The sequence below is a fragment of the Camelus ferus genome, chromosome 6 (genome assembly GCF_009834535.1).
Source record: "Camelus ferus isolate YT-003-E chromosome 6, BCGSAC_Cfer_1.0, whole genome shotgun sequence".
Taxonomy (NCBI): Eukaryota; Metazoa; Chordata; class Mammalia; order Artiodactyla; family Camelidae; genus Camelus; species Camelus ferus.
The window spans coordinates 90,099,299-90,169,980 of record NC_045701.1 but is presented as its reverse complement, the minus strand read 5'-3'; the positions used below and the strand labels follow the sequence as shown (position 1 = coordinate 90,169,980).

Here is a 70,682-nt window from a genome sequence, read left to right as displayed (position 1 = left end):
GCCCTGATGTCCCCTGGTCACCCCAGGTTGAGAGATGGGACTGTGCCTGGTGACCCCCAGGTCCCCAGCTGGGCTGCCCCCACCTTCCTCCTCCACTCTGCTGTACCTGCAGGGCTCCAGGGTCATCACTGAGCCAGGGCAGCAAAGCCTGTGGAAGGTTCTGGCCTTGGCTCTGGGTCCCACGGGGAGCGGACTTGTTCACAGGGGAGGAGAGGGAGGGCAGAGGAGATTTTGGGTACAAAGCACATGTATGAAGGCAGAGAAACAAAGCGGTGAGGGTGAGTCATTGTCCAGGGATCCAGGAGATGTTCCTGGCGGGGACTGAGGAGGCGGGAAGGGAGACCGGCAACAGGGGAGACAAGACAGTGCACACCCTCTCAGAGTCCCAGCTGTTCAAGGGGGGCCCCACAGAGCCAGCCCTGGTTGGCTCTCACCTCCCAGGGAGCTCTCTGACCTTCAGGTGGATCCATCCATTTTTCCTGGCTGTGGCCCCCCATTTTACCCTCCAGTGTACCCCCTTCTCAGGGAAACACCTGCCCATTGGGTCCCTTAGACCCAAGACTGGCCTGGGGATGGGGACGGCAGGCCAGCCAGGGGCTGGGAGGCTCTGGGCAGTGTAGGGAGCACCCCAATCAAGACACCAGTGGTCCCCAGTCCCTGTGCCTCCCCCTGCCCACCCTGGGGGCTGCCCTCCCAGCAGATGGGCTACACATGAAGGGCCCCAAGGGGTGCCAATGGACCCAGGGGAATTAGGTGAAGCGGGGAGGTGTGGTGGGAGGGTTTCCCAGACAGCACTTGGGACGATGTCTTAGCAGCAGCGGCCGCAGGAAGCGGGGAGCACGGCCAGGGAGCTGAGGCGGCGCTGGGTCCAGGCCCAGGCCAGGCAGCCTGGCGGGCTCCAGTGCGTGCATGCTGCCATCGTGTGGAGGCCAGGCCCAGACGGCCCAGGAGCTGAGGGGCACCCCCAGACCCCCACTGGGACCCTCTCCTGGCCAGGATGCCTCTGGCCCCAGGCTGCAGGCCTAACTGGGCCCAGATGGCCTTGGCAGAGGGGCTGGCTGGTCTGCTGCATCCCAGGGCCCCAGAGTCCAGCCCAGGGTGGGAGGACCAACGGGTGGTTTGAATGGGCAAACCTAACCCCAGGGCCTTTCAAAGATGATTGACGGGGGCGGGGGAGGGCTGTCCTGGAGGCTAGACACGGACCGGGCCTGGCATGGCAGCCTGTAGACCCTCCCTGCCCTGTTTTCCCACTCATCCTGGAAGGATGCTGTCCCCAGAGGATGCCCTCACCGTGGTGGGGGCTCTCACCTTGGCCTCTCGCCTCCCCTGCCCCTCCCAGCACATTCTTCATCACAGGGAGAAAAGACCCTCATGTTGGCCCCAGACCCAGCATGCTGTCTGCACAGCCGCTTCTCCTCAGCCCCTCTCCCGTGCACTGGTCCCCTGCCCGGGGCTGCCTCCCCCTCCCAACCCCAGTGGCTGTGGCCCCTCTCTCCCTGCTTCCACCTCCCACCTCTTTAAGAACTGTAGCAACTGGATCAGTCAGCGTCCTGCAGGAAGCAGACGCCCACTCAAGGAAAGGGACAGTTTAGGAAGGTGTGGGAAGGGGCTGGGAAGGGGCAGGGATGGTGCAGCCCCCCACTGGGTGCAATTTGGAGATGGACTCTGCCTGGGTCCACAGGGCCAGCAGGGAACCTTTCGGGCCCAGGGCTGCATTGGGTGGACCCTACAGAGAGGAATAAACATGTCAACCTCATGAGTCCCCTCAGGTCACAGCAGAGTGGGGAGGGCGAGGTGGAGTGGACAGGCCCCCCAGAGTGGGTATAAATCAGTGGCTGAGTCTGGGAACTCATCGCCATTGACCTTCCTCGAGCAGTGAAGTGGGCTCTGCAGGCAGGAAGGGTTAGGAGCCCCTCTGCCCGTCTGGGACAGGCACTCCGGACGAGAGATTGCACAGGGACAGACTATACGCAGAGAGCTGACCCTCTCTTCCCTGGTCACCTGCCCCGATGATGCCTTCCCCCGGCAATGCCAGCTGGCTCCGCACCCTGGGGCTGACCCCTGGACCCTGGGTCATCAGGGCTTCTGCCCTCTGTTCTGGTTGGGCTCCCGATGGAGGCACCAGCTGGAGACGGGAGGGCAGGGCAGGGAGCCTAGAAGTTCCTTCCCTGCTCCTGGTCCCAGCTCAGAGGCTCACTGTCTCCTCCCCCATGCCCTCCCCAACCCGTACGGCCCATGGGGTGTGCGTGTGTGTGTGTGTGTGTGTGAGACAGCTTCTTGTGGTTGCTCACCCCCAGGTTCTACAGCGTCCCCGGTTGGGTACCTTAACACCTTCTGAATCATTCTTCAGTCAGATCTACTCACTTGAACCACCCGAACGGATTGCTTCCGGTCAGGACACTGGTTACCTCTAAACAAACACACCTGCTCATCACCAGTTTCATTCCACATCCAAAATGTTGGGCTCAACCTCATGCAATGGCCAGCCTTCACACGTGGTGATTTCACCAGCTCCCACAACAGCCCACTTGTCACCAGCCTCCCTGCTCACCCTGCACATGGGTCCCTCCTCCATCCAGGTCCTGTCCAGCTGTCAGCACAGTCCCCCAAACCACCAGTCAAAGCAGTCACTCCTTCACCCCGGGAGTAAAATCCTGATCGACTGGCAAGAAGCTGACTTCTTCCGCCTGGTCCAGCCCGGTCCTGCCCGGTCCAGCCCGGTCCAGCCCCTCTCCAGCCCTCCCCGGCTCAGCACAGGGGCTGCCTCCCCTGCCTGCCCTCCCTGACCACTTCTGCTCAATCCCCTGGCCCTGCTACCTCCTCCCATCCTGGTGTCTGCCTCCTCCTCAGAGATGCCAGTCTTAGGGTCTCCTGTTCCTCTCCTTCTGGAATGTTCTTCCCCTCTCCCTGCTGTCAGGCCCCTCCTGAGCTCCTTGCCTGTCCCCTTCCATCTCACTCACAGAGCTGGGAAGCAACTCCACCCTCTGGGGGCCACAGGGTCTGTGAGGGATCTAGACGCCCATTCTCGGGCCACCTGTGCCTTGCCTGTTCAAAGGCATGGAGAAGAATGGAAATTTCTTACCGCTGGAGAATCTGGGGGACTTCCGGAGAAGGCTCTGGATGAGCGCTTAAAGTGGCTGATTGAGAATTCAGAGAAATGTCTGCAGTGTCTCCTGGCAAGCCCAGCCATGGGTGATTAAAACAGGAAGACCTGATAAACGGCCCAGAAGCCTTGCACGTACATTCTCACAGGGGCGCTCAGGAAAATCAAGGGCTGGAGTGATTTTTCTCCCCAGCAAGAAAGATTGGGCCACTTAGTTAAGAGCTACCCTTAATCTTACACAAACTAGGTCTAATTTCTTCAAATTATTCCACATTTCACTAATTTTGCACCCCCGCCCCCCACTTTTACTCAAGAGTGTCTGAGCAGACGTACCCTGTGCAATTTTAAAAGCCTGGATGTAAAGACTGTCTCATTTGCCTTTGATGTGAACAGAGCGTCTGGATGCTTGTTATTTGCAGCTGGAGAAGAAACTCCGGCAAATGGGGCTGGGGGAGCTGGGACCCGTGCCCCCTGCTCCGGAGCTCCCGGCCAGGGCTTCACTAGCACGGGTTACCGGCTGCCTTGACAAGGACGGGGGTGCCGCGCGCACCTAGCCTGACGCACAGAGCCGGAGATGTGGCGCGTGCATCAGGCAGAAGGCTTTGGCGGGCCCCGGAAGCGGGGGAGCTGCCGCGGGGCCCCACAGCCCTCTCGCCCACCGGCAGCTCATTTGGAAATTGCACTTGCACTCTGCTTCTGTTCTTTTCAAACCCTGAACAAAGCAAAACAAAAAAATTCGAAGAAGAAAGAAAGAAAGAAGGGACACACGGGCTGAGCCGGGCGCAGGACTGAGAGCTGCAGCCTGGAGATCCCAGCTGATTTCATCACAGCCCATACTGGTCAGTTGGGGAAACTGAGCCTCCGAACTTGAGCCCAAGAAGGTGCACTGGCACAGCTCCCGTGTGTATCCTGTTTGGCCACGTGTCCACCCCGGGGAGACTGGGTCTGCCAGCCAGGTCGAGCAGCATCCTGTCTCTCTGTTGGCACCGCCTGGGGGCTGGGAAGTGGTGCTGAACAAACCAGCCAGCAGTGACCGACACCTGCAAGGACCTGTGGCGACATCGGGCAGCTTCGCACACTCAGCCTCGTCCCCTTCCTTCTGCCTGCAGTACTTCCATTGTCCTTCTGCGGGTCAGCCCTCCCCACTGAGTCCTTGAGGTTGGAGCAGCAGAATCCCCTCCCCCATTTCGACCAGCGAGCCAGAGAGCGTCCCCCCCGGGCCAGTGTGAGAGGTCCAGCCCAGCCCTGCCAGCCACCATCAGCACTAGGGCTGCGTTATCCCCAGGAAACAGGCACTGTCTCTCATCCAGACTTGAAGCTGGAAGACTCTGTGCCCAGAGCTGCCAGGGAACAGGAGAGAGATTGAGAATGAAGGCACCAAGAGCAGAGGCTCTGAAGGAGAGACGGCTCCTGGCTCAGCCATCCCTGGGCTCTCCCGTGTGTGGCTCAGTCCACACCGTTTCTTTTTACTTTGGCCATTTGCGCTGAGTTTCCTGCATCAGCACATGCAAGGGTCCTCACATGACAGACCTCAGAGACAGGACAGCCCAAGCCCTCGGCCTGGAACAGGACCCAGTTCTACTGGTTTGTCTGTGAAATGATCCTAGGAAGCATCTGCAGGGGGTGGGGACACGAGCGAGAAGGGAAGCAGCCCCTACAGAGAGGCTGGATGAGCGGGATCCCCTGCGGGCAGCAGGGGCTCCATCCCGCCGGGAGGCCGCATCGCATCGAACCTGCCTCCGTTGTCCCACCGCAAGCACGAGGAGGGCTGCTCTGAGGGCATCGATTCCAGCCCACCCCACACTTCCCGATAACCCGAAAGCGTGTCCGGCCGAGTCACAGCACGTGCAGTGGGAGTCTTGTGGTCAGTGTCCAGGGAAGCAGTGATAGACCAGGGGATCCGGACAGCCAGCATCATCAGCTACACCCCCCCGAGTTTATCGGGGAAGGAAGACAAGCCTGGGACAGGGGATGGACAGGCTCCCGGTGACACAGCGTATGAGAGGTAGCCCTGGGTCCACCTGGCCTCCCAGCTGCTGCCCGAGCACTGCGGCAGCCTCCTCCTGCCTCCACGTCTGCCCACTGGGGACACTGCTGCACTGCAGGCTGCCCGGGCCAGCCACTGCATCTCAACTGCAGACAAGTATGGCTCCGTGCTGAGCCCTCAGACTCTGGAGATTGGAACCCCTCCCCTGTCTCAGAGGAGCGCCGGGTACCATACCCCTAAGGAGCCAAGAGCACAGTCATGAGCGAGGGCTCTAGTTTTGCAGGTCACATCAGTGATTCACCATCAGTGGCAATAAAAGGTCCCACATGGACAATATTGATCAACTCACAGCCCATTTTCCCATCCATCACATTTTTAAAAATCTCAGAGCCTGTGTCCTCATCTAGAAAAGGGAACAAATGCACCACAGTTCCCACCCCACAAAGGGTTCCTGTGCCCCAGAGTTCTTGGTGATCCGGGAAATGTGGGCCACGCACGGAGCCAACAGCTGGGAGCAGCTGCAGACCTACTGTGAGATCAGTCAGGACCCCCTGGACTGGAAGCAACAGAGATACAACTCAAACCAGCTTAGGAGAGACTGAATTTCAGAGTTTCCAGGGTTGTGAAGCCTAGGGCTCCAGCACTGCTTCTCCCCTCCCTCCCTCCCTGCCTCCTTCCCCTCTCCCTTCTCATCTCTGTCTCTCTCTCCTGGTCTCCCTCATTTCTCCCTCATTTCTCCCTCCTACTGCTGATGTTCCTTCTGGGAACTCTACGCTCGTATTACACCAGGTTCACACCTCCAGTGGAAAGGCTCTCTTTTCTGCCTGCTTACGTGCATAAACACAAGGGAAAGGCATGGATTGTCCCAACTTAGGACACGTGCCCACTGCTTAAACCATTGCTGAGGGGTAGTGTTCTCTGATTTTCCAGGTGAAGAGGGAGCAGAGATTTGTGGCCCCTCTAAGACCTCACTGAGTGGTTCCCCAAAGTGAGGATGTCTGGTCGTCAACCATCCTCTCAGGAAGCGTTTTTTCAGCTCATAGTGCAGTATCTGGGACGGGGTACGCGCTTACAAGTGCTGGCTAATAAAGGAATGAACGCACACAGAATTTGATCAATGCAGTGGGTACCACGTTATTTTAAAAAAGAACATCTTTATTTCTTTTTGCCTCAGGTATCCCTGAATGTGGGACTTCGAGACTCCTATTTTTCCCAGCATTGAAAAAAACCACTATCTTCACCCCTGCAAACTTCAGTCTTCCAGAACGTGGCACATAGAACCCATGAAGATCGATGGCCAAGACGGTGGTCTTGTGATTGTTTCTTCTAGGATTTCCAGGAAGTTACCCAAATGGACCTTAGGTCTCTACCCTAAGGTCCAAATTTGGGTTTTCACCCAATGTCAGACCATTGATGTAGATGCTACAGTGCACTGTCCAGATTCCCTCTCCATCACCCCAGGACTGGGGCACCCCAGCCCTGCTCAGAGGGCTCTTGGCATAAGCTATTCCCTGAGTCCACTCAGGGGATTGTCTTCATCCAAAAAGACCTGCCTCACCCACAGTCACTCCCCATCACCAAGCAGGGCAGCCCAGATATAATGACCAGTTGGTATGAGGATAAAAAGGCTTGGCACACTTTCCCTAATGTGGGGCAACTCTGATGAGCCATCCCTGGGCCAGGGACCCCAGGGGACCAGCTGAGGCCTTTGTGGCGACTGCAGTGCAGCTCAACTCCTTCTCTTGCATTCTGCTTTTTCCAGCCCCCCTCCCAAGAGGTTGGTCCCAAGGACTCTCCCCAGTAGACTTCAGCCTGGAAATCTTCGCCTCAGAGACTAAATGCCAGGGAACTGACCTGCAGCAGATGGTACCGGGAGTGGTCCAAGTATCTCCGAGACGGGATTTTGGAGCTGGCCCATCCACCAGATGGCTGGCAATGAAGACTCTATCGTGGGTGATGGCAGAGCATTGATAGCCCCTGGCACGAGGTAGAGGTGCAATTAAGACCAGAAGAAGGGGGTGCCCAGGAGAGCACGACGCATCAGGTATCTGGGAAGAACCAGGGAAATAGTCATCCTACTGGCCAAGGAATCGGAACTGGTTTCAGTTGCTGGGGGCAGCGGAAGCGCTGGCGGACGAGAAGGGAAGTCTGAGGGTGGCTAATCACCAATTAAAGGCTAATTAAGATAACCAGAGGGTCTACTTAGCACCATACAAATTAGAAACTCTCATCTCTTGCAGCTGGAGGGCAGAACCAGCTGAGGCCCCATCCCAGGACTTAATTATAAGGATTGCCCGAGCTCTGCAGGAGGCTGAATTGTCCACCTAGGCAGGTCCGGTATGTCAGGGTCAGGGTCAGGGTCAGGGTCAGGGTCCGGGTCCGGGTCCGGGCTGGGGCTGGAATCCCCGGCAGGTGCTCACTTAACATGCCTGGCGGCTGGGCTGGGAAGCCAACCAATCGGGGGCCAGAACAGTCCACGGTCCCTGGGGCTCGCTCTCTGTCTTGACATGTCTCTCCGCGTGGTCTGTCCACAAAGAAGCGTCAGAGTAGCTGATTTCTCACGTGATGGCTCAGAGCTCCAAAGCACGTGTCCCAGGAGAGAGCCGGGGGGAGGTTAATACAGCCTTTGACGACTTACCCACAGTCTGCGGTTAATGCGGCGGTGAGGGGAGATCCTCCCACGACAGAGCTTCCGGGGGTGCACTCCATCATCCACTTTGTGAGGAAAGAAGAGAATCCATTTGCATGAGAAGGTGAGGGTTCATATGGATTCTTGAGCAGTGGCAGTGGTTTGACTGGCTCTGCAGGGACCCAGCAAGAGGCAGATTAGAAGATCAGGGAGCATCTTCATTATAAAAATTTCAACACAAATTTAAAATTATTCCATATATATACACTACTTTTGAATGAAAAAGATCTTAGATCACTATCCTCTGACCCTCCCTCCCACTCTTTTTCTTGCTACCGTTGTCTAGAATTTTAACTCTACTTTTAAAAACATAATATTTCTTTGCTTTTGCAAGTAATTTCATTTAGCAAGAATGTTTGTCAATTCCTCTGATCACACACACACACACACACACACATTTTGCATCCTTCTAGGCCTCTGCATTTATTATCACTTTTTAATTGAAGTGCTTTCCTTAACAATTCTTTCAACAAGGGTCTGCGAGTATTAGTGTCTATTTGTCTGTATCTGAAAATATCTTTTTTTTTTTTCTCTATATCTTTAGAATAGAGGTGTTTAAAAAAAGAAGATGAAGGGTGAGAAGATTTAAGGAAAAGGCATGTGGGCAGCTATGGGAGAAGGCATTATGTGGGAATACCTTTGGGTTGCAGGTGAGCACCATCGGAGAGCTTCTCCCACAGAAGAGGCAGCTCATACCTGAGGCAACAAGATGACCGGGCCGGCTGAGGTCTGCTGGCCTCTGTGTTGACAGGGCACGTGACCCAAGTAGCTGTGGGCCCAGCAGCACCGCCTCCTACTGGCCAAGGCTGAATGTCCAACCTGCCAGCAACAGAGTCCAACACTGAGCTCCTGATACGGCACATCCTTTGAGGAGACTGCTAGCCACTTGGTGGGAAACTGACTACGTCGGACCCTTCCACCCTGGAAAAGGCAGCTGTTCATCTCAGGAAATGACACATCCAGTGTATTAATCAGGGTTCTCCAGAGACACAGAAGCAATAGCCTACATGTATCTACAGAAAAAGATTTATTATAATGAATTGTCCCATATGAGCGTAGAGGCTGGCAGGCATGACCAGATTTGCAATGGGGACCAGCAGACTCAGGACCTGGAGATCCAATGGTGCAGTTCCATTCCTCAGGCTGGCAGCCCGGAGATCCAGAAAATCTGATGGAGATGATGAAGTCTGGAGGCAGTCTGCTGGAGAAAGCCAATCTTTTCATTCAATTCAAGACTTCAGCTAATTGGACGAGGCCCACCTACATTGTGGAGAACAATCTCCTTCACCTGGAGTTCGCTGATTTAAATGTTGATCTTATCCAAGACACCCTCCAAGTTGACACATAAAATTAAACATCACATCCAGGAAGGGATTTGCCTTTCCTGGCTCCCAAACCTCAGCCAACTCCACCCCCTCACCCCATCTGAAATTTTATAGAGCATCTGATGCATTAACACGGAAGCCCACGTAAAATCCCAGCAAAGGAGGGATGGCAGAGTGAACGTGACCCCAGGGTCCACTGATCCTGTCGCCGACTGAGCCATCAGAAAGCTGCCGGACATAGGTGGTGGGATGGCTTGTTGAAGGCACAGCTGAGATGCTAGCTTGAAGACAGCTGTCTTCCAGGACACATACACTCTAAATGGATGATCATTATATGATTTTCTGCCCCAGTAGGAAAAATCTATGAGTCCAGGGACCAAGGGCAGAAGTAGGAATGGCCCTGCTTATAATTACTCTCTGTGGCCCATCTGGAGAATTTGTGGCCCATTCCTACAACTCAGTGTCCTGTGATTATGGAGGTGCTGGTTCTCAAAGGGAGATCCTTCTGCCGGGACAGAGGCCCAATAAACTTTTTTTAAGAGCATCATTGCGTCATTAAAACTCAATAAATCTGCTTAGTTGTGCAACCATCACCGTAATCCAGGGTTAGAACAGTTCCATCATCTCAGTAAGATCCCCGTTTACAGTTAATTTCCATTGCAGCTCACAGCTCAGGCAACCACGAAGCCACTATCTGTCTCTATAGATTTGCCTTTTCTGGAAAATGTACATAAAGGAAGCCACACAATATGTAGTCTTGTGTCTGGCTTCCTTTGCCTGATACATTTTTGCAGTTCATCCAACCTGTTTCAGAACTTCACCCCTTTTTACTGATGAATAGTTTTCTGTTGTAGGGATAAACTTTTTTTGTGTTTACCCAATCATTGGTTAATGGACATTTGGATGGTTTCTACCTTTTGGCTATTAGAAATTAAACTGTTATGAATATTTACATGTAAGTTTGATGTGGACTTGTGTTTTTATTTCCCTTGGTATGTACCTAGGTGTGGAACTGTCAGGTCATTTAGTAAATTTATGTTGAACTTTTTAAGAAAAGAAAATGCCAAACCATTTTCCGAGGAAGTTGTACCATTTCATGTTTCTACCAGCCATGTACGAGGGAACCCATTTCTCCCCCTCACATTTGTTATTGTCTGTCTTTATAATTATAGCCATTCTGGTGTGTGTGAAGTGGTATCTCATTGTGGTTTTAATTTGCATTTCCCTAATGACTAATGATGTTGAGCATCTTTTCAAGTGCTTATTACCCATTTGTTTATCTTCTTTGGTGAAATGTCTATTCAAATCTTTACCCATTTTTTAATTGGATGTTTGTCTTTTTGTTGGGTACTCTATCAAGCCCTTTATCTGATATAGGGTTTGCTAATATTTTCTCTCAGCCTACAGCTTGTCTTTTCCTTTTCCAAATAATGACATTTGACATGCAAAAGTTTTTAATTTTGATGAAGTCCAATTTATCAATTTTTCTTTTTCAGACTGTGCTGTGGATATTGAGTCTAGGAAGCCTTTGCCTAACTCAGGGTTATTTTTCTACTGTGTGTCCCTCTAAAAGTTGTATAGCTTTAGCACTGATGTCTAAAACCCATTTGGAGTTAATTTGTGTGTGTCCTGTGATGATTCAAGTTCATCTTTCCGTATGTGGATATTCAATTGTCCCAACATCCTTTGTTGAAAAGCTTATCCTTTTCCTACCGGTTGGCCTTGGCACCTTTATCAAAAATCAATTGACTGTAAATGTGAGGACTTACCACTGGGTTCTCAGCTCTGTTCCATTCTTAAACTGGTTTAACTCTGTCTCAATTACCGAAGCTTCGTAGCAAGTTTTGGAACTGGGAAGCGAACGTCCTCCCACTTTGCTCTCTTTCAAAATTGTTGTTGCTGTTCTGGGTTTTCTCCTTCCATATAAATTTCAAGCTCTGCTTGTCAATGTCTGTGAAAAGTCCTACTGGGGTTTTGATAGGGATGGCGTTGGCTCAACAGACCAATTTGGGGAGAAATGCCGTCTTAACGATGTTAATTCTTCCAATCCGTGACCTTGAAATGTCTTCATTTATTTAGATATTCTTTAATTTCGCTCAGCAATGGTTTGTAGTTTTCAGCGTCCACATCTCGTACCACTCTCATTCAGTGTATTCCTAAGTATTTTATTCTTTCTGATGCTACTAAATGGAATTGTTTCCTTATTTTAATTTTCAGATTGTTCACACTAATATATAAAGATGCAAATGATTTTTGAGTGTTGATCTCGTATCCTATTTGCCTTGCTGAGTTTGTTTATTATAGGAGAATTTTTGTGGCATCCTTCGGACTTTCTACGTATAAGAACGTGCCATCTGGAATAGAGTTTTACTTCCTGCTTTGCAATCTAGTTGTCTTTTCTTTCTTTATTATATCTGGTGGCACTGTCCAAAACTTCCAGTACCATGTTGAGTAGAAGTGGCAAGAGGGAGAATCTTTGCCTTGTTCCTGATCTGAGGGGGAAAGCCTTTGTTCCTTCATTCACACGTAACTTCAGGTGTAGGGTTTAGGTACGCGCTCTGTGTGAGGCTGATGTGGTTTCTGTCTACTCCAAGTTTGTTGGGAGGTGTTTTTGTCAAATCATGAATGCACGTTGAATTTTTTTAATGCTTTTTTTCATATCTGTTGAGATGGTCAGGTGGGTTTTGTTCCTTATTCTACTAACATGGTGCATTGCATTCTTTGATTTGAGGGTGCTAATCCAGACTTGAATTCCTGGGGTAGGTCTCGCTTGGTCATGGGATGTAACCCTTTTTATTTCACTCAATTTGCTTCTGTTTGTTGAGGATTATTGCACCTATACTCACGAGGGATATGAGTCTGCAGTTTTATTTTCTTGTGATGTCTTTGTGTAGCTTTGGTACCAGAGTAATACTGACCTCAAAGAATGAGCTGAGAAGTGTGCCTTCCTCCTCTGTTTTCTGAAACGGTTCATGGAATATTAATGTTATTTCTTCTTTAAACTATTGATAGAATTCACCAGTGAAAGCTAACTGGCCCTGGGATTTCCTTTGTGGAAAGATTTTTTTTTTTAATTGAAGTATAGTCAGTCACAGCGTGTCAATCTCTGGTGGACAGCACAGTGTCTCAGCCATACATATGCACACATATTCATATTCTTTTTCATTAGAAAGACTTTTCATTACTAATCGATTTTTTTTTTTTTTGCTTATTATAGGTATATTCAGGTTTTCTATTTTTTCTGGAGGAAATTGTGGTGATTTGTGTCTTTTTAGGAACTTCTCCGTTTCCTCAGTTTTCTACCACGTTGGCATAGAGCTGTTGAGCATTCCCTTATAATCCTTTAAAACTCTGTAGGATGAGAGCTAATGTCACTGTTGCATCAATGACTTTGGTAATCTGTGTTTCTCTTATTGATCAAATTAGTTAAAGCTTTGCCTATTTTGATGATCTTTTCAAAGAACCAACTTTTGTTTAAACCGATTTTCTCTATTGTTTTTTTTCTACAATTTTTATTTCCACTTTAATCTGTATTATTTCCTTCTCTCTGCTGGCCTTGGGTTTGGTTTGTTCTTTTCATTTTCTAGATTCTTAAGGCAAAAGTTCAGATCACTGATCTGAGATCTTTCGTTTCCTCCAACACAGGCATTTCAGCGACGTGTTCGCCTTTAAGCTCTCCTTCGGCTGCACCCAGTAGATTTTGACATGTTGTGGCTTTGTTTCCATTCACTTCAAAACGCTTTGGATTTCCCAAATTTCCTTCTGTTGTTTTCTAATTAATGTTGTGATTGGAGAACATACTGTTTCAATTTTTTTTTAATTTAAAAGATGTATTCTGGCCTAGAACACACTCTGTCTTCGAGAAGATACCATGTACAATGCAAAGAATGTGCAGTCCAAGAATGTGTAGCTGCTGCTGCTGGCTGGAGGGTCTACATATAGATGCGAACTGGATTAAGCCAATTGCTTGTGTAGTTCAAGGTTTACACATCCCTGCTGCCTTTCTGCCCGCTTGTCCTATTAATTACTTTTAAAGGGTATTGAAATCGCCCACTACAAGTGTGACGTTCTCTATTTCTCTTTGGATTTATATCAACTTTTGTTTCATGTATTTTGAAACTCTGTTGTAAGGCACATAAACGTTTAGCCTTGTTGCGTCCTCTTGATTGATTCTTTTATCATTATAAAATGTCCCTTATTTGTCTCTAGTAACTTTTTTTGGACTTAATGACTATTTTTCTAATATTAATATAGCTACTCCAGTTTTCTTATCGTTACTGTTTTCTTGGTGCAGGCAGACTTCAGAGAAATTGCGAGTTTGATTCCAGACCAGTGCAATATCGCGGACATTGCAATACAGTGAGCCACATGAATTTTGTGGTTTGCCAGTGCCTACAAAAATTAGGTTTACACTATACTGTAGTGTGTGAGTGTGCAATAGCATTATATCTAAAAATGCACATACCTTATTTTAAAAATTCTTTATTGCTAAGAAGTACTAACCTTCAGAACATTCCCTCACACCATGCACAAAAATAAACTCAAAATGGCCCAAGGACTTAAAATGTAAGACATGACACCATAAGACTCCTAGAAGAGAATGTAGGCAAAACATTCTCTGACATAAATCGTAGCAATGTTTTCTTAGATCAGTCTCCCAAGGCAATGGAAATAAAAGCCAAAATAAACAAACGGGACCTAATTAAACTTAGAAGCTTTTGCACAGCAAAGGAAACCGTATTCAAAATGAAAAGACAACCTACAGATTGGGAGAAAATATTTACAAACAATGCGACCAACAAGGGCTTAATTGCCAAAATACACAAACAGCTTATATAACATAATAACAAAAAAACAAACAACCCAATCCAAAAATGGGCAGAAGACCTAAATAGATATTTCTCCAATGAAACATACAAATGGCCAATAGGCACATGGGAAAATGCTCAATATCACTAATTATCAGAGAAATGCAAATCAAAACTGCAATGAGGTATCACCTCACACCAGTCAGAATGGCCATCATTCAAAAGTCCACAAATGACAAATGCTGGAGAGGATGTGGAGAAAAGAGAACCTTCCTACACTGCTGGTGGGCATGTAGTTTGGTGCAGCCACTGTGGAAAACAGTATGGAGGTTCCTTAAAAAAACAAAACCCGAGTTACCGTATGATCCAGCAATCCCACTCCTGGGCATACATCCAGAGAAAACTCTAACTCAAAAAGATACATGCACCTCAGTTTTCATACAGCACTATTTACAATAGACACGACTTGGAAGCAAACTAAATGTCCATCAACAGATGATGGGATAAAGAAGTTGTGGTATATATACACAACGGAATACTACTCAACCATAAAAAAGAATAAAATAATATCATTTGCAGCAACATGGATGGACCTGGAGACTGTCATTCTAAAATGAAGTAAGTCAGACAGAGAAGATAAACATCATATGACATCACTTATATGTGGAATCTTTAAAAATGATACAAATGAACTTATTTACAAAGCAGAAACAGACTCACAGACATAGAAAACAAACCACAGGGGAAAAGGGAGGGTGGAGGAGGGATAAATTAGGAGTTTGGGATTAGCAGCTACAAACTATTATATATAAAATAGATAAACAGCAAGGTCCTACTGTACAGCACAGGGAACTATATTCAGTATCTTGTAATAAGTGTAATGGAAAAGAATCTGGTAAAGAATCTGAAAAAGTATATTTTTATATGTATGTATATGTATATATGTATGTATATATAACTTTGATGTACACATGAAACTAACACAACATTGTAAATCAACTACACTTCAATAAAAAAAAACAAAATAAAATACAAATCCTAACCATCATCTGAACCTTCAGTGATTTGTAGTAGTAACATCAATGATCACTGATCATAGATCACCAATAACATATTATAATAGCAAAAAAGCTTGAAATATTGTAAGAATTACCAAACTGTGACACAAAGACCTGAAGTGAGCAAATGCCATTAGAAAAACGATGCCGATAGGCTTGCTGGCTTCAGGGTTGCCACAGACGTGCAGTGTATAAAAAACAGTGTCTGCAAAGCGCGATCAAAGGAAGCACAGTAAAACGAGGGATGCCTGCGTATCTCTTCTGGGCGTTACTTTCAGTCCATGTCTGTCTTTGGCTCTGAAGTGCATTGATTGTAAACAGCGCAAGGTTAGGTCCTGGTTGTTGTTTTAGTGGTCTGACCATCTCTGCTTTTTGAGTGTTTATATACATATAATATAATTATTGGTATGGGTCAGTCTATGTCTGCTGTTTTGCTATCTGTTTTCTACATGTCTCATGCCTTTTTTTAATTCATCTATTTCATTCCTTTATGTTAAATGGATGTTTTCTAATCTGTTGTTGTCATTGCTTTTTTTAAAAACCGTATTAAAAATTATTTTCCTCATGGTTGTTCTGGAGATTACAATATGCAGCTTAAAACAGTCTATTTAGGATTAATACTAACTAAATTCCAATAGGACATAGACATTTGGCTCTAATACACCTCCCTTTCCTTTCCTTTGTGCTAATATTACCACATCAGTTACAACCTGGATGTTATAAGCTCAACAATTCAGTATTTTTTAAAATTTTTATTGAAGTGTAATTGATTGACAATGTTAGTTTCAGGTGTACAGCAAAGTAATTCAGTTATACATATACATACACACATACTTTCTTCTGAGATTCTTTTCCATTATATGTTATCTTAAGTCTTTTTTAATTGAAGCGTAGTCGGTTTACGGTGTGTCAGTTTCTGGTGTGCAGCACAATGTTTCAGTCATCCATACACACATATATTCCTTTTCACATTTGTTTTCATTATAGGTTACTACAAGATATTGAATATAGTTCCCTGTGCTCTACGGTAGGTCCTTGCTGTTTATCTATTTTATATATAGTAATGTGTGTCCCAACAATACAGTTTAATAACGATCATTTTGTGCAGTTGTGTTCTACATGAGTGAAGACTAAAAAGATTAAAAATATGTTTATCATATCTTTTTAGACTTACCTACATAATCACCTTTCTGGGTTCTCCTTATTTCTTCGTGTAGATCCATGTTACCATGTGGGATCATTTCTTCTTAGCCTGAAGGGCACTCTTCAGTATTTCATGTAAGGCAGGTTTGCTGGCAACGAATTCTTTCATGCTTTCTTACCTGGGTGTGTCCCTTTCGACTTCATGTCTGAAGGATAATTTTGCTAGATATAGAAAACTCAACTGGTTTTCCCTTCAGCACTTTGACGAAATCATCCTGCTGCCTTCTGGTTTCCATTATTCCTAAAGATAATCCGATTGCGGTTTTCTTGTACACGATGAGTCATTTCACTGTGGGTGTTTTTAAGACTTTGTCTTTTTGATGACATGTGCGATAGTCATAACCTTTGACTATGATATGTGTGGGTGTGAAATTTTTTGAGTTTATCCTCTGAGAGTTGTTGAGTTTATTGCAGGCAGGTATTGATGGATTTTTTAAAACCAAATTTGGAAATTTTCAGCTCTTATTTCTTCGAAAAAACGTTTGTGCCTTTTTTCACTGATGGTCTCAAAAGGTCTCGGAGCTCTGTTCATTTTCTGCGTTCTTTTATCCTGTTGTTCTTTAGACTAGATAGTTCCTATTGCTTTATCTTCAAGTTTACTGAGATTTTCTTTTTCCAGCTCAAATCTGCCATTGAGTCCCTCTAATGAATTTTTCATTTCAGTTATCCTTTTCAACTCCAGAATTTCTATTCGGTTCTTTTTTCTAAGGCATCTCTCGGAGATACTGTGGTTTTGATTCCAGACCACTGCAATAAAGTGAACAGTGCAATGAAGTGAGCCACATGAATTTTTTGGTTTCCTAGTGCGTATAAAAGTTGTCTGCAGTATACTGTAGTCTATGAGTGTGCAATATAGCATTATGTCTAAAAAACAAGGTACCTACCTTATTTTAAAAATTCTTTATTGCTAAGAAATGCTAACCATCATCCAACAACACAAGATTACCACAAACGTCAATCTGTGGGGGAAAAAAGCAATACCTGCAAAGCAAAGTGCAATAAAACGAGGTACGCCTAGACTTTGCACCTCCCTGCTGGGGTTCGCTCACTGGTGAGTCAGTGTTGTTATACTTTCCTTTAATTCCTTTCTTTCTTCTTCCAGATTGATTGAGATGTAACTGACGTATCGCACCGTATAGGTTTAAATTGCACAGCATAACGCTTCACACCAGCCCAAACGCGGATGAAACCTCAATGTCCATCGACAGAGGACTGGAAAAGAAGCTGTGACACATGTATATGCACATGCATACACACCACGTGATACCACTCAGCTGTTAAAAAAGAATAAAATAATGCCATTTGCAGCAACATGAATGGACCTGGAGGTTGTCATTCTAAGTAAGGTAAGTCAGAGAAAGAGAAATACCACGTGGTATCACGTATACGTGGAATCTGAAAAAAAGGCACAAATGAACCCACTTACAAAACAGAAAGAGACTCACCGACACAGAAAACAAACTTATGGTTACCAGGGGGGAGGGGCGGGAGGGATAAACTGAGAGTCTGAGATTTGCAGATATTAACTAATGTATATATATGTAATTGATAAACAAGTTTATACTGTAGAGCACAGGGAACTATATTCAATATCTTGTAGCCATCTATAATGGAAAAGAATATGAAAAGGAATCTATGTATTATATTATGCTGTACAGCAGAAATTGACACAACATTGTAAACTGACTATACTTCAATTAAAAAAAGAGTTGTACAGCATAATGATTTGACTTACATACTTCATGAAATGATTACCAAGATGTTTCATGAGTATCTATTATCTCATACCAACAAATAAAAGAAGAAAATAATTTTTTCCCTGTGTTGAGAGCACTTTGGATTTACTCCCTTAACAGCTTTCATTTATAACACAGAGCCTTGTTAATTATATTAGTAACGTCATGCGTTACATCCTGAGTGCTTATTTATCTTAAACCTGGAAATTTGTACCTTCTGACCACCTTCATCCAATGTCCACCCCTACCCTTTCCCCACCTCTGGTAACCACAGATCTGAATGCTTTTCCCATGACTTTGGTTTGTTTGTTTGTGAAGTATAATTGACCTCCAAAACTGTGTTAGTTTCTGGTGCACAACATAGAGATTTGATGTTTCTGTACAATTCAAAATGATCACCACTTCTGGTTACCATCTGTCACCATATGAAGGTATTATATTATTATTGACTTCATTTCCCAAGCTGTACATTTCAACTCCAAGACATTTATTGTGTAACTGGAAGTTTGTACCTGTTAATTTCCCTCACCTATTTCATTCATCCTCCTGCCCCTCTTTCACTCTGGCAACCACCTGTTTGTTCTCTGTATCTGTGACTCTACTTCTGTTTTGTTTATTTGTTTTTTAAATTCCAATTATAAGGGAAATCATACAGTATTTATCTTTATCTGACTTATTTCACTAAGCATAATACCCTCCATGTCCATCCATGTTGTTACAAATGGCAAGATTTCATTCTTTTTTATGGCTGAGTAATGTTCCATTGTGTGTGTGTGTGTGTGTGTGTGTGTGTGTGTGTGTGTGTATCACATCTTCTACACCCATTCATCTACCAGTGGGCACTTAGGTTGCACTCCTATCTTGGCTACTGTGAATAATACTGCAAGGAACATTGGGGCACATGTAGCTTTTCTAGTTAATATTTTTGTTTTCTTTGAAAAATACCCAGAAGTAGAATTGCTGGACTGTATGGTAGTTCTATTTTTGATTTTTTGAGGAACTTCCATGCTGTTTCCCATAGTGGCTGCACCAATTTACATTCCCACCAACAGTGTTCAAGGGTTCCCTTTTCTCTACATCCTCGCCAAACTTGTGATTTGTTGCCTTTTTAGTAATAGCCATTCTGCCAGGTGTGAGGTGATAGGTGATATCTCATTGTGGTTTTGTTTTGATTTGCATTTCTGTGATGATTAGTGATGCTGAGCATCTTTTCATGTGCCTGTTGGCCATCAGTCTGTCTTCTTTGGAGAAATGTCTTTTCAGGTCCTCTGCCCAAGTTTTAATCGGGTTGTTTGGTTTTTTTATGCTGAGTTGTATGAATTCATTGAATATTTTGGCTATTAGCCCCTTATCAGATATATTGTTTGCGAATGTCTCCTCCCGTTTGGCCTTTTCATTTTGTTGTTCATTTTGTTTCCTTCGCTGTGTAATTCTTTAAAAACAGTTTCCTTTAGACCTCTAAACATATTCATGGTAACTGGTGTTAAGGCTCTGCTTACCAAGTCCAACACCTAGGATCCCTCAGGGACAGTTTCTATCGACTGCTTTCTTCTTGTGTGTAACTGCATAGTCCTCTTCGTATGTTTCACAATTTTTGTTAGAAGCTGAACATTTTGGATAATTTATTGTAACAAATCTGGATTCTGATTTGCCTTCCCCAGGGGTTGTTGTTGCATATATTTGTTTGTTTCATGAATAACCTGGATGAATTATCTAGAGTCTGTCTCCGCTCTAGTGTGTAAACATTAATGTCTCTGCTTTAAAAAAAAAAAATTTTTGGCTTCATTGTCATCCTGGCTTCCTATAAATTGATCTGGGTAAGTGTAGCTTGGTAGGCAGCCAACAGCTGGTTGGAGGTTTTGCTTAAGCACCCTGAGCCAGGAAGGCTTCCACCCCCTGGTGTGGTCAGGCACACATTCAAAGCCCAGACAGTTTACAAGCTGGTCCTGACTCTCCTTGCCTGCCTGAATGGAACCCCACGGTCAGCCAGAGCCGAGGATATAACCAGGCCTTTCCCGTTTCCTGGACACATGCACGTGCCCAGCCTCCCAGGTCGTACGTGTGGTCTTATCAAAGCCCCCTGTGGCTAGCCCATTCCCCAGGTCTCTCTTTTAAATTTCAGGCTGTTTTGCTGCCTTCCTGAATCTGTCTTACAGTCCTGGGCAGCTGTGATGTTGGCCTTGCTTGATTGTTTTCTGGCGAGATGGCAATTGTTTTCGACAGTGCCCCCAGGACAAGGGGCTTCTCTCTGGAGCTCCAAATTAGATCAGCTCTCTCCAGCAGCAGCGAGGCTGCTGGTCTTCATGGCTGCCACGTGAGTTGGGGGACAGGGAGGTGGGAGCAGCCTCAGGTTAAAATGGTACAGATTGTACCATTGTCAACCAAGGTTAAGTAGCTTTTCTTGCGTAAGTGTCTTTCAGGTTGTTGTTTGAGTTTGGTTAATTTCCAGTTTCTGAAAGGTTTGTTTTTGACGATTTTGTCCAATCTTATCGTTGCTTCTATAGAGACAGGATTATCTGAGGCCCTCCTTCCTCCCCGCCCCAGCTAGGGCTCAGGCTCAGTGGCCGTCCAGTCATCTCAAGCTCTTTGGGCAAAGAGTCCAGTGAACAAGGAAGGAGTCGCCACTTGGCAGGAGAAATCGAGTGTGAGTATCAGGAAGCGATGGGGTTTCAATTAAATTGTGGGAACAGGAAGGCTCACACTTGGCAGCCAGGCTACTTCCTGGGCCCCTCTTGGAACACCTCTGCCCTGTTTGGTGGTCAGTGGACATGTGCAGCAACTCTGGCCCGAGAAGGGCGTGGTGACCAAGGTTTCAGACCCCGCAGGCGCGAGGGTCTGGGTGCCCTACCCGTGGGCCACCTAGACCACGGCAGGTACTACATGGGGAGCAGAGAGACCTAAGGGGAGTGGGAGACACTGAGCATCGGGCGTGGCCTCCAGGTCAGCCGCAGCTACAGGGGCAGCGAGTTCACCCCAAAATATTCCTCCTGCAAGTTTCCCTGGGAGAGGAGGCCCTTAGAATCCTGGGGACAGAGCTCTCAGAAGGCGTTATGTGAAGCAAGTGAAATCTGGCGGCCCCCAGGCTGGACTGTGTTGGGTACGTTTAGGGGCTAGAACGTTCATTCCCCAGTGGCTGGGGCTGTTGGTAGCTGCCAGCTCTCGACTGACTCCCACCCCTCACCCCTACCATTGCCCTTGGCAGAAGAGAACCCCCTGGTTCAAGGGCAAAGCCCTCTTTCTGGGGCAGCCCACATCCCATGACTGGTCAATACGAGCCCCCTTCCTCCGACATGGGACAAGCCTGAAGGACCACCCCAGCTCCAACACCCCGCAGGGTTACCTGAGGCCCTTGCAGCTTGCCTGACAGCCCAGCCTTCTCCCACCCTCCTCTTCTGATTCCTTGATACCCTGAGCCCCTCAACCCCTGCCGTAGGTGTTGATCTTGAGAGCGTTTCTCAGCAAACCTCCTGCACATGAATCTCCACTTAAGAGTATATTTTCAGGGGAATCCAACCTGCAACATTTGGCATTTCACTCTTCACTTAATCATACACAATTAAGCCCAGTATTTATCATGAGTCAATTCTCCCTTCTCCAGTTTTCTTCGCAGCTGGTAGGAAGGGGTGGGGGGTGGCAAAAAACAAAACAAAACAAAACAAGACAAGACAAAACAAAAGGCTAAATGACAGATGTTAAAAATGAGGGCAACTGTTCCATGAATGGGTAATTAAACTTCTTTTGGACACCAACATCGAAAATGATGAAAAAAATCATGATCGCACAAGACTGTGACCTCTGGGAATCCGACAGCAACCTTTACAAGGCCTGGGCGGGAAACAGCTTCAGGCTGTGGGTTGAGGGTGATGCCCGTAGGGGAGTCTGGGACGTGTTGCCCAGTTGAATGAAGGTAAGACCCTTTGGCGTGTGGTTTTGTTGCACAGGTCTCCTCTAAAGCCCTCTCCGGGAGCAGGTTTGGATCACGTGGAAGTCGAGAGCCGGGGCTTGGGAGCTGTGCTGGTCAGGGTTCAATGAACCGCTCAGAGAGAGGGGCCAGAGAGAGAGGGAGCTGACCTGCACAGCTGTGGGGGCTGGCGAGCAGTCTCCGCATTGCAGTCTGTTGTCTTTACTGCCGACGCTGGAGTTCAAGGAACACAGGGCAGGCAGGCAGGAAGATCAGAGGAATGTGGAGGCAGAGGAGATTTAGAGCACGGCAGACCATAACCAGAGCGGGAACCCCACAAGGGTAAACAGACCTCGGTCGGTCCTGGTTGCCTGTGAAGCTGGCAATAAGAGTATCTTGCACAATCCCAGAGCCTCCACCACAGAGCGAAACACACTCACCCGGCCGGCACTTGGACATGCACCTTCTTTTAAATCCTGTAACTTCAATACTGAGAGAGAAAGCTAACGATGGCTGCCTCATCTCAGGGTAGGTGATAAGGAGATGAGAGAGGGGAAGGAGACAAAAATATTTGGCATATGTACACATGGACATAGGCAAAGTAAGGAAAAGATGCTCAGATGATGACAGCCATCATTCCTGCAGCAGGTCCCGCAGTCGGGGCTGGTGTTTATAACTGCCTTCTTCCCATACCCGTTCCATAGTCCCTCTGCCTTCAGTGAGCATCTCAACTACTCACGGTGCTTCACTTTGCTGAGTGGCCCTAGCATTTATTCGTGAAGAGTTTGGGCTATTACTGGGTTATTATAGTTTTTCACTGATTTTTTTTTAGGTGAAAGCAAGTTTATTGAGAGAGATACACATTCCATAGACAGAATGCTGTCCATCTTGGAAGGGAGAGTGACCAAAGTTTTCACTGATTTTAATCACAGGACCTGGGAGTAATCGGAAGCACCAAGGAGACCTTGTGCAATTCAGCCTTGCCCCTTGTTCCCCCAGTGTGCAGGTCCTCCTCGACAGTCAGCATCCATCGCCCCAGCCAGTACAGTAACCCCGTCTTTGCTTGCTGACTCAGCGCCATGGGGAGGTCAAGTGGCCAGATGGCATCTCCACGTCCAGCTCAGCGGAATCGTTGTTGTGTCGTGATGGAAGCGTTCTGTGGATCCAGGGATGTTCGTTTTGGCAGAAGCACTGGGGGCAGAAAAGGCAAATTCATATCCAGAGTAAACATCTGTTCCAGTAAGAGCGAAGCGCTCCCCCCTTCCCTGGTGGAAGCAGGCCAGTGTAATCCATTTGCCTCCCGGTCGTCAGATGCCCCCCCGGGGATCGCTCACTGTGTCAGGACGCAGCGTGGGTCTCTGCTGCCGACAAGCTGGGCACTCAGCAGCAGCTGCAGAAGATTCACCCTGCAGAATGGAAGTAACTGATGCTGGGATCGTGCGCAGCTTCCTTCCCTCCCAGCAGGAGCCTTGCTCCTGATCCCGTGGGACGGTGACACTGCGGCTGAGAAAGAACACTCAGGACCACCAGCCGGGCCATCCTATCTACCTGGTAAATAAATCCTCCCTCTATTGAGGTCACCCTTTGATGCCCTCGGGGCCCATTCCCATCGGACACAAGTATCTTCACACTCTGTGCCGACTTGAGGGGGTCCATCCACGTATTCCTTCCTCGGACCTTCTTGTCTTCAGTCTTTCAGATGTGTTTCTTCTGATTCTCCGACCACCCAGCCGAACTATTAGTCATCGTCCATCAGCCAATATGGACCTGGCTCCCTGACCAGCTCTCCTTCTAGACAAAAGGAACAATCAAAATTTTGCCCGTTGGTAGGACTTCTGCTCACACGGGCCTTCGGGGCTGTCCCAGAACAGGGCTAAAGGACTGCAGCTGTCCAGTTTGGAATGGTAACTTTATATCACTCGCAGCCATCTATAAACCAGGGTGGAAATTTTTTTCCCTCACTTAACTGGAAGTTTATAGGAACACCCCGTGGAGCCATAAACAGAGACTGATAAAGAAGGTGATACAAAGATAGGGGCCGTGGAGATCTGGGTCACTCACCCCTGCAACTTACTTTTGCCTTAAGGTCTTACTGGCACCCCAGCTTATAGACATCACTTCCATCTGATGATGGAGTGCTGCTGTGGGGGCCTGGCTCTAAGGCTTTGTAGGTCAGAAGACACCTCGTCCACGGCAGGTAGCCTGGCTGCACACAGCCAAGAGCTCAGCCTCTATGAAAGCCCAGGGGCAAGTCACAACTTGTTTCTCAGCTGCTCTCAAACGGAGAGCGCCCACCCGCAGAGGAAGGCTGGGACTGGCTCCGGTACTTTAATGCTCTGCATTGTGATTCACCCAGGAGGGCTGCCAGAGACTCCAAACAGCATCCCCTCCTGCCCCTGCCACTCCAAGCGCCATCATACCTGCTGGATCACGTGGTCCAAGAGACAGCAGCTCATTCGGGAGCCTGGACCTGCTCCAGAGCCTTCCCCTGCCTGGGCCCTGCTCAGAACCAGCAGATTTTCAGGTGACTCAGTAAAAGGGTCAGAACAGCACACCCAGATGAGGTATGTGTTGCCTCCAAACTCCGATGAGGTCGCTAGAAGTTACGTTCCTCTCAGGTTGACAGGAGATAGCAGATGAAACAGCTTGTCCTTCACCTTGGAAAGAATAGATCAACACGCTCCCAAATTACTGAACATGTAGAATTTTCACCAAGGTGGAGGACTCCTGAATTTTTTGTGGAGTTTATTTCCCGCCCTCTGGCCTGCAAGTGTTTTACCAATGTATCCTGCTCACCGGGTGCAACCAGCAGAATAGCCTCAATGCAAAATCCCTGGGGGGCAGATTACCACAGGGCCGGGGAACAGACAGACATGCCCTGTAGAAGGACTGTGGTGATGAACTGCTGGCCTGGCCAGCTGGTTGGTGGTTTTACTAACAGGTATAAACAAAAAAGTATCTCCCAGTTCAATGGCTGCATACGGGTGTCAGGCCACGTGCTGATTTGTTCCAGCAATGAAACCACAGCTAGAAAGGCAGCTGCAAATTGGAATCACCACCTGATTAAGTTTATAATAATTTACTGTCTTTCTCTAAGACCCGTCTGTTTTCTTCTGAAACTAAGTAGGTGAGTGGAATGAGGAGACTGTGGGCATCACCACTCCTGCGTCTTCCACGCCCTTTAGGGTGGCACCAATCTCTGCAACTCCTCCAAGGATACAACATGACTTTTGGTGTACTATTTTCATAGACAGAGGTAGTCTAGTGGCTTCCACTTGGCCTTTCCTACCATAATAGCCTCATGGGTCAGAGAATCAACGTGGGGATTCTGATGTTTGTTGAGTTAATCTGTTCCAATTATGGATCCCACAACTGGAGGCATAGCCACAGGGCGGTCTCAAGGACCTACGGGGCCCGCTATGAGACAGACCTGAACCAAACTTCACTGATCATTTGACTTTCAAAAGCCCCTGCTCTGACTAGTGGACCACAGTGATGCTTTGGGTTCAGAGGAATTACTATTAATTCAGAGCCAACGTCCAGGAATCCCCGAGATGTCTGATATGATCAAAAGGAAGCCTTGATTGCCCTGCCTTAGCACTATGAGTGGTAGGTATTGTTACAGTTGATAGTAACTGTGGCAAACGATCCAATTCCATTCTTACCTACAACTTGGCAGAGTGACATCTTAATGCCACTAGGCAGTGGGGTTGGGGGTCAGGGGAGGCACTGCAGGCAGAGTGAGTTGCTCCGTCATTGGTGAGTGGGGGGAGCAGGAGGTAAGCAGAGACACTCCACCCTGACGTGGCAGAGGATAGATGCTCATTTGACTCAGGATTCTTACTGATGAGCCGTGGGAATGGCAGACTGAGATTACCTGTCTCCCAGAGACTCTCAGTGAAGCGCAATTGCTGATACTAAGGAAATTGGGGGGAAAATTATTTTCAAAGATAGAAGGAAGGATGAGGGAGTGGAAAGAAAACTGGCATCAACATTTGGAGAAACGGATGCGGGCTTTAGTTCAACCACTTGGTGGCCAGATGATCTTTGGCACGTGTTTTCACTTCTTTGAGCCTGAATTTCATTATCTGCAGCACTAGAAGATAATATCATCTACCTCTCAGGTTGTTGAGTGAATTACATAAGATGATGCTGTTAAAGTCCTTAGCACGCGTTATCAAAAAGACAAGAGATAGCAAGTGTTGGTGAGGGTGTGGAGAAAAGGGAACCCTGGTGCACTGTTGGTGGGAATGTAAATTGGTGCAGCCACTACGGAAAACAGCATGGAGGGTTCTCCAAAAAATTAAAAATAGGACTACCATGTGATCCAGGAATCCCACCTGGATAGATATCCAAAGGAAAGGATATCCTTCTCTGAAAGAGGTATCTGCACCCCTCTGTTCATTTCAAGGCTATTCACAGTAGCCAAACCACAGAAACAACCTAAGTGTCCATCCATGGATGAATGGATAAAGAAAATGTGTGTGTGTGTGTGTGTGTATATATATATATATATACACACCAACACACACAATGGAATATTATTCAGCCATGAAAAGGAGAGGGAAATCCTGCCATCTGTGAAAACATAGGTTATTCTTGAGGGCACTAGGTTAAGTGAAATAAGAGAAAAATAAATACTGTATGATTTCACTTATATGTGGAATCTAAAAAAGCTGAACTCAGAAACAGAGAGTGGATTGGTGGTTTCCATGGGCTGGCAGATGAGGAGGTAAGATGTTGGTCAAAGGGTACACACTTCCAGGTATAAGATGAGTAAGTTCTGAGGCTCTGATGCACAGCGTGGTGACTGTAGTTAACAAGGCTCTATTGTATACTTGAGATTTGCTAAGAGACTAGATCTTAAATATTCTCACTATAACCACAAAGAATGGTAATTATGCGAAGTGAAGGATGTGTTAACAAACCCTACTGTGGAGATTATTTTGCAATATACACACGTGTCAAATGATCACGTTGTACACCTTAACCTTACACAATGTTACGTATCAATTATATCTCAGTAAAGCGGGGCGGCATGGAGTGAAGTGCTCAGCACAGTGCGGACTGTGTAGACGCATCTGTGTGCTCTTGTCATGATCGTCCCGTTCCTGCCCTGCCGTCTTAAACCAAGGCTTCTCGACCTGGGCATCACTGACATTTGAAGCCAAATACTTCTTTGTTGTGGGGTCCCTGGGGCTTTTAGACTGTGGATCAGCCTCCCTGGTCTCTGCCCATTAGGCGCAAGCAGTGCCCATCCAGTTTTGACAACAAAAAATATCTCCAGACATTGTCAAATGTTTCCTGAGGGGCGAAGTCATCCTCAGTTGAGAATTCCAGCCTAGTCACTCTTTTGGTCTGTTTTCTATATTTGTAAATAAGAAGGTGAGGCTGGAAATTAGATTCTTTCAAAGCTCTCATTCATGCATGCATTAGTCTATTCCCCTATTCAGAAAACCAATATTACGTGTCTGCTTCATGACAGACACACTATTTTTACTTTTATGGCTTTCGGTTGTAGTATCTGATGGTGCAAACTTGCCCCTTTGCTATTTTTTATTATTATTCTTATCACTTCCTTTTTTTAAAAGATAAACCTTAAAATCATATTTTCTAATAATCTAATGCCAATAAGTAGCATTGAACTTGTGAATTAATTTGGGGGATATTAGCATGTTTATAACATTGACTTAGCTACTCAGGCCATTATATTTTTTTAACAGGATGTTGCAGGGAGGCAGCTTCATCTGTGTCGACCAGGCATGCTGTCTTGCTAGCTTCTCACGTTACCTTCAGGCCCGCCTCCCGAGCGTTTGTGGTGGACAGCGATACCACCTTTAATAAACACTTACTCTCCGTTCCGTGTTTTGCTTTCTCTCACTTTATTACATTGACTGGAAGGGTTAGAATCGTCGTGGTACACATTTCACTCCTTACCTGCCTGGGATGGGCTGAATGGCGTCCCCCTCCCGCTGCAAAGTCCTCTCTTGGCGCTCTTGCCCCTCAGTGCGATGGTATGTGGAGTTGGGGCTTTAGTTGAGATGGGTGGCCTTGTAAGAAGACACCAGGGAGTGGGCTCTGGCTCTTCTGTTTCTGTCTCTCTCTCCCCACCATGTGAAAATACAACAAGAACGTGGCCATCTGCTAGCCTTCACTAGAACCCTGTCACGCTGACACCCTGATCTTAACTTCCCAGTCCCAGAACCGTGAGAAATAAACGATAAATGCCTGTCGTTTAAAGCACCAGGTCTGTGGTATTTGTGGTATTTTGTTCTGGTGGCCAGAGCCGACTGCGACACGGCTCCTTCGCGGATGAAGGAAGTAGACGTGGAGATAGTAGGTGGCCCGCGGCCCGGAGCCAAGTGCAAAGCCAGACCTCCCTGACTCTGAAGCCAGAGCCCTTTCCTGCTGCAAAAGACATGGTCTTACTTGCCTTTGGGTTTATTGATCATTAGGATACCGAGCATTGTTTAAGATAGAAGTTCTTTATGACATTAAGGAGATACATACTTTTTCCTAGTTTGCTCCATTTTTTTTTTTAAATCAAGGATGTATTTTATCAAATTCCCACTGGCATCTACCTAAACTTTTTTTTTTCTTTTGGCCTATTCTGGGGGTTGCAATTTGGTCCACTCTTACGTTTGCACCTTCGCCATGGTCCCAGCGCAGGAGTCTCCGGTTCCAAACACACTTCTCAGCAGGGCAAAGCCCTCCGAGGTTGGGAATTAGCTGAGAATTTCCTCCCCAGGCCCGGGGCCTGGGGCAGGGCTCTCCCCCTCCCTCCTCCTGTCAGCCACACGAGGTTCTTGGATGGGTGGTATGCTGGGCCAAGGCTTTCTTCCTCAGCCATGGGGTGGAGACACTAAAGGGAAGACAGCCGCAGGGCCCGAGATCATAAGAATTTTATTATCTGTAGTTGGCTTAGCAGCATCCCCAGACCCAGGGGCCGGATGGCCCTGGAACCACGCGAAGCTGCCAACAGGCCTCTCTGTGCTGGGAGCCTGGACTGGCCCAGGGGGCCCCCCTTCCTCCCTCCCCAGCAGGAAGCCTCCCTCCATCCGCTTTCTCCATTTGTAGCCCCTGTCTCTTCCGCACTCAGAGCTCGCTGGGCGTTCCAGTGGCCGGCTGCCCAGGCTCGAGGCGCCGTGCAAGGGTCACCATCCTCCTGATGCATGCACGACCCTCACCCTCACTCCCGCACACCCCACCTCTGCGCCTTCCCCATCCTCGGGCCCTCTTGGCCGGGGCCACTGAGCGCTGAGCCCATGCTCTGCACACAGTAGCAGCCCAGTCCCTTCTCTCCAAGGCACCCCAGTTTCCACGTCTAGGCTCCCCCTTTCAGCCTCCCCTCACCTCTGCTGACCCAACCCCGAAGGCATGCAGCCCCCGGGAAGGGGCGAGTCCACAGGCCAGCTGGTTTCTCCTCCCAGAGCCACCTGCCTGACCCCAGGCTTGGCCAGCGGGGACTCCGGCCATACACACAACATGTTTCCTCCCTCCCGGACACTCCAGTGTTCGCTGTCCATGGGTACATTTATTAAGACTAGATTAGACTTGCTTTCCCAGAGAATGTTCTACTTGATCACAGGGTTTTACAGAAACGCTTGCCTGGTTTTGATTTGTTACCGTGTTGAAGATTTCCCTCCTTTCTTCAGGAGCGAGGACAGTGACTTTATTTTTGTTAACTTCATCAGGTTTTAGCATTGGGGTTCTCCTAGTTTTAACAAAAGAATGGAAAAGCCTTCATTTTTTTTTTTTTTTTTTTTTGCCCTGGGACTGTGTCTAAGGCCCTGTTCCATCAATGGGTCAAACGTTCTGGGCCCCGAATCAGGTAACAGACAGCTGGCCCACTTGGGGGACCCCTCCCAGCGCGGTTCCCACTGACCACACTGAGGAATTGTGGTAATTAATATTTTCCTAGAAAAATCCCTTTCATAGAAGTTTCCGGATTTATAACCTCAACGTTGTCATCCTGTTTTCTGTTCTAGTTCCCGGAACAGCACCCATCTCGGAGACGGTACCGCCCTGCTGTCCCCCGTGCGTCCCTGCACTGACGAGGCGCGCACCCCGCCCTCCCGGGCCGAGAGCAGTGGGCCGGGCAGGGGATGAGAGCGGTGCCCAGGGAGGAGGCGCGGCCGAGTGAGGAGGCGTCTTGGGGATGCCCGGGGGCCTGGCGGGGCAGCTGGGTGGGCAGTGACAGTGACCTGGCAGAGGAGAGAAGGAGGAATGGAGACCCCACCCCCGGGCGGCCTGCTGGGCCAGCAGGGATAAGGGACTTGACCGAGGCTCCTTTGCCTTTGGTGGGAGCTCTAGCTGACCCCTCTCGGGTGGCCACTCTGTGAGTGATTTGACTGAGCTGAGTGCACGTGTTTGTGGCCCAGGGCCTGGGGCCAGAAGAGAGGCCGGTCCCTCCATCACGAGCAAGGCCCAAGTTAAGAGTATACTTGACGTGCCGACGTTTAAAAGGCTCCAAGTCCTGCTGACTTAGTAGCAAACAAAACGTCTTCTGCCTCCTCACCTGGGAACCCCGCTTTCTCTAAGTCCTGGAAGGCCCGGGCTCGGCATGGAATTCTTGGACCCCCCAGAGTTCTGAGCTAGAATCTGGTGGGTGGGGGAGAGCTGGCCCTCAGCACTTTTTGGGGGGGCCTCGAATACTCACACGTGGAACCTCCTCACCCTTCATCCCTCACCCACATGCTCCAGCTCCAGCCACACCACCCACCCACGGCCACCCATCGGAGACAGACGGACAGAAGAGGCCCATGCAGGCCCTGGGGGTGGGGCCAAAGGCAGGAAATCCCTGTGCTCCGGACCGCAGCGTGTGACCTGGGAGGCCTGCAGCCTCCTCCGCCTCATGGGAAGGGCTGGATGGGGCCAGAGCAGGGCCCTCCAAAGCATGGGCCCCTGGACCCTCTTGCCCGGGTCAAAGACCACCAGCGGGGAGGGACGTGTGTAACCCGGCGCACAACAAACCAGAGAAACACTTTACTAGCCCTTGGTTTTTGTTTATTTTTTCAATAAACAAAAATTTTTTGCATGTCTGGTTGCAGAGACGGAAAAGCTAAAAAGAGCACATCACTGACATGTTTGAAATTTTTTGCTCGCAAGCTCATCACGCCCGCTCCTCTCTCAGTCTGAGGACCAAACTGGCAATCATGTCCTGGATGGCTGTCTTTGAGCTTCTCCGTTATTGGCGTAAACTACACACTACTCCAAACACACCGGCGGTGTGGATGGGCAGTCAGAGATCCCGACACTCTCAGCAGAATCTGGTTACCCCATAGAGGATGGAATGGACCATTTCTGCGTGACGTGAAGACCGTGGCGAGGCTGCTGACCCTGTTCTGATCTCGCGGGATGTGTGCGGGTGGGCGCTGTGGAGTTGGGGGGCGGCCTCATCGAGTGCTGGTAAGAGACAGTTTGAAACGTGGGAAAGTGAGATGGTCGGGCTGTGAGGGAGGCGTCCGCTCGGGACGCTCCACTCCCACGTTGTTTTACCTGCACTGCGCTGGGCTTTCCTGGGGACACCTGCGTGTCCGCGCCCCTCCGGGACGGCCCTCATCCTGCGTGCTCTCAGCTCCCTGCGCACTGCCTTGCACGCAGCAGGTGCTTGGAGATGCTTCCTGATCGAATGGGTGGTGGATGAAGGATGAACCGATGAGGCGTTAGTCAAGGAGAAGTTAACAATGGGGTGGGTGTCTTTGTCATCAGGGGACGAGGCTGTTCTCTACAGCACGGTGGTCGAATAAGTGGAGTAGAGAATTGGATCACTTCGTCCAGTCTGAGAATTTCGCGTTTGGGGGAACTGAGGATCAGAACCGTTAGCGGTCTCGATCAAGGTCTCACGCGAGAGGGGCCAGGCGGGGTGCCAGACGCCCACCTGACCGTGCCAACAGTTCTTTTTTTTTTTGTCTTTTTTAAGTTTTATTTCTTAAAACAAACTCAAAATGAGTTGCGATGGTGATGACTCCGATGACTGGGGTGGGGGGAGGAGAAGGAGGGGCTCCAGAGGAGGTTATCAGAGACTGGGAGTTGGGGAGCCAGGGCGGGGAGGGGCAGGGACAGGAGCTGGAGTGGGAGGGGGGCTCAGCAGTGGGGACAGGATTTGGGGATTGAGGATGAACTGTTGTGGGGAGAGGGAGGAGAAGGGTGGGGAGCTTCGTGGGGAGGGTCTGTGGTGAGAGTGGGAGGGGTCAGCAGTGGGGGTAACGGGACTGTGGGGTACAGGTGACCAGGGACCAGGTGGCGAGGGTGGAGGGGAACTGGGGCTGGGAAGGCGAAGGGACTGGAGTGATGGGGCCAATGGCTCGGTGAGACGTCAGGCGAGAGCTTTGGGGAGATGAGGGTCGGGCTGCGAATTAGGGTGACAAGGGACTTGGGGCGGTAAACCGGTGGCTGAAGAGACATGAAGTCGATGATGGTGTGATGGCGGTGGCGATGTCGGTGTGTGTGGGTGATCTGAATGGCTGAGGTGACGCAGGTGATGATGGCTTAGAGACAAGCAAGGTAAACACTGCAGGTGAGACTCACTAAAGCTACGAGTATAGGTTCCTATTCAAATACTTTAAGAAGCAAAAATATTCCTATAACTGGTACCCAAAGGCTGTTTAGCTGCCCAACTCTAAGAGCTGGAAAGTTAAACAGAGCTCTGTCCCATTTCCCTCAATTTTTTGCAAAAAAGATAGATGCTCTGTCTTAAAAAAGTCAAATTTATCATTCAGAAGCTGGCTAGGTCTTTCGACATCTGAGGGATGTTAACTCAGCAACACGAATGGAATCCATGCTGTGTAGGCCAGGTCTGGTACCACTGCGGCCACAGAGCTAGAACATGCCCCACAAGCAACAATTTCCACTGAGCCCTGTGAACACCTTGGGGAGGGCTGTGTTGCTGCTCAGATGCGCCAGGGGCACTTGTGGTTCAAGGTGCATTAAATTTCAGGGGACATCTCTAGCCTATGGGGTGGAAGTCAGGAGCAGCACTGGGGCTTTGGATCGGTAAGTAGGGTGCAACTGCACATGGCGACTCAGAGAAGGCAATCGTTTCCAAAGGGAAGTGAGCCAGGAGGCTCCCCACTTTGAGAAATGCAGTTAGAACTGATTTCAGTACGTCAAGTGTACATCCAGGATAGGCCAAGCCTTCGGACCCCAGGATGAGACTTAAGTCTTCATCAGATCCTAATTTTTAGGGTCAGGAACTGTTTTGGTTCATTACCCCCTCGTTCCTAATTCAGAGTTTTAGGGCAAGAGAGGACCTTGGTGGTCACTGTGGTCAAGCCCCTCTTTGTAGAGGGGCTGAAAGGTGGCCCGGGGTGGAAAGGGGACTCGCCAAGGATCACAGAGCGAGTTAGTGGCAGGGCTGGGACGAGGTCCCGGCCCCCCAGCAGCCAGCCCGGGGCTCTCCCTCTCTGCCTGACACGCGGCCGCTGCACTCTGCAAAAATCTCAACTCGGTTGGGAAGATCTAAGCATTGCGGTGTCAATGTGAGTGCAAGTCGGAAGTGGCGTGTGAGAATTAACGAACGAAAGAGATTTTAGCCCTTTCACAGTGATTGGTCAACGTACAGCACTCGTAACGGTTTCACGAGGACCCTGTGACCGAGACCCCTCGGAGAGGGACGTCGGCACCGAGCCCTGGTTCTGTTGCCTTTTTTTTTTTTGGTCTTTTTGATTTTTTTGCTTTTAAGTTGTTAAGAGTTTAGAATAACATACTTATTTCTTTTACTCGTTTAAAGATGAAATTCTTATTATTATTATTTTTGATCATGCATTAAGAAGAGAGAAGAGGGGTCGGCTGGCATTGCGTTGGTCACACAGCATCACAAAGATAATATACGTAAGCGTAGCGTTCACCAGATTGACACAAAGGATAGCAAACTCCACCACAAAGATTAGAACAGACCGCATAGAGTGGGCGCTGCGGGAATACGGGGGGTGGTGGGAACGGGAACGCCGCCTAGATCTCCTCCTCGCCAGCCTCCTTGCTGAAGGTGGTCATGTCGATCTTCTCGGGAAAGATGATGTTGACAGCCAGGTCCTCTCCGCTGTTGTACTGCAGCAGCAGGTTCTTCTTCTTGCGCAGCATGTGGTTGTAGCGCAGGTTGGACACCCAGGCCTCGCACTTGTTCAGGAAGACGATGCCCACGGTACCGAGGACCACCAGACTGGTGAGCACGCCCAGGATGGTGAAGCAGATGGCCTGGCCCTCGGAGAGGGGGGGAGCGCTCTTGTTGAGCTCTTTCATGGACACCTTCAGGACGCGGTGCTCGGGCTGCGGCACTGGCAGCTCGTGCACCCCGGGGGTCAGGCGGTAGGTCAGCCCGTAACCGCTGGGCAGACGGGTGACCTGCTGGGGGCCCGCCGCGCGCTTCCGGCCACAGAGGGGGCCCGTGAACTCGGGCTTGCACAGACACTCGAACCTCACCTGGGAGTGCTGCAGGCAGGTGCCCCCGTTCAGGCATGGGTCGTTGGTGCAGGTGGACACTGGGCGGCTGCAGGTCTTGTCCACAAAGCCGGTGGGGCAGCGGCAGCGGAAGTCGCCTCCAATGTCGGTACAGATGCCCTGGTTCTCGCACGGGTTTGGGGTGCAGCTGTTGGTCACAAGGATCTCGCAGAAATTGCCTGAGAAGCCAGGGGGGCACAGGCAAGAGGCATGGGAAGCCTGGCCCTCGTCGTCCACGCAGCTGCCTCCGTGCTGGCAGGGGGAACTGCAACAGAACAGGGGACACGGTAAAGGGCCCTCGGGGGCTGGGCTAGGACATTGATGCTGGGGCTGGGGGACAGATGCTCCTGCCACATCACAGACCTCCTGGGACCTGATGAAAGGGCAGGTGCTCAGAGCACATGGTGTGAGTGACTGAGTGCCAGCCAGGGGGTCCGGGCAGGGGGCACGCAGGGCACTGGGACCCCTGCCTGCGAGGGGCTCCCGGGGTGTCCGAGGTGGGATGCACCCCCGAGCGGGGTGTGCACCCCACCCCCATCACGCTGCCAACCTGGAACACGCCTGACCTCCCGGTCTGGGAAGCCTATCTCCTCTCCCACCTCTTGGGTCATCTCTCCAACCAGAGGCCTGATGGTTAGTCACTGGACAGGTAGGGAAACTGAGGCTGAGAGAGGCAAAGTTAGTCACAACCCGGAGCTGCAGCGAGCCCCTCCCCTGGGCTCCGTCCCTGTCCCCGGACCCCTGACCGCTGAGGCAGAGCCACGCAGGGCATCCCTCCCTCACTCACTCTCTCCCACCACCACCGCCCTGGACCCCTTATTATTATTTTTTATTTTTACTTTCCGCGGAGTGAGCCTGCAGGCTATTATGCAGGAAACCCTTGGGGACTCTCAGTGAAAGAAATATGCGCTCTGTCTGTGCCGGCTGGAGCGGCGTCTGTGCCCGGCTGTTTAATAGTGGCCCATTCACCCAAGTGCAGCTTGCAGACCAAAGCTGTTTGCTCAGAGCGGAGCACACGGAGCATTTAATGTAAGTGCTTTTAAACGAGCAGACCCTTTGTCATCTGATAAATGCCAAAACTCCAGGGAAGAAAGGGGCTCTAAGTGCAAGAAATCAGCATTGCTGCTTCAGGGGTGAGGGCAACACAGGACCCGGGCTCTGAAGGAATTTCAAGGACCTCGGGCTCTATTTTGACAGACTGGTTTGAGTCTGTGAGGGAGGAAAGCAAAATATTTTAAAGGTCTCGCTCTGTATTTCCCCTTCCTGCTAGGAGGCAGAACCGGTCACCCTCTCCCCTGCCCCCTCCTGGACACTGGTCTTTAGATGCTGCACAAATACTGGCCCGTGGCCTGCGTGACTCCCGGGGCTCTCTGCACCCCCCCACCAGCCCCGCCCCTGCCCCGGAATGCATTTAAGCTCCAGTTTCCTCACAGGACAGGGGCGCCCCCACCCCCAGCTTTGAATTCTTGCCTCTCTCTCCATCTCTCTGGGCCTCCAGTTAAGCCCCATCGGAGGGTGGGACTGGCTCAGTGCGCCGAGCAGATAAGGGCCGGAAACGGCTGACCTCAGAGGCACCAGAGAGGCTGGTGGCCATTCCATCCGTTGTACCCCCCGCCCAGAGCCCTGGAGCCCCCTCCTCCCTGGGGATAGCTGAGGGCTGGACTCCCCAGCCCGGCTCCTGGGCCTTGTCACCCCCCATCCCCGCCCCGTGCTGGCCGACGTCCCTTCTCCCCTCCTCCTCAGCCTAGAGGCTCCCTCCTAAGACATCCCGGAAAACCCAAACACGGAGCCCGCCAGTTCCCCAAACCCACCCCTGCAATCCGGGGAGTGGGTTTCATAAAAACAGCCTCAGGCGCTGCAGAACTCTGATCTCTTGTTATGTTGCCTTTAGAAAATGATGCAGCTCTGAGCTCTGGTTCACAGTCCCAATCTACTGTCATTCACACACGTCAGGACTTAGGAACGTCAAGGGAATGTGAAATCGCCTTCAGGATTGTTTGAAAAAATTATGGAAATGACGCTCTCCCCCATAAATACCCTGATCCAGGGCGGCCCCCCGTGGGGCGCAGGATGAGCACTTACTTGGTCTTTTGTCAGGCGACAGGTCCGACTGGGTGAGGCTGAAAGGGTCTTTGGGGGTGTGGAACAGGAATCAAAAGCAGCATTTATCAGATCACACAGAGCCCGCAGAGAATACTTACCCATCCATCACACAGGGCCCGTCTCTCTTCTGACAGTCCTTTCCCGAGAATCCAGGGGCACAGGAGCACTCGTACTGGCCGTCTTCCAGGTTCACGCAGGTCCCATTGTTGGCACAGGGGGTTGAGGCACAAGCCCGGACGTCTGGGGGAGGAGGGAGAACCACAGGGAGGTGAGGGGGAGCACAGAGGCTGGAAGGAGGCGGGGGCAGGGGACCCCTCTCCATCTGGCCCAGGGGGACCCCGGGTGAGCTGCCTAGATGTCTCTGCTTGTGGCCACTGCCAAGGGTGACCCAGTGGGGTCCTGAGCAAGAGGGGGTACCAACCAAGTGAGGAAACCGCTCAGGGAGCAGAAGGGGCTTCCTGGCATCAGGTCAGAGACAGAAAGTCCCAGCCGCTCACTGACAGTCAACCCAGGACAGCTGTGCCCTTTTCCTGGCACCAGGTCTTCCCTTGGGTCCAGCAGCACAACCTTCTCCGCCGACCCCTTCCCTCCCCACAAACCGCGCAGAGTCAAGATTCCCTCCCCAATGGCTGTCTCCTCCAGACAAGTTTCTCACTACAGGGGACGGGAGCGGGGCCCTGCTGCTCAGGGACGGGGCAAGTGCAGCCCAGCTGTTAGAAACATCAGCTGCCCTTCATACTTTTCCATCAAAGAGGGGCAGGAGGGAAATGAGATGTAAAGCCCCCTGTCAGGAACCAAGAAACCTGATTTAGCCCCAGCACTGCCTCCACCTCCCGGTGGTCTCTCCACTCTCAGGTTCTGAACTAAGGGGGTCCGTGATAAAAAAGGCTGCATCTTTTGAAGGCAGCGAAATTAGAACTATCGCGTGCTCTCCTGTCAGCACGGGTTTCCGTGAACACTGGGATGGTTCCACCGCCTTTTCACACCTCCCGGCACGCACACTTCATTATTCAGGGCTCAGCGAGGCAGGGACGGGCTGAACAAAGGGGCCTGGGTCAGGGGCTCTCTGACAGGGGGGAGACCCCAGCCCCCAAGCCGGGCCAGGAAGAGCCCCCTTCTCTGCCCATGACCAGCCGACTGCCGAGTTCAGCCCCTCCCCACACCGTGCCTCACCTTCCCCACCGGGAAAAGGAGGGGCTCTCCCTGGCCCATCGCCAAGAGCCCCTTCAGCTCTGGTTTTCCACTCTCCAAGCTGCTGCCTCAGCCAAACAGAAAGCCAGGGCCAAACAGAGACGCAGCCAGTTAAGGCGGACTGGGCGGAGGTCCCGGGTGCTGAGGCCACACACGTGCAGATTTATTCCCTCTTTTCAAGAGCCCCGCACACTCGTGGCGGGGAGGTAGCAGTCAATCAATAAGGGAGAGCCTGAGCGCCAAGCTGATCCAGAGTGCACGAGGCGCGCTCCTCGGGAGCCCGGCGCGGCGCAAGACAACATAAAGAGGATTTATCATTACGGGAAGGCGCCGGGTGCTCGCGCACTGAGCCTCCGCGGCAGGCTCCTAATTCCCCGCTCAGAGCTCTCCTGTCACCAGGAATCTTACATTTAAGCTCAAGGGGTGGCGACCACCCTACTCCCCGCCTGCAGTGTCAAGCCTCGGCAGCGGGGATCAGCCCACCTTCTCCCCTCCTGGGCCTCCCACCCCAAAGTCGGGTGGAATAAGCTGCCACCAGGAGAAAGCGGCCAGGGGTCTCTGGCTGCTGGGGCAGCAGCTGTGGCCGTGACAGCCTCAAAGATGGGTGAAAAGGGAGAGGGCTGGCAATTACCCGGAGGGCTGTTTCCTCTGGACCCAGCCGTCCAAGCTTTTGTCTGGAAAACTCCGCAGGGGGGTCCTGGGCTCCCATACCGAAGAGGGTGGGCTCCAGGCTAAAAGCCCTGAGCCCAAACGGCAGCTTTTCTGGGACCCCATGGGTCCCCCAAACAGCACAGAGGTACTTAGGGGTGCTCTGCTGGCCAGAGTATGAGTCAGCTGTGGAGAAAAGCCTGCACCATGGTGGGGGGCAGGCTTTAAGGACCTGAGACTGTGTGACGGAGACTATATTGGTTCTGAAAGCCCACTGCCTTGGTTATTGGGGCAGGGGTGATAACAACCTGCTCTTAGGTTTTCCTTAACTCACTTGAGATGAGAATTAACTCACTTCTGGGGCCGCGGTGGGAGGGTTCTAGAGCTGGCTGTTCCTAGACTTCTTAGGTGTCCAGAGCAGACACCTTTGCTTCCCCAAGCCTCAGTTTCCCTATCAGTACCACTCATCTTTGCTGACGTTGGGGACCGAGGGGCAGAGGCCCTTCGGGAGCTGCCTACACTGCTGGGAGTTTTCTAGAGGACCTTAGTTTGCCTAGGCTTCGGGGCAGGTTTTGCCAAACGAGGATGGGCTCAGATGAGCATTTCGCAGCCTGAAAATGCAGCGACAGCCAACTCTCAACTGCCCAGGGTAATGGAGGACAAAGATTGCATAAATTAATGGAATCAACAGATAACATCAATCTGCCCTTTAGCGGCTTCTCAGCCTTTCCTGACCCCCGACCTCCCCCTATACCTGACTTCTTCCAGCACAGCCCCCAGTCCTGTCCCAGTAGCTCTGATTCAGCCCCTGCGGCCTCCACCACTCAGCACCCAGCACCCCCACCTCCCTCCACTGCTTGCTTGCTTGTTACAGCCTCCTTAACAGTCTCATGTGTGAATTTCTTATAGAGTCTTGGCTCTTCGACCCCCTGAGTCCTATTCCCTCCCTGAGCTTCAGTGCCCTTGGACAGATTTCTCAGCTCTGGGTTCCCCACCCTCCCAGCTTTGTGGGCGTGTTTATTTGGTGACTCTTTATTCAACTGGCAACACCCTCTAACCCCCCCACCCCATGCCTTCTCTGGTGTTGGGTGCTGGTAGTGCAGAGGGGAGCAAAATTGTGTCCTTACCTGTGAGGAGGCTCCCGGCACCAGCGGGAAGTGTATGAACAGATCATTACCATACAGAGTGCTGGGTGTGTTGGGATAAGGCAAGAGGGGGAGGGGAGGCAGCCACCAGGCTGTGAGGAGGTGGCTGGGGGCACGGTGTTGGGGGTGGAGTTGGGGGTGGGCCAGGGTGCGTGCCAACCTATGTCACAGAGGTTTCCATCCCAGCCATCCTTGCAAATGCACTGCCAGGGTTCCACACAGAGTCCGTTAACACAGTCAGGAAAGGTCATGCACTGGTCACACAGGGGACCCTGCCAGCCAGGCTGGCACCTGCAGGGATCGGGGTGGGGGAGAAAGACAGGGACACATGAGTTGGGGAAAGAGGCCAGAGAAGGAGCCCAGGCTGCTTTCTGTGAACCCAGAGCCCATGGTGGTCTCTGCACAGGGCTGGGCCGGTGGGTCCCGGGAAGCCAGTACCAGTCACCTGAATGGAGAGGCTTAAACAGGAGCCCGGCCGGGAGCAGGCAGAGGGGTCCCCGATAGCCAAAGGCAGGACTGCGTTTTGCCGCAGCGGCCTGCAGTGGTCTCACCCTGCAAGAGGCTCTCTTGCCACCCCACCTCTGAGAAAGCAGACAGGAGCTGTGGCCGTCCAGTCCCCACCACTTCCGCCGCCCCCCCCCCCCCGCTCTTCTCCTCCGCACTCCCCCCACCTTTTCTGCGGGGGCGAGGAAGCTGTTTGCTGCAGTCCAGGGGCTGAGGCCCCCCCATTCTTCTGCCTGACGTCATGACTCCCCAGAATTCTACCCTGTCCCCCCACAAGCTGCCTGGGAGGGGAGACACTCCATTACCTGCAAACATTGTCATCCTCGCAGAATCCATTTTGGGGGTGGCAGGCCGGGAAGCATTCAGCTCCTGGGGCACAAGAAAGGTTACACCATTCACCTCAAGAGGCCCTAGAGGCCGAGGCGAAGCCCAGACAGCCCACAGCCTCCTCAGAGGCAGCCTACGACCCTCTGCGGGTCCTACCAGCCTCGCACACAGTAGGCACTTCATCTCAACTCACGCAGGAAAAAATTTCTGCCATGTTCCTGTTATGGAGTGACCACAGTACACTGTCCAGTTCCTAGGACCAGGTCAAACACCCTCATTTCCCTCAAAGAAATTACAAACATCAAATCCTAAAAGCAGGGTTGAGGAGACAGCGGATGGACAGATTTTGACCCCTAAGCACTCAGCCAAACCCTCACTTCCTCAAAGTGGGCCCAAAAGGGGCAGCAGATTTTGAGGTATTCAGCTGTGGAAAAGCCCAGACTGGTTCACCTGGAGGACTCACAGGTGAGGCGTCTGGATTTTTTAAAGGTTAATCCCAGTTAAACCAGGCACCCAGGACAAACTCCCCAATTTCCCCCACCCCAGACTCTTCATGTTCAAAGGAGGCGCAAGGGTTTTGCCAAGTGGGCTGCAATTCTGACGTTATTTGGAGATCCTGACACTTTAACAGGCACCTACTGTGTGTGTTTACTTTAACTCTCTCCAGCGTTTCAGACAGCCCCCCTTAACCACTGGTGCAGTGGTAGTGGGGGGACCCTGCGGGAAGGGGGCAACTCTCTCGATGTCAAAGACAGATGGCCGCTGCAGACAGAAGTGTCGCAGACCCTCACGTAGACAAACGCCACGCAGGAAGGACTCTGGCTGGGCTCCTGGCTGGGAATTTGGGCTACGACGGCAAAGTCATCTCCCAGTGCCCCCACAGACCTGTTCCCAAACACGCAAGCAGGGACCCCCACCCCCAAAGTTGCACCTCAGAGCATTTCCACAGAGGGTTCCCCAGCATCACCTCGTTTCTCCATACCTCCTCTCTCCATACCTCCTCTCTCGGCGCACCGACACCCTGCGAGCGCCACTTCTGCGGGGCGGGAAGGGGCCGGGGTCCCACTCCTCCCCCGCCCCCCGGGACTCCCGGGCCGGGCTTTGGCATGCGAGGGTGACGAGGAGGGCGAGGCAGGCGCAGCACGGGGTTTAGGGTTAGGCGGGACGGGCAGGAGTCGGGGCGCACGGGACGGGGCGCGCGGGGCATCGAGCGGCCGGGGGGCGTCGCAGGCTTCCCCAGAGGGGGCGCGAGCCGGGCCGCCGGGGGGTGCTCACCATGGGCACTGCGGCCGAAGGCCAGCAGGAGCAAGAGGACGGGCAGGAGGGCTGCGGTCGCGGTCATCGCGGGGCGGCCGGGGTCGCGGTCCCGGGAGCGGCGCGGGCGCGGGTCCGGCTCCGGGCGCCGCGCTGGGCTTCTGGTTGCGGACGCGGAAGGGGGCGCGGGCGCGCGGCGAGGGGAAAGCCAGGGCTGCACCGGGCTGCGCGCTGCGCTCTCCGCTGCCGCCGCCGAGCTGCCGCCGCCGCCGCGCGCGCCGCCCTTTTCGTACCGCCGCCCCCCCGCGGCCTCCGCCCCCCGCCCCCGCCTTCGTGCGCACGGGGCCGGCGCCGGCCAGTCCCGGTGACCCCCGCCCCTCGCAGGGCCGCCCCCCACCACCGCGGCGTCCCGGAAACCGGCTCGCGCACACGGGGCACTCTTGGCTAGACGGGCACAGGTACCCCGCGCGCGTTTGGCACACGTTCCCCCCACAGGACGGCACAGGGGCGCGCACACACGGGCCCGCTTAGGACAAGTCGCATGTACGGAACATGGGCTGGGCCGCAGACCCCAGGAAGACGCAAGGACACGCTCGGAATACAGAAACACGCACAGAAACACCAGAACACTGATCGCCAAGGTCCCGAGCACACATGCCATGGCGCAAACACCCAGAAAAACACAAACGCACGCTCTAAAGACGGGGGAAACGTACGTTATCGCACACGCACCCAGAAAAACACTTAGGGGAAGCCTTAGGCACTCACACCCTCAGCCAGAAAGACGCAAGAAAATGCAGACACACTTGTAGCAACACACACGGCAACCCCGACACACCCTACGACACAACCACACACTGCGACACACGCGCACGTCATAGAAATAGTCGGGAGCGCCACATGCCCAGTCATAGGCACGCAGAGAGGCAGAGGACATACAGTTATGAAACCCTGGGCATCCGTCAACATGTGCCCAGCCGTCCACACTGAGGCACGTGCACAGCCACGTGCACACCTGAACATGCGAATACCCTGGTAAACATACAGACCCCCTGGGCTCGTATTCCAGCACATACACCCACACACAGGCAGACAGGCCTTAGTCCTGCTGGAAGACTCTCATACACCTGATATTCACACACTCACACATACGCAGCTCCTGAAACACACATTGCAGGCTCTCAGTTACATGCTTATCAAAACACACACATACACTCAGCCAGCACACACACACACACCATCGCATCTATCTCTGCCCGCAGTGACACACGTAGGCAAGCTCACAAGTATGCTCACTGTGACACGCACAGTTGCACACCAGGCACTCGGCACCTATTTCACACCCACCAGGATGCCTCCAGCCAGGGGTCGCAGGGAAATGGGGGTCGGAGGTGCCAACCCTGCCAGAGACCCTCCCTCTCCAAAGAGCTCGGCGAAAGCCCCCCCCCCCCCCCCCCCCCCGCCTGGACTTAGAGCCCCACACCCTTCTGGGCTGTCTACCCCCGCCCCCACCTCCACCCCCACCCCTGTCCCTAACAGGGCGGTTTAGGGAAATGGGGATGGTCCTGGTAGATGGTGGGGTGGTAGAAAGGGAATCAAAGGTGTTTAACCTCTGGGGAGGGTACCAGGAGGTCCTGGACTTAGGTGGGTGTTTTGTGTACAGTCCATTTGCATCAGTTAGTTTGCATCTAGATGCAGGGGCTAGGAGTGGGAGGCCATCTATTTCTCGGCCTACCCTTCCCACTGTGCTGAGGCGGGAAGTGATCTCTGCCACTCTGAACCTCGAGTAGGGGGCCTTGGCCTTGGGACCATCTCACAAGGCCCTGGCAGGTTTGAGGATGCACTTGCGGTCCTTGGGATGGGTTTGGGAAGTCAGGCCAGGGGGAGCCCCCACCTCCCACCCCACCTGCCCTAGAGCTCTAAGTCCGCTCTCCAGAACCAGGAGCTGCTCTGGGCGGGCTCCTGGAGGCTGGAGGGAGCCCCCACCCCCTTGTGGAAGGCACCTCTTCCCTGCCGTTCTTGCTGAAGACCCAGAAAGAGGGGAGGGCATGTTGCGAATCGTGTTGGCGACAGGCTGGAGGGAGCAGTCACTCAGTAGCTGCCTCTGACCGGTTCCCCCCGCTGTGGCCCCTGCCTTTCCTTTACCCCATTCTCTTCCACGAACTATTTTCTCAAGGAAAGGAACTGAGTTCAGAGATGGAAGGTCTTTTGCCCAAGGCCCCCGGGCTACAATGGGAGTGGCTGGAGGTCCAACTGTCCACCACATGGAGACGGCCACGGCTTCTCTGACACCACCCCCTTCCCTCTGAGAACCCTGACCTCAGCCTCCAAAATTATCCTAGGCAGCGGACAGATCGGGTATGGCTGGATTCTCAGCTAGACGTTAAGGAGGGGCGGGGGATCGCAGGGCTGAGTGGCCTGAGGTGAGGGCCCGCCCCCCTCCTCCACACTATGGACTACTTGGAGGCTGCCCCGCCCCCGGCGGCCTTTGGAGGCTACACCATCTCCACCCCTCCCTTCCCTACCTGGGTCCCTTCCCACCTCTGCCCTCCGCAGTTTGGGAAAGGAAGGGAGGCCTTGGGAGGCCAGGCTCACGCAAGGGCTTCTGAGCCCAAACATCAGGAGAGCTCAGGCTGAAAGGACGCTCCCTCGTCCCTTGGCAGGCTGACACCTGCTCGCTAATCCCAGCTCCACCCCCTGCCTGCCGAGGGCCAGTCACTCCCACTCCAAGTCCAGGCTCCTGGTCTGTAAACAGGGGTGCCATACCTGTCTCCGAAAGGAACTCCGGTTTTCATAAGCAGAAAACCACTGTACTTACAAAGCCTGGCCCCTTCGGGCCCTTCCTCCAACAGCTGCCACCAGGCCTCCTCCCCAGTCAGCTGGAGAGCTGGGGCTGAGGGGTGGGCAGGTCCTTGGGACTGAGCCCTCCACCAGAGCCCCCTGCAGGGCCGCTGCGCGGAGGGCTTTCCTGCCTGCCAGGACCTGTAAGCCTAGAGCTTTCTGTTGGCTTGCTCTAGTCTCAATAAAGCGTTTGTAAATTCAGGAGACCAGAGATTTCTTTTCAGCAGGCAGACACTGAGAAAGGGTGGCTGAGGAGCCGTGGGGCGGGGAGCTGGGTGACTGTCACAGGCTTCAAGGCTGCAAAGAAAGCACGAAAATGCCAATCGGGCCCCTTGGGGAGAAGTCAGCACCGTCTGCCGTCGGAGCAGACCCTGGGGGCTGAGGAGCACAGAGCCGGACCAGTCAGGATAGCCCCCTCCTCTAGCTGTGCCCCCCCACCCCTCTCCCCACTCCCCTCCTCTCCCTGCAAGCCCCTTCTCTCTGCAGTACAGGCCTATGGGATCACAGAGAAGGCAGATAGCCCCAGTCCTCAGAAAATGCTTGCCCCACTGGTCATCACAGCCTGGGGTGGCAAGTGGTCTGCACAGGTAGCAGGGACTCCGCCTGCCAGCCGAGCTGGGCTCCTTCCTTCTGCTAAGCTGAGTTGGCTCTGCCTGCGACCCTAGACCCACCCACCCCCAGCCCCCAACTGCAAGCAGGAACAGGAGCAGGAAAGCCAGTGGTCCTCTGGGCAGAAAGAACAGAGCTGGGTTTCAGTCCACCCAGGGCACCAAGGAGGCTGGTGATGGGTGAAAGCTTTCTAAGGGAACCCACCCTTTCCCACCCACCCCCACCTCTACCCCCTCTTCAAACACGAACATGGCCCCCAGCCTGTACCAGGCCACTTCGCCCTTGATTAAAGACAGAGTCACTGATCAAGGAAGCCCAGCAGGGTCCAGCTGGAGGGACCTCGGAGACATGGGCATGCACAGAGGGGGCAAGGCAGCTGTAGGGGGAGATTCAGCCCCACCTTGACACCTCACTCTGCACCCCTGCTGGTCCAGTCTTAGCGGGACATTGTACCATCGGGGAAACTGAGGCCCAGCAAGGACTCAGAGGAGCCTTCGTTCTGTCTTCCCCTCTCCCTCCTCTCCCAAACGCCATGCACTCTCCATCCTTTCTCCAAGAGAGGACAGAGCTTCCCTGGCCCTGCCGGAGAGCGAGCTCTTCCGGAAAGGGCTACTCTGTGACTAAGCGAGCCCAGTGCCCCACACTCAGCGCGGCTGGTTGGAGCCCTAGAACAGAAATATCCTAGAGACAGAGGGCAAGGAGCTCCCCACCACGAGGCCAGAGGCCCTGGGTTATGGGTTTACGAGCGAATGGGGGCTGCTTTTCTGCCTTTCCCTGGGATTTAGATTCAAGTTTGGCCGGAATCTCATCAGGGCCTCCTCAAGGCTGGTCTGGGTCCAGATTGCAAGGCCCGTTTCAGAGGTGAGCACACTGAGCCCTGAGGACTCTGAGACAGGTGTGCAGCTAATGAGTAGCAAGCTGGGATTCGAACTTGAGTCTGCAGAGACTCCAAGCTCTGGGCTCTCAGCTCAGCCAGCCAAGTGGCAAGAGAGAGCAGGGCAGGGAGGGCCAGGGGGAAGCTGCCAAGGCCACCCCAGGGCCCTGCCCTCCGCGGCTTGGGTGAGGACGCAGCCCACCACCCTGGGGGCTCGGAGGTCTCCTCGCAAAGACCCCAGAGATGCACAGCTGCCATCGCTCTGATTCTTCCCCAAAGCTGAAGTCCTTCTGAGAGACAGAGTATCATTTTTGTTCTGCTAAGGGGAGGGGGCTTGAGGGTGGAGGCTGGAGGGAAATGAGAGACACACCCTGATACATTTAGGTTCCGGAACATGACGGTTTGGCTTCAAGTTCAGTCTGAGAGAAGCCTCACCAGTCTGAAGTGGCACTGAGCTCAGCCCAGCTGGGTGGGAGCAGACGCACCCTCCTTTCCGGGCTGTGGGGGTGGGGGGCGCCCAGGGAGCACAGAGCCCTCACGCACGTGTCCCCCGAGCCAGGACGCAGGCCCTCATGTGATGCGGGGGGAGGAAGAGGGGCTCCCCGAGGCCCTGCCACAAACTCCAGGGAGGGAAGATCAGAGGCTCCTTGGTTTGGGTCCTGAGGAGTGCTGACTTCTGCAGGGTCTCCCCTCTCCCCTGAACAGAACTGATTTTTCATCATCCATAATGGGATTCAAAAATAGATTTTTCTTGCTTCCTTTCTCACCATTGGGATCGACATGGATGTCAGGTTCACAAGTCTAATTGTCCACGTCATCAATCAAATTATCCTCTTAAAGGGCCACTGAGTCATGCTGCCTGCGGAGGGAACTCTTGGGGTCTCCAGAAGGGTTAATGACAGCTCCCTGCCCCGCCCCCACACCTTAGAGGTAAACTCACCCCTGCCCTGGAGGGAGGAAATCGGGACCAGACGAAAAAGGCGGCTTTTCATCACTTATCCTGTCGATGCAGGCTTTGGCAAAAAGTACAGCAATTCTTCATTCATCAGAAATTCCCAGAAGTTAATTTTCCATAAAACGGAGGCGTATTTCTTTAAACCTAGCCGTTCATCTATTCAGCATTGGCTGAGCTCCTACTGCGTGCCTGGGGCCCTGCTGGGGATGGGGTGCGGACAACATGGGTCCTAGGGTGGTCCCTCCAAGAGTTCAAGGGGCAGGCGTGTGTGTGTGTGTGTGTGTGTGTGTGTGTGTGTGTGTGTTTGTGTGTCTCCACATGCCCTTGTGCTGGGAGGGAGTTTAGCAAGTGTGCACACGAGGGGAGGGGGACTGAGCTCTTCTCAGAGTGGTGGGGGGAGGTCCTCCAGCTGAGTGTGTGAGGATGCACAGTTCTCCAGGGTGTGCCGGTATGGGGGGACCTTTGGGTATGCCCGCGTGAGGTGAAAGTGTGGGTTGTTCATGGCAACTGGGGCAGAGTTAGGCTGGAGAAAGAACATTACAAAATTTTCAGCATTTTGGATATGAATCCCTCCAAACTAGTCTTGAATGCTCTCCATCCTCCCCTACCCTGGCGAACAGTCCAGGGAACACAGCCCCCGCCTTTTCTCACACCAGGGTCAACCCACAAACACATGCTGCCCAGACGTGTGCCAAGAATGGGCTGAGCTGCCTCTACTGGTCCCTGCGGGGCCTGCCCCTCAACCTTCCCAGGAGGGTCCAGCTAGGGGTGCCCTTCACACACCTGCAGAGCACCCCGTGATCACGTGTGAACAGGAGACCTCCTTTGGTCACAGAAGAAACCATCTTCTCAAGCCCTGAGCCCCAGGAAAGGACCCCCACCCGGGCCCCAGCTTACAGGCTTGGGGGTGACTGTGGCAGAATCCTAGTCCCTCTCCAGCCCCCAGTGTCTGGTCTAAGGAAAGGAGTCGCTCGGCCTGCCACACCTGTCAAGTTTCAGGATGTGAAAACACACAGCTCTCGAGGAATTTAAGATGGTCCCGTACTATATTTATTCTCTTATTTGTAAGAGAGCATTAGCGTCTCCATTCAATTACATTCAAAGGATGTTTTCGGTGTCCTACAGCATCCTAAGCGTCAGGGATCTCTTGCAAGGGAAGGCGCTGCCTGTGCCCAAGCAGGGCCCTGGGACAGCCAGGCGAGAGGTGAGGGCATCCTGTGTTTGTCCTCTCTCCCTTCCTCCTCTGGGGCCTTCCCCACTACCTGCCGAGTCCTCCCAGCTCTTGCCCCCTTCCCCCCCCCACCCCACCAAGGGTCCTGGCTAGAAACCAGTGAGCCAGTGGCCTCCCTCCCCTCAGCCACCCGCCGGCATCACCATCCCCCAAACACGTCTCCCCTGCCTGGTGTTAATGGCTTGGGCACGTGTGCCCGACCTCAGCGGGACCAGAGCCCCTTGCTCAGCCTCACACCCGCAGCCGGCAGCCTGCAGGGCTACCCACGGTGTGTTTGTGGATTAAGTGAATTAATGAATAAATGAACGAGGCATGAAGTGTTCTCAGAGGGTTACCACAGGCCCCTCGCAAAGATCCTGCGTCCTAGCAACTAGCCTGGGCCGCGTGGCCCTCTCCAGCCAGCGCTTTCTTGCCATCTCTGATCACTGGGTTCCCAGAGTTGCAGATGCCCCAAACTGGGCTTCCTAGGGGCGGCCCCTAAGGTTGCCATGGTGACCCCACCTTGTTCCCTCCCCACCAGGACCCCCCAGTTCTTTTACTAGGAATGTAGAATGTGGGGAGCAGCTGCAATGAAACCACAGCCAGCACCCCCCACCATCACCTGCCCCCCTGCCCACCTCCTCCAGCGGCTGGCTTCTGCGAGCTGCTCTCCACAAGCCCGTTCCTATGGTGACGGACGCTCTGCGCCTTGCAGGCCCTACCTAGCTGCCTGCAGCAAAGCTCCAGCTAGGGATGGGGGGCAGGGGACACCCAGCCTGAGCTGACCCCAGGTTCCCCCACCCAACGCACATGTGGTTTCTTGGTACCCCAAACTCAAATATGGTGTTTTACAATGAGCCTTAATTTGATCCCGGCACAGAAATGTCTGTTCCTCCTCCCTCTCCACTTGGAGGGGCTCCTCTATTAGCCATAGTGCTTGATGCTGGGGCCCAGAGAGGCTGAGCGATTCCCCCTAGTTCACACAGCAAGGCATTGACCGAGCAGGACCAGATTGTTGGTGCCCCACTGGGATGACTGTAAAAGTTGATTATAAAAGTGCTCTGAGGAACTTCTAGGTTCTGTTGTTTAAAGGCATGTGTCCGAGGTCTGAGCAGAAAGCCCACAGACTGAAAATGGAGAATAAGTCATGCCACAAGAATAGGGTTCTAGTTGGGACTGAGGGAGCAGTCCTTTCTTTACTGCTTTGGTGTCAGGGAGTTTGGGGAAACAAGACGGCTTCTGGGGATGGCTGCACTCTGTGCCCATCCTGGTTCTCCTTCCTTCCTTCTTCCCGCCCTGCCTCTGGCCTGCCCACCCACCTGCGTGATGGCGTCTGGCTCTCTCGGGCATTTTTACTCCAAAGCTGGTGCTGGGAGGGAGCCCCGCTACCTCGCAGCATCTGCCCTGGAAAGCTCCCTGGAACACCCACCTACGTTTGTCATCCCGGCCTCCTTGAAGCCCACCACCACCCAGTGGTCACACCTCCCTTGGCCTCCCCCCCCCACCATGGGCTCACAGGCCCCAAGTCCTGAGGGGCTTACCTCCTCAAAGGCTCTCCCATACTCTCCTACACCCCCATCCTTTCCATCACCACCCTGGTCCAAGCCAGCAGCCTCTCACCAAGGCTGCGTCAGCCTACGGGCCTCCAAAGGCCAACTCCCCAGGGTCTGCAGAGCAGGAGTCAGGGAGAGGCCTTCTAGATGCATGTCTCTCAGAGTGTGGTCCTGCTTAAACTCTTCACAGAAGGGATGTGAAGGAGGGGAAGGAGAGAGGGATGGAGGGAGGGAGGGAGAGGGGAAAGAAGGGAGGGAGGGGCTCCTGCCTTTTGAAAATCCATTTTAGCTCCCCCAGGGCGGCACACTCCAAATTAGGCGCACAGTAGGTTGTCATTAAGCATTTGTGGAATTGAATTGCACCATCTTATCCCAGAATAGAGGAGGAAGCATTTGGCAGGGATGGGGGTGCACCTTGGGGAACAGAAATGGTCTTTTAAAGCCTGGGGAGCCCCTCTTCCCTGCAAGATTTGCCTCCATCCTGTAGACGAGTTTCTTTCCGGCACCTACCTTCTGCCTCTCTCCGATGGGCCAATTATCTCTGATTGTGTTTTACTTAATTCTGCTGTGAGCTGCTGGCAGCAGCCTTCGCTGGCCATGGCCAGCAGCAGGGCCCCCACGGATCCAGGCGTGCTGAGGAGGGGACCCGCCAGCTCATTCTCACGCTGGTGGTGGGTTGTTTTCCGGTGTTTGTTTTGCTTTGGTTTTTTCCTGTTAACTAGAAAAGGTAAAAGGAACAATCTTGCGTTTGCTGTTTTCTGAGTATTTTCTCTGCACAACAGGGGGTGGCAGGAGGAAGGCAGAGGTACAGAGGGCGGTGGCGGGTGAGCTTGGGAAACTTGCTCGGGCACCCTGGGAGGCTACAACCCTCCGTGGAAGAATCGTGCAGGGAAGGGAGACTCCAAATGGAAGCCCCATCCAGCGCTAGGTCCTTGATAAGTGCTCAGGGTCTCATCCCGCCCCGCCCCTGAAATGAGGGTGCTGATGGTGTGGGCCAGACGCAGAGGCGCTGTGCGCACCGCAAAGGGCCGCGCGGGGTGGGTCACTTCCACTCTGCCCTCCGGGCCCACGTGCCCGAGGCCCTTGCCGCCCCCTGACCCGGCACCTACCATCCATTTCTGGGGGTGGGCCCAGCCTCATCCTTCCCCACTTGGCAGCTTGAGTTAACAAGGAGACACGAAACCAGGGGGCTGGGGAGGCCCTGCAGGACTCAGGCAGGGTCCCAGCAGGAAACAGACGGCGCACACAGGATGGTAGGTTTGGGGAGAGGTGAATAAAGGGCTATTTACAGAGTCACGGGAGGGGTGTGAGGGAACCAGAGGGGTAACAGTAGGCCCAGTTGCCCCGTGGGCCTCGGGGGCCTGGGGCGCAACATCACCCCGGCTGGAAGCTCATCGGTGGTGGATCCCATCGGTCCCCGATAAGCCCTCGGGTCCTCTGATGCACTGAGAGCCTGGGGCCTCGCCCAGCTCAGCACAGAGGCCTGGAGTCACTGCTGCAGATTTCAGGTGGGCCTCTGGGGGCTCAGAGCAGGGGCAGGAAGGAAAAGAGCCCTCACAGCCAAGGGCATCGCTGAACCCAGCTGCCTCCTTCTCAGTCAGGGAAACTGCGACTGGAGAAGCGTCTGGGGCAGAGCTGGGATTTGAACCCAAGTCTCCCGCCTGGAACCCCAGCCCTCACTGCTCTGGGGTGTGAACCAGCTTGGAGCCTTGCCCAGCTGGTGGTCTCCTGGAATAGAAGGATGGCAGTGGGCCATGAATTTGGGGAGCACCCCAAGACACCAAGTGAGCTGAGACGCGCACTGGGCTGGGGGCAGGGAGGGTTGATGTCCGCAAGAGAGCCCCCTGGGCAGAGTTGCTGCTCCAGGCCAGGTGTCAGGATTTGCGTAGGGACCTGAGTGATCTTGTGCAAAGTCCTTCCTTTTTTAGGCCTCAGTTTCCCCACTTGACTTTCCCTGGCTCTCACCTCTCATCTGTGCGCACACCCAGCTGCCTGGGCGGGGCCGCGATGGCCAGGTGGATGGAGGCACCGTGTGCCGGGCTGGGAGAGGTGGGAGGGGAAGGGAAGACAGTCCTTGTGGGCTGAGCGAGTCTGAGCTGCAAGGGCAGAAGCTCCAGGAGGGAGCCCGGGGCTGGGAGCTGCAGACCGTCACAATGGAGAGCGGGGGACGACCCATGGTGAAGGGGAGTCATGAGCTTCGATGGGAGCAGAGCCCCGTGACACAGCAACATGTAAGCAATGGGAAAGGAGTTCCCAAAGGAAACAGAAGGATGCAAATCAAAACTACATTGGGGTACCACCTCACACCAGTCAGAACGGCCACCATTCAAAAGTCCATGTATGATCAATACTGGGGAGGGTGTGGAGAAAAGCAAACCCTCCTACACTGCTGGTGGGAATGTAAATTGGTGCAACCACTATGGAGGACGGTATGGAGAGACCTCAAAAAACTAAAAATAGACTTACCATATGATCCAGCAACCCCACTCCTAGGCTTATATCCAGAAGGAACCTTAATTCAAAAAGACACCTGCACCCCAGTATTCACATCAGCACTATTTACAGTCTAAATGTCCATCAACTGAGACTGGATAAAGAAGATGTGGTATATTTATACAATGGAATACTACTCAGCCATAAAAACCGACAACATAACGCCATTTGCAGCAACATGGATGCTCCTGGAGAATGTCATTCTAAGTGAAGTGAGCCAGAAAGAGAAAGAAAAATACCATATGAGATCACTCATATGTGGAATCTAAAAACCAAAACCAAAAACAAAAACAAAAAAACAAAAACAAAACAGAAATGCAAAACAGAAATAGACTCATAGACATAGAATACAAACTTGTGGTTGCCAAGGGGGTGGTGGGTGGGAAGGGATAGACGGGATTTCAAAATTGTAGAACAGATAAACAAGATTATACTGTGTAGCACAGGGAAATACACACAAGATCTTATGGTAGCTCACAGAGAAAAAAATGTGACAATGAATATATATATATATATGTTCACGTATAACTGAAAAATTGTGCTCTACACTGGAATTTGACACAACATGGTAAAATAATTATAAATCAATAAAAAATGTTAAAAAAAAAAAAGAAGCTGTGATATATTTATACAGTGGAATACTACTCAGCCATATAAAAGAATGAAATAATGCCATTTGCAGCAACATGTATGGACCTGGATATTGTCATTCTAAGTGAAGTAAGCCAGAAAGAGAAAGAAAAATACCATATCATATCGCTTATATGTGGAATCTAAAAAAAAAAAAAAGACAAATGAACTTATTTATAAAACAGAAACAGACTCACAGACATAGAAAACAAACTTATGGTTACTGGAGTGGGGAAGTGGGTGGGAAGAGATAAATTGGGGGTTCTAGATTTGCAGATACTAACTAATACACATAAAATATATAAACAACAACTTTCTACTGTATAGCACAGGGAACTATATTCAATATCTTGTAGTAACTTATGGTGGAAAAGAATATGAAAATGAATATATGTATGTTCCTGTATGACTGAAGTATTGTGCTGTACACCAGAAATTGACACAACATTGTAAACTGACTATACTTCAATAAAAATATATTAAAAGAAAAAAAAAAGAAGCTGCCAAAAGGCAGGTGGGGACCAGAGACGGGCATCTTCCCATCCAGGTACCCCATTACCCCTCCTGGCTCTGAATTTCCAGCTCCTTTCCCTCCCTTGGCTCCTTCCTTGTCACCCATAAACACTCTCAAACCTTTCATCTTTATAAAAAAAGAAGAATCCCAAAAGCCAAGAGAGAAAAGAGAGTGAGAAAGGGAGTAGCCATTGGTTCCCAATGGGGGAGGGACATCAATTAAGACCAAGGTTGAGAAGGAGCCACTGGGGCGGTTAAGTGGATGCCTCCGGGGCAGGGTGGGGGAAGCCTGCAGAGGGCAGTAGGTGAGGACTAGAGGTGATAAACCATAGCTGCAAAAGGGGAGAGGGTGAGATAGACAGAAAAGGGCTTCGTTTTGCAAAAGGTTTTGTGTGTGTGTGTGTCTGCATCTAAAGATGGCAGAAACTAGAGGGTGTTTATAGGCAGAGAGGCTGCAGATGTGGAGCGAGGGCATAATTGATTAATTGAATGAGAACACGGTCTCTCCCCTCTGGGAGTTCCTGGTCTGGTGGGGAGAGGAGGATTTGAACCGACACCTCCACTAATGGGAGATGTGCTGTAATTAAATTATCGAGTCCAGCCACCGTCTGGGGCCTTAGTAGGCACTCTGTGATTCCCCTCCCAGCCCGTACACTGTGGACAAAGAGAGAGCTGCAGAAGAGAAAGCATTCAACAACCATCCTTACAGGTGGGGCAACTGCGTCCATTGTGCTTTTAACTTTCAAAGTGGTTTCATGTTGATTTTATTTACTCCCCAGAACCCAGCATTCACCACGTTCAGCTTTAGATGTCGGTGAGCCACTTTGTGCAGTGGGAGGTCACGGGGGGAGCCACGCAGTCAGGGCCCAAGGCATGTTTGTTGAGCAAAGACATGGTGGGTGGGTGGGTGGATGGATGATGAATGGATCGATGGATGGACGGACTAATGGACATCAGTTTGGATTGTTCGATAGGAAAACTCTCTCTCCTTATGTGGGTAAACGGAGGCCTGGGGACCAAGGTGTGTGGCACAGTGCTGATCTTTGGATGCTTTAATGCATGACAATAATGACAATTTAGTTTAGGCCAAGAGTCAGTTATCTGTTGCCCCTCAAAGAGTCATGGAAACCTTCCTCCTCTTGGTTTCCTCTGAAACATGGTGAGGCTGGTGGGTTTGGGCTCCGTGTCGCCCCATCCATGGACCTGTTACTCTGCAACCCTCAGGGAGGCCCAAGCAAGACAGGGCTCATCCCTGGGGAGGGTACTGATGCCTTCACTACAGGGTGCCTGGAGGGCTGGGAGGGGTGCGGCAGGGCGGGGGCCGCGCAGGACCCCTGCCCACACCTCCCTGGCACCCAGGGGCGCGGTGCTGGCCTCGCACTGGCGCTGGGCACGGACGAGTGGGGACGGCACAGCTGCAGTGGCCGCCCAGGCTCCCGCCAGCTGGGCGGGGGACAGGGCGCGGGCATGGGTTCCCTCGAGAGGAGCTGCTCTGACTTCCTCACGGTCGGGGTGCCTGTCTGGGTGGCTCCCTAGGCCCGCACATCCCTGTCACCAGTATTTTTAACTTGGCATGGCTTTTAATAAGCCCTCCATGTGTGGGGAGCAGCACATGATTTGAGAACTTGACTAATTAAAACACAGGCTCGCAGGCTGCGGAGAGGAGCCCCCGTGATCGGCTCTGTCTCCAGGAGCACCCTGCCATCCCAGAGCTGCCCCGGGAGGGTTCTGCTCTGCAATGCAAGATGCAGAAACCTGGCCAGGGAGTCAAGGGCCCCCAGGGCTGGATGTGAGCTGCAGCAGGGGGCCCACTCCACACACATCTCCCTGCAGCCTGGCTCTATCTCAGACCCCACCACCTCCTCCGGCAGCCCCCTCACAGATGCACGTCAGTCTCCCAGGGTCAGGCCTTGGTGGGTCTGTCCCCCAACCCCCCAGGGGCGGAGGCTCACAGTTGCTGTTCCTCATCACCACCTTCCCTTGCTCTGTCTTCTTTCTCCTAGTCCCACGAGGCCCCTTGCTTCACTGTTTCTCTTTCCTACTCCTTTGCTGGAGGGTGCACTGCAGCCCTTGTCGTAGGCCTGGGGCGAGTCAGCGGGCCAGCTCTCCACCAGGCAGTCTGCCATCTTTCCTCTGAACACAGCCCATTTTGGTGGCCCCATGGAGACCCTGCTGGACCTGTCCACGCTCTGCTCCCCACGGGATATGGAGAGGAGTCCCTCCTCCTGTTTTCCTTCCCCCAGTCCAGTCCCCTGGGCTCCTGGCCACAGCCCCTGGACCTCTCCTGCCCCTCATCCTGCCTGGGAGATGAACACTTGGGGACAGGAGCTGCCCTGGCTGCTGGGGGTCCTCTTTAAGGACAAGAGTGCCCCACCCCCATGGGATTCTGTGGGGGAGGACAGCCCAGGAAGCTGCAGAGTGTCCCACAGAGACAGAGTAGGTGCTCAGTACATGTCCGAGACCCTCACAAGGGAGGTGGGGTAGCCAGGCCTCCGTGAGGGGGGGCTGGTTTTGCCGAAGACCCTCTATCTGTGACCTCAGGGACCCCTCCCACCCTAGAAGTATCTATCCCCCTCTGGACTGTTGCCTGAACTACCCTTCACTTCAGAAGTCAGCAGTTTGAATCCCAGCACCCAGTCCCACTCATCACTGCCCGACGGGCGCCTTTGAACGGGGGTCTTGAATCCCACCAGACCCCAGTGGCCACGTTTGTAAGATGGGGCTAAAGTGCCCTGAGCGCCCCTCTCGGGCTCCTGCCAGGCCGCGGGGCTGGGCTCGGAGGGAGAGCTGGGGGCCGAGTGCCTGGACTGGGTTATCACCACTCCTGCTAGTTGTCGTTATTACAATAATTAGGAACGTGCCCGCTGAACTTTGGGGTAACTGAGCTTCTCTCAAGGGCAGGAGAGCCTTCCTGACAGTCGCCCCCGCGCCCCGCAGAGCCGGGGCCACCTGCTTGGGGGCAGTCAGGTAAAGACTGGCCAGCAGGCCAGCCTGTGGGCACCACGGAGCCCCCGATGGTCACGGCGCTTCCCTGTTCTGCACGCCACTTCGTTCTGCCCGTGATGGGGAACGCTGTCTCCAACAAAGCGCTTGGCCGCCTTCCCAGGTTCCACATCTGCTGCCTCGTCCCCAGCCCCCCTGGCTTGTCAAGACAGAAGCTGGCAGGGAGGGGTTTGCAAACATGAATCGTGCAATTTATTCATATGTTCCCTGGCCCCGACTTTGTAAAAACATCTGCGGGTGACTCTTCCTCGAGAGAAGGGAGGCTGCTGGGCTCCTCTCGAGCACTGCCGGGAAAGAGGCGAAACCGAGTGCTGGAAAGCGACCGTGTAATCAAGACAGGCACATTTCTCCGGGTGTGTGGTTACCAACTAATTAGCAAGTCTGAAGACCGTGACCGCGGAACAAGTGACGGAGGGCCCGGCGAGGTGGCCCAGATGCTGCTGCGTTCCTTCACAGGGTCCCCAGGCCTGTAGGGCAGGGGCCATGGGGGGTGGGGGGCAGGCCACCAGGAGCCCACAGATTGGCGGGGAGTTCACAGCAGGAGCTGTGCTGGCCATCACTGCACCTCCATCCAGGCCTCAGTTTCCCACCCCGTCCCTGGAGGTGCTTATGACAAAACTCAAAGACCGTCCGGATGCCGGCCCCCACTCCCCTCCCACCACGCAGCCAGATCCGATCAACTTTGTCACGATTTCCGCCCTCCCGTGCGCCCAAGGCAAACCCGGCTGGCAGTGAGGGCCTTCCTACCCCCTCTCCCCTCCCAGTGCCCGCCTTCCTATCCTGGTGTCACAGCCACACGGACCACCGCCAGCTCCCTGCTTTCCACCACCCATGAGGTCCCACTGCTGGGCCTCAGCTCATGCCATTCCCTCCACCTGGGAACCTTTCCTCAACCCTGTCACTTGTCAAAACACAAGCCTATCTTGCAGGGGCCAGTCTGGGCGAGACACAGGCTGACCCATCTCTCCACCAGCCCTGAGGCCGGGCGGCCCGGCACGTTCACCCACAGAGCAGCAACTCCAGGCCCAGAAACACAATTGCCAGCCCTGGGCCTTCTCCCGGGGCCCCCGAGGGGCCGAGCTGAGACCTCCGGTACAGCTCTCAGCTGGGGCGTCTCCCCCCAGCACCGCCGCAGGGAACAAGCTCCCCATCACTGGAGGAAGCTGGGATTTCGTAAAGGGAGGGTAGGGTTGTGGAGAAGAACACAGACAGACAGACAGACTTTGGGACTTGGGCAAGCTGCTTGCCACTCTCTGAGCCTCAGAGTCCTGACCTGCAAGGTGGAAGTGCTATTAGGACCAGTCTCCCACGTCTGGTGTACCCGAAGTAAGGGCTCGGGGTGCTGGCGGCCAGTAGCGCCCGGAGGAGGAGGAGGTACAGGAGGGCGCGTCTGACCCAGGGCCCCCAGAAGGGCGCTGCCCTGAGCCGGACGGGGAGCCCAGGGCCGGGCTGGCTGGGGACCCCCTCCCACCAGCGGAGCTGCGGGAGTGCCCAGGCTGCCCAGGCAGGCCTGAGAGCCTTTGAAAGGCTTCCCAGTGGAGGTGACCTTGGAGATGGGCCTCAAAGGGTGCAAATGAGTTTGCCAAATGCAGGGGAGGGGGAGGCCTTCCCGGCAGCGGCAGCGGGACAAGCCTGAGCCAGGGAAGGCCAGGGCGCCAACGTGCCCAGCTATTTTGGGAGCCTTGTCAGTCGGAGACCCGGCCGAGTGAGGGGAGCAGCTGTCCCTGAGACTGAAGGTCGGAGGGGCTGCCCGGCCAGGGTCCCAAATGCCGGGTTGCTGGGCCATGCCGCAGGGGAGCCTCAGACAGGCTCTGGGTAGGGGAAGGACAGGTCAGAGCTTTAAAAAGCTCCAGCCATCACTCGGCGGCCGTGGGGGAGGAAAGGGAGTGGGGACAGCGGGGACAGCACTGAGGCCACCTCTAGGCCTGGCTGGGCAGTGAGGAGGGGAGGAGTGGGCCTGGGGCCTTGGGACCCGGAGACAGATGCCCAGAATTAGGAGCTGGAGTTCATTTCTGCACCTTGGCCCCCGCTCTCGCTCCCCTGCAGGGCAGGGCCCCCTCCTCAAAGGCCTTACCTTCCCCAGCCCTGCTTTCCATCTAATAAAGGGGAAAAATACAGCTGGAGAAGGCCTGCATCTGACTGACGTTCAGGAATGGCTGGGGGTGGGGGCGAGAGCCTGGAAGTTTCCAGAAGGCTTGGCTCCCCTCCCTGCACAGTCTAGCTGGCCACTGCCCAGCCCCAGGCGTCTTCTTGAAGGTCAGGGCAGCCGCCTTGCCCTGGCCACCACCCCACTCTTGGTGAGCCCGCGGCGCCCCCTGTCGTCACCAACTGGAGGAGACGGGGGCTGGGGCGAGGGGGCCGCTCCCTCCTCCCTGACTGTCGCCCTGTGTCTCTGGCTGTTATGTATATATTTCTTAAAAGGATAGTACGTGTGGCAAAAAGATAAGAGGGGAGCCATTATTAATGAAAACAGGTGAGGGGAAGATACTCATTATCGTTTTCAGCCTAATGAAGCCTGTTGAAGGCTCTCTCCGGAGTGATAAATCCCTCCCGGGCCCGAGTTCTCCCAGCCATGGAGACACAGGTATGTCATAACTCATGTCACAGGAGTCACACCGCTTCTCTCGAATTTCCTCAGTACAGCCAGCTCAGGAGGGCTGAGCACGCTGCTGATAACAAATTTTGGAAACACAGTATTTCACACCTCATTGCGTGAGCATTAAGATGACAATGCATTGGATTATTTTCTCCTAGTAACCCATCCCTGTTGGCCTCGGAGGTGGTAGAGACAGTGAGGAGGGGAGGCGAGGGGGTGCCTGGGGAGAGGCGGCTCCAACGGGCCCCTGTGGATGCTGGGGGTGGGATCGGAGGGCAACAGGCCCAGCCAGTGGGGACACTGAGGCCCAGGGCAGGGACAGTGACAGCAGAGGTCTTTGTCTCCCCAGTCGTGTGCGTGCAGCAGGAAGGCGCCCCAGGGCCCGTGGAGCTGCTCTCCCCCTGCCAGGCCCCGTGGAGGCCCAGGCCTTCCAGTGACTGCTCCTGACGCCCACTCCCAGCAAGCTCAGCCAGGTGGCGAGATGCTCTCACCCCTCCTGGGAGCGCACACAGACAGCTGCGTTAGACAGAATCCAGACTGCAGGGCCTGGTCAATAAAACTTCCCATCAGGCCACGCAAAGCCCAGCCAAACGGCTCCCTTGGCGTCACAACAGCCCAAGGTCTGGCCACCCGAGCTGGAGGGGCGCACAGGAGGGGCGCCCAGGCCAGTCCCAGACGCACCCGGGTGGGTGGGAAAATGTGTAGGGGAGAAGCCAGGGGCCACCCCATCGTGTGGGACGGGGAGGCCGGGGGTCAAGGAGAGGAAGGAACCCACTGCCCGGCCTGGGATCTGCCTGCCCCCAAGTGAGCAGGAGTTCACCTCCTTTGTCCGGTACCCGCCTCCAGTGACACGTGTCCCACATTTTTTACCTTCTCTGCACAAAAGTGAGCATCTTTACTAGACTCACAGATATAGAAAACAAACTGGCTACCAGGGGGGATGGAGGGCAGGGGTAGATTAGGAGATTAGGACAGACACGCCCTACTGTATACAAAATAGATAAACCACAAGGACCTACTGCAGAGCACAGGGAACTGTATTCAGTTTCTTGTAATGAGCTGTAATGGAAAAGAATCTGGAGATATAGATAAATATATATATATATCTGAATCACTTTGCTGTACACCTGAAACTAACATTGTAAATTCGACTACAACGAAAAATAAGAATTTTTTAAAGGTAAGCGTATTTCCAGCGTATTTTTGTTCCCTGCATGCAAGGATTTGGGGTGCACAGGGGCCATTTTATGTCCCTGAAGGGCCACCCTGAATAGAAGAAGGAGAGCCATTTCCAAGCCCTCCCAGCTGCCACCGGGGAGGGCAGACAATCCACGTTCTGAGGAGTCGGCTGGGAGGGGTAAGAGGCAGGGCAGGGACAGTCTCCCAGCCTAGGGCAGGTGGAGCCACCCAGAGGCCTTGGCCAGTAACTGACACCCGATCCACCTCGGGGAGGCTCTGGACCAGGTGACCAGGTGAGGGCGGGGAAGCACTCCCAGCTCCCACAGCCTCCGCCCTGTCCTGCGCTGGGCCCAGTATGTCCTCGGCTCTGGCTCTCACGGGCAGCCCCAGTGATGGCCGTCCCTCTGGTTCTACTGGCCATACCTCTGGACGGAAGCTCTCTGAGGGCGGAAAGGATGAATCCAGGCACCTCCTGGCTCCCCGGATACCTGCAACAGACAGGACAAGATGCCTTCGGGTGTGAGGATCAAGATGCCTTTTAACGGGCTTTAAAGACCAGGAAGGATTTTTTAAATGAAATAACTTGGAGGTGCTTTTCTTTCTGAAATTAATACACACTGCTTAAAGAAAACTTTAGAAAAGGCAGAAAATCAAGAAGAAAAAAAATGCATGGTTTCTCTACAGAGAAAACAGACACAAGCATTTCCTTCCAGTCTTTTTTCTGTTCATTTTCTCTGTTTTGTTTTGCATGCCAGGGATCTGACTTCATCTGCAATCTTGCTTCTCGTCGGTTCCCACACAGAAATATTTCCCTCTGTTTATATAAATTCAACAGAGAGAAGGTATCCATGGCTACATAATAGTTCATTGTGTGGTGTGCAGCACAGTTGGCTGGTAATTTTTTATTTGAGACATTTAGGATTGAAAATTTTGCTGTTGATTAGTGGAAGCTGTTCCATCACGGTGTCATCGCGTGTAATGGCATTCTCACACTGCAGATAATTCCTTTCAAAAGTAGAATCTCTGTATCTAAGATGATAGAAGTCTTTCAGAGGAAAATAATAGGGCTTTTTTGAGGTTGATACAATATGTATTTATTTTTAGGAAGCGTAGACGATAGAGACAAGGATAAAGAGAAAAACACAAGGCACCAATAACCTCGTGAATATTTATGTATTTATGACTCAGATGTGAGTCTGTGTGTGTGTGCACATGCGTGCACACACTTACAGAGAAAGGAAACATTCTTGAGCTTTGTCAGCCAGCATTTCACACGTGATGTCCCACAGCTTTGCTGGATCTGGAAAACTGGGCTTCCTTGGTGCCTGTAGACGCACTGCCATCGCCCGGGTTGCTGGAGGTGAGCCCGGCCTCACGTGGCCATCACCTCCATGGGCCTGCAAGGTGAGCACCCACCACCATGCTCCCAAGGCCCAGGCCAGAAACCTTGGAGGCATCCTGACCGCTCTCCTCTCACACCCCACATCCAGGCCATCAGCAGTTCCTGCTGGTTTTATGTCCAGAATTAGTCCAAAATCCAACAACTTCTTCCCTCTTCTGTGCCACTACCCATCTGAGCCTACAGCATCTGGTGCCTGCATCTTGGCAACAGCCTCCTAGCCTCCCCCTGCAGGGCAAGCCTGTGAAAGGCGTAGCCCTTCAGGCCTCACAACCAGACACACCCGGACATTAACCAAGGCCCCGTGGGATCTGGCTCTTCCCTCACCTGTCCCCAACCCCCCACCTATCACCTGACAGCCATTCTCTACTCCCTCTCCTACCTCCCGCCTCCAGCCACACTGGCCAACTGCCACTATTGCTCAGACACCAGCATAAGCCCCTACCCCCGGGCCTTTGCACTAGCTCTTCCCTCTGCTGAGCATCCTTTGCCAAGATTGCTGTATGGCTCACTCCCTCTCTTTTTCCAGATCTTGGTCAGATTCACTCTGTCAGTGATCTATCACTTTATTTTTCTTCAAGGACTTCTAGTTTATCAAATGATTTGTTCATTTATTTAGCACTTGACAGCCAGCAAACCCTCGTAGCTCATCAGATGCCCACCACTATCCCATCAGCAGACAGGGCAGGGGTTTGCTCCCGCCTCTAGGGAAGGAGGAAGGGACCTACCAGGTGCCAGGTCCCTGCTCCTCTTGGCCCCATTTTACATCAGAGGAAAGAGGTTCACAGCAGTCCTTCAGGTGTCTGCTCTCTCAGGACCCGGGGGGTTTCGAAAGGCCAGGGTAGCCACACCCCCATCAGCACTGCAAACAATATTTCAAAGCTTCCTCCTCCCTCCCCTAGGGTGCGTGCCAGAGCCCGTGTGGAAATCCGAGCACCAGGACTGGTAAGAAGCTGGCCTGCACCTCACGTGCCCGGGGCCCCAGCCTAGCCCCTCTAAACAGACTCGACCCACCACGTGGGTTCACACCGTGGTGAGGAACACCCTGCCATGGGCACTGGGCCCCCGAAATCCACTCAGACCAACCGCTTCCATCACATCAGCCGGCCTCTGCATCGCGAGTCCAGTTCGGGGTGTTCAGACACTCGGCCGAGGTCAGTGCCCACGTGGGCTGAATCTGCTCCGTGGGATCCAGTCGGACCACCTGACCCGGCCCCCTGGTGGAGCTGGGATCCTTCTTCTTCTGAAGACCTGCGCTGACTCCTTCCCCAGCTGGCAACCCCACGTCAGACTCACAGCCTTGTGGGCGCCTCCCCAGCGCCACCTCCACCCAGCGCTCAGCCGCAAAGTCACTGGTGCCAGGGCTCACCTGCATTGTCACCTTTCGTCTTCTAACCGCCCTACCTTACGGCGGGTCCCCGCGTGTCTAGGGATGTGAAGGCTCAGAAAGGTTCAGAGCCTTGCTCCAGGGCACACAGGCCAGCTGTGGGACAGCCGGGACTGAAACCCACAGCCGCAGGGCAGAGGTGGCCCATCAGCGGCCCTTCCCTTCAGAGTCACTTGCACTGGCAGGCAACATGGGGAGGGGGACAGCAAGCCTCACCAAACACTTGCCTGAGGGGCCACCTCTCCCAGGATGTTCCGGAGCTGCTGCCCACCCCTCCCCAGCCTCCACCTGCCCCCCACCCCGGGCTTTTCGCGCAGTCATGACACCGTAGAAATTGACCTAGAAATAAGCAGACAGGGCACCGAGCCCAGGCGCAGAGCTGGTGAGGGCAGGGGCTGGGCTGGGGTAGCTCTGAGGTTCCTGCTGACTCGGCCTCGTGCCCTCCGGGCCCAGACTCCTCCTCTGTAAACTGGGCAGTCCACTGCTTTTGTCACCCCAGGTTCTGAGAAAGTCGTTGGACGGAGCCAGCCCCACCCTTGTGGGCGACTCACGATTGTCAGAGATAAGATCCCTTGTGCCGGGCCACTGAAGTCCCCCCAGGGTCAACGTGGACCCAAACGGACAGACAGACGACTTGTATCAGTCCCTCCCAGACACCTGGTCCTGCCACCACCCAGCACCGGTGAAGAGGGTTGCAGAGGGACAGCCTGAGCCTGCGGCCGCGTTTCAGGCGGACAGCACGGGCTCTGAAGGCGCCCGTCTGTCCGACAACAGCCCTCCCTGCTTGGGGTCCTGGCGGGCGTTTGGGGCCGTGCTGATCTTGGAGGGCTTGCAGGCCCTCACAGGCTTCCGAGCGAGCTATTCCAGGGTAGCTTTATGGAAATTATTTTATGGTCCATGGAGGTGTTGGGCAACTCCCATCCTGCCAATATTTCCAGGCTAAAAATACTGTGGTCACGCTCCGCGGTGGAGAACTTTGGGGCCCAGTGTAAGGATACAAGTCTCAAGCCACAAACTCAGGCACGCAAGAAGTATAACTTTGTCTCGTTACAACTTAACTCTTCTGAGGACCCGTCCTGTGGGTGGCAAAACCAGCCCTCAGCTTGGGGTCTGCCCCCCCCACTGCCCCACACCCCATTCCCAAGGTTGGGAACTTGGGGGGCTGACATAGTGAGCAGCTGTCGAGGAGTATAGTCTTAAAGACCCACTGTACACCTGCCCCCCAGCTCTCCTTGCACTTCTGCACGTGAACCTCAAAAGTCTAGTTCAAAATTCAAAAGTCAAGAGTGAACTTTTAAATATTATCAAAAATTTAAACATACAATTACCAAGTAATCTAATCATTTCACTTCTGGGTATGGTATCAAAGGAACTGAAAACGGGAAATTGAATAGATGTTTATCCACCTGTTCACTGCAGAATTATTCAAAATAGCCAGAAAGTAGAAGCGCCCAGTGGCCTTTGATGGACAAATGGATAAACAAGATGTGGTCTATCCATACAATGGAACATTATTCGGCCTTAAAAAGGGATGAAATTCGGACACATGCTACAACCTTGAGGACACTGTAACTATAACTGAAAGAAGCCAGCTACAAAAAGACAAATATCAGATGATTCTGCTTCAGGGAGGTGCCCAGAATAGTCAAATTCAAGGAGACAGAAAGTAGCATGGTGGTTCCAGGGGCTGGGAGGGGAGCAGGGATTGTTTAAGTGGGGACAAAGCTTCGTTTGGGATGATGACAAAATTCTGGGGATGGGTAACGGCGATGTCTGTACAGCAGGTGAAAGTACTTAATGCCACTGAATAGTACACTTTAAAACGGTTTAGTTGATAAAGTTCACATTACGTACATTTCACTACCATAAAAAAAAATCACACATGCACACAAAAAATTAACTCCCTTCTTCCCTCTTTTTTCCTGCATCTCCCAGTGTCTGAGCTGTGAATGCAAAAGGCCCTGGGACAGCGGTGCTCCGCTGGGCGGTTTTGTCCCCCTCCAGGGGACGTTCGGCAAAGCCAGGAGGCATTTTTCGCTTGTCGTAACTGGGAGTGGGGAAGGATACTCCTGGCATCCAATGGTAGAAGCAGAGATGATCTAGCCCCAGATGTCAAGAGAAATCCTACTTTGGGGGAAGGACCAATGATACCTAAAAAGAAAACATTAATGCTTCAAAAGTACCTAGATTATCTCCTCCTCTGTTTCCTGCTAAAGAAACAAAATGTTTTCTATAGAAAAAAATCATATTCTTATTTCTGCCCTAGCTAGCTTCCCTGGCCTAACTCGGGGGGAGAAGGGCTGCTGTGTTCCTGCAGGGGACACTGTGACCCTTGTCCAGTAGTCTGTGAGCTCCAAGGGTCAGTAGCTGTCTGTCTTTGTCCTTACTACAGCCCCCTCCCCAAAACACACCTATGTAGTGCCTGGCCCACAGTGAGCGCTCAACAGGACTGATGCCCGAATAGGACCACCAGTTTCAGCTCCATTATCCATGGAGTGAAGCCAATGAGGGACACTGTATTCCAGGTTCAGGGAGCCCAGCTGGGCCTTGTCAGAGCCCAGTGACCATCAAAGACACAGATGAGAGAAACAGCAGTTTGCAGTCACCGGAAGAGTACTTCTCCCCCACCCACCCCTTCTCACATTAGGTACCTGCGGCAGCCCAAGCCGTTCCTTGCAACAGCAATCCGTGTAAGAAATTTATGAGGACCTTGGTGACCCACTTCACAGGGAGGTGTGGGGAAAGATGACGGGTGTCAGGCATGGCTGGATCCAGGAGAAGCGGGAATGTCACTGGGACTCTCTTTCTGCTCAACCCTGCTCTCCCTTGGGCCCTGGCCTCATTCCTTCCTAAAACAAACAGCCACCTCCAAGAAGTCCTGGAAGATGGACAGAACAGCCTCCTCCCACTCACATGGTCCCCATAGCTCACCAGCTGCCCTGCCATAGCTCACAACCGCTCATCTCTCTCCTCAGCCTGGACTCTGATGGGCCTTTTGTCATATCCTCACCCCTGTGGGCGAGGGGGGAGGGCTCCATGACTGGCAGGGAGAGCTTCCCAAGGGAAAAGACAATGGCAAACAGAAATGGACCACCCCTCCCCGGCCCTGGTCCGGATTTAGCCAGCCCAGCAGAGAGAGGGGGGTGCAGCCTGAGGCTTTCTGTTCCAAGCAGTGCTGTGGCCCTACACCACGTCCAGCGAGAGGCCTGCTCCAGGATACAGCCCCAACCGTCACTCTGCTGGTGTCTCACACTCCCCGCAAGGCCCTCTTCCCTCTGGCTACTTGGAAGCTGAATGCCATCCTGAGGCCTGCCCAGGGGGTCTGCCCGGCTCCCGCTGGCTTCTGAGTGCCCACTCCTCCCACCCTGCCCAGTTTTCCTGCCTCCCAGCCTCCTTCAAAGTGAACTTGCCCTGTGGGTGTCATTGCTTCATTCCAAAAGCCCTTCTGGAACAGAGTGAGGGAAGAATAAAACAAGACCCTCAGCAGTGACACTGGTGTGACAGCTGGATGTTCCTTCCATTCTTAGGGTATTAGCACAAAGGGAAGCCTGAATGACCTCAGAGCTGGGGGACTGAGAGCCTGCCAGGGGCTCTTGCGGGCATGTGGGCTGCGGGCACCCCTGACAGGGCCGAGGATGGGCCTGAAGGAGATTTGTCCAGGACGATGCTCAGACCTACGACCCACGAGCCCAAGGCCACCTTGGGGTCTCAGTGAATATTGAATGAATGACTGAACGAATGAATCATGGGGCCCCAGTTTTCAGATCAGCATGAAGCCCTGTTGCCGGGTTCTCACAGGGGATCCAGCTCCCCCCGCCCTCCCTGCCCCACCTGCCAGTCCCTGGCCTTCACCTGCCAGTCACCAGCCATGCAGCCTTCCATAAGTATATCCATTTCCCATGGCTACCATGACAAATTACCACAACCTCGTGGCTAAAAACAACAGAAATGTATTCTGTCACAGTTCTGAAGGCCCCAAGTCCAAAACTGGCCAGGCCATACTCCCTGCGGAGGCTGAAGGGGAGGAGCCTTCCTGTCTCTTCCAGCTTCCGGAGGCTCCTGGCATCCTTGGCTTGTGGTAGCATCCTTCTCACCTCAGCCTCCTTCTTCACGTGGCCTCCTCCTCTGTGTCTCTTGCCCTTGGACCTCTTATAAGGGCACAGCGAGAGACCGAGTATACAGAGGGACAGTGACCAGACCATACGTAGAAACAGAACTCTGGCCAGGAAGCCAGCCTGCTGTAAGTCAGACCAGCAGGAGGCCAGGAGGCAGTGACACTGTGATAGTCGGCCCCAGATGTCCGGGACTTGATCAATGACTCACAGCGGCCCTAACTTTTGTCCTCGCTTCCAGCTCAAGATGGAGCAGAGAAAGCAAAATATGCCCCTAACATGTCCCATGGGAGCCCCATCCCCAGTGGGGCTCTCCCCCCACCTGCCCGTAGGCTCTGCCCATCGCCAGTGGGGACACTGAGCCCCTGCTCCAGCGGCTCCGAACAAATAGCCTTTGCTTTTCCCACGTGGCTGGCCTCCTTTATTCCCACACTTGCCGTTGGATGCAGAGGACCACCGGATAACGAAGGAGTGGCTCACCTGAGAGCCTTAACTCACGACACCTGTGCAGGCCTTCCCCAGGTGAGGCCATGGTCACGGGCTCTGAGGGGCAGGATGTGGACACAGCTTTTGGGGGCCACCATGCAGGCCACCGCAGCAAGTGACTCTGCCACTCCTTGCTTCTGCGGTTGTCACTGGGATCTGATGACAGAAGCTGCCCCGCTTGGCCACGGGGACACTTTCGTGACCGCGTCCTTGGAAAGCCCTTTGAACAGGGCCTGGCAGGGGATGAAGAGCTCAACGAGTCCATCATTATTCAGAGAGTGGAGAGGGGAGCCCCCAACAGTGAAGAGACAAAAACAAATTAGGAGGGCTCAGGGTTTCTTTTCGGTGACGGAAATGTTCTAAAATTAGATTCTGGCGATGGCTGTACAACTCTGCAAATTTACTAAGCACTATTGAATTATACACTTAAAATGGTAATTGTTATGATACATAAATTCTGTCTCAATAAAGCTGTTAAAGAAACAAAGTAGGCCGCCAGAGTCTGGAGAGGCTCTCTGCGTGAGCCTCGGTTCTCTGAACTTCCAGGGGGAGAGAGAGGCACTGCCTGTGGCCCCTGGGCAGGGCGGGGGCAGGACGTGGCTGAGATGCGCTGTCCAGGACGCCCCTCACGTCGGGGCTCATGGGGAGGAAGGTTGTGACACTCTGCTCTTCTAAGGGGCTGAATCACAACCACAGAGAAACTGGGGCGGTCCTCCTTTTCCTTGTCACCCGACCACATGCTCCAGTGAAGGCAGGAGGGGTTGGATAACTCGGTGTCCCTGTGGAACCCGAGACCAGGCCTTCAGTGTCAGGCGATGCTCAGTGCTAGAACTCCGGCAAGCCACCAGCTGGGACTGGGGACCAGCCCCCTCAACATGTTCTGCAAATGCCTACACAGCTCACGCTGCTCCTGAGAGATGAGGCCATCATTTGGGGACTCTGTGTTTTTTGGACTTGGGGCTTCCCCCAAACCTGTGGCTCCCACACAGCCCCTCAGTTCTCACCCTAGCTGCCCCCATCCCAGCTCTGCCACTGAGCTGCCGTGCGGCCTGGGACGAGTGGCATGATCTGTGCCTCATCTTCCCAAGCGGGAAATGGGGAACTCGCTTGGAGCCGTCTGCCCGGAGCCCGAGGAGCGCTTTCCCACTTCACGCCCTCCCCGGCCGCCCTCGCTCGGCCTTTCTCCCGACAGTCCGCTCCTGCTGCTACTGCTCAGAGAGTGGCCCTCTGCCTGCTGGTGCGGGCTTTGCCCACCCAGAGGGGAACCAGGGCTGTCCCTGCTCCCAGGACTGACTGTGGCCTCCCGGCCAGCAGCTCAGCCAGGCCGCCTGGCCCCTGCCCTCCCCTGTCCTGCATCAGCCTCCGGACTCACACGCACACTCCTGTCTGAGGGTCAAGCCCTTGTCCCTGCCAATGAGACACATAAATGACACAGGAGCACTGACAAGATGGGATCTGGAGATTCTACAAGCGTCCCTGGTTTACCTGTCAAAGTGTGCTAAGCCTTAAATGATGTTTCAACCGGGAGCAAGGATCACAGACTAAAAACAGAATGAGGAGTGAAAGGCTGAAAGCAGGGAGAACACTATGCATATGATGAGGATCTTCAGACTCACGGGGCCATGACCCACCCTCCACGGTGACCCCAACACCAAACTCTCCAGTTCCATGCAGGTAGGGCAAGTCACCGAACTGCTCAGTTTCCTTACCTGTGGAATGGGGATGATAAGGAACAGCCCCCAGACTAATACAGGTGCAAACGTGCTCAGAGCAGCAGCCTTCATGGTAGCCAAAGGGTGGAAACAACCAAAGGCCCATCAAGAGATGAATGAATTAACGAAATGTGGCTGATCCGTTCAATGGAATAATACTCAGCCATAAAAAGGAATGAGATTTTGATACAAGCTACAATATGGATGGAACTTGAAAACATGTTCAGTGAAAGAAGCCAGGCACAAAAAAGACCACATATTGTATGATTCCAATTGTGTGAACCGTCCAGAACAGGCAAGTCCATAGAGACAGAAGGTAGATCGGTGGCTGTCAGGAGCTGGGAGAAGGGGGAACAGGGAGAGACTGTTTAGTCGGTATGGGATCTCCCTTGGGGTGATAAAAATGTTTTGGAGCTAGGTAGAGGCGATGCTGCACAATATTGCAAATGTGCTAAATGCCACTGACTTATTCATTTCCAAAGGAGTCATTTTATATTATGGGAATTTCACCTCCACTTAAAAAAATGGTCCCCCGCTGATGGGATGAGTTCCGTCCTGCAGGGTAGTGGGAGGGGTGTGCATACAGTGGGCGCTGGTTAAGCGCTAGCTATTCCCAGGGCCGTCCTCCCAAGCCCAACCAACAAGCCCGTAGTCCGCCGCAGCTGCCCGAAAGCGGAGGGTGTTCTTGGATGCCGGTTTAAAAGATGGATTTCATCCTTGTGGAAGGAGCCCGGCACTTGGTAAAACCTGGGTGGCTACTCAAACGAGAAACTGCGAGAAACTGGCCCCCAGCGGTGACATTTACAAGCCGGTCATGCACAGCAGAAAGGAGTAGCACCAGAGGGTTTTGCTACTAAACGGAGAGCGCCTGGCTCCTCTCAGCCCAGCGGAAAGCACGGTCCCAGCACAGTCACACGGCAGATCAAAGCCCGCTGCCTTCAAGGTCATTTCCACAATCTCCAGGGAAGATGGCGCAACACAGGAACTTGCCGAGAAGCCCTGACCATCAGGCGTGGCTGAATGTGTCAGTGAGAGGTGGCCAAGCTGAAAAAGGAGCCCTGGGTAAACGCCACCTGCCTTCCCACTAACCAGTCCAGGCGTGACGTCACTCGGGTCTCCCCGTGGGCTGCAAGGGGTCTTTGGTTGTCAGGTCTGTGGCTGTGTTTCTGAAGAAGTGTTGATTTGAGAGACGCTTGATGGTAAAATAAGTAGGGGTGGAATTTTCCACAGCGTGAGCTTTTTATGGGAATGTAGATAGCATTGGACTCACCCTCACCCTGGCCTTGCTCCCTGAATCCATCAACAGCTACAACAGCCACGCTACAGCCCTTGTTGGGGAGGGTTTTGTCCACTGTCTGAGTTTAGAACCCTCATCTTTTAGAAAAATCTGGAGAGAAATGGGGCGTAGCGTTGAAAATTGCTCTGCTCTCCAGGTGTAATGGGGGAGGGAAGGGCCCCTCCCTCTCTAGCTCAGGGTCAATTGGCTGTTTTTATTCAGAGAGAGTGAGGGGGAAACTGCTTTAAAACAAAGGACCAAAAAAAAAAAAAAAATGGAGAAGATGAAGGGATTCACTTTTCATCTTAATGATAATGGGTGACTCATAAAGCCGGTTGACGGGGAGGCCAGTTTTTCAAGGCTGAGTCCTCTCGTTGGGCAATTTAACTTCCTCCACTACACACATTTTTTTCAGTATTTGGTTTGGAGAACTT

At 52.8% G+C, this 70,682-nt stretch overlaps 1 protein-coding gene across 6 annotated transcripts; it reads right to left on the bottom strand.

Moving 5' to 3' along the window:
- Positions 1–33,530: 33,530 nt before the first annotated feature.
- On the bottom strand, positions 33,531–41,695 carry DLK1 (delta like non-canonical Notch ligand 1). Of its 6 annotated transcripts, none has more exons than XM_032482652.1 (7): positions 41,442–41,695; positions 40,145–40,208; positions 39,496–39,626; positions 36,450–36,591; positions 34,799–34,912; positions 34,231–34,513; positions 33,531–34,011 (listed from the first exon to the last, which is right to left on the bottom strand). In XM_032482652.1, exons 1-7 carry the CDS (start codon positions 41,506–41,508, stop codon positions 33,763–33,765), a joined length of 1,050 nt encoding a protein of 349 aa, XP_032338543.1. In that variant the 5' UTR covers positions 41,509–41,695; the 3' UTR covers positions 33,531–33,762. The 6 variants fall into 6 exon arrangements, with proteins under 6 accessions (XP_032338543.1, XP_032338544.1, XP_032338541.1 ...); XM_032482653.1 differs by having other exon boundaries at positions 33,531–34,005; XM_032482650.1 differs by having other exon boundaries at positions 33,531–34,513.
- Positions 41,696–70,682: the final 28,987 nt, after the last annotated feature.

Coding starts and splice junctions, on each gene's coding strand:
- DLK1 (XM_032482650.1), bottom strand. CDS start 41,508: ATGACCGCGACCGCAGCCCTCCTGCCCGTCCTCTTGCTCCTGCTGGCC. Junction 39,627..40,144: donor GAGGATGACAATGTTTGCAG/GTAATGGAGTGT, acceptor CGATCCCTGCAG/GTGCCAGCCTGGCTGGCAGG. Junction 36,592..39,495: donor TGGAAACCTCTGTGACATAG/GTTGGCACGCAC, acceptor CTCCTCCCCCAG/ACGTCCGGGCTTGTGCCTCA.